The following is a 58,499-nucleotide window of genomic DNA, read 5'->3' on the forward strand; positions in this document are numbered from 1 at the left end:
CAAGAATTCTACCGAAAGTTGATTGTTTATATGAAGGAGATTTTAGTTAGTCATTGAAATAGAGATTTAGTTATACGAAAATGTTGCGATACATAGTTTTTCTCCGTATTTAAGCATAAAACAGCTGCATATTAATTTATGACACAGGATAAGTGCTCACATATGTTTTATCATCCCAACAAATTGTTATAGATTTTGCAAGAATCCTACCGCATGTTAGCGATAACGAATAGGTAAATTAGAGGTTTAAATGATGAGTATTTCGGGCTTTCTATTGATTCTTTCTTTCTATATGATTGTACATCAGTATACACGATATATTAAATACAAGTGCTTCCTGTCCAAATATTGTATAGTTATTGACAAAATGAGGATTCCATATGTTTATGATTACGCCCAGATTGTCTAGAATCCTTATAAAAGAGGTGAGAACACTATTTGGGCACTATTGACTTGAAAAAAATTGTCGAGCGTTGTTCTAAAGACGAGGATAAATCAGGTGAAATTTTTAATTTGTTTCTAAAATTGTGAATGGATTGAGTGGCATCTTTTATGTGAACATGTATATATATCGATCCTACAATATTTTTTTTATTTATATATGTATAGTCTAATTTATATATTGCTATTCACTAATGCTAAAGGTGAAATTAACCTGCACTCTGTTTTTCCAAAATTATGTGTTTAAAAAAAGCTTAAATCCCATTGAACAGTTTCAAATGTAAAAAAATTTTTGTTTAAAATTCTTTATCCTATCCGTAGAAAAAGGATAATGAAGTTCGCAATCATTTTATTATTGGTGGCAATGTTTGTCGTCAACAGCGACGCTGGTTGGTTTGGGAAATCTCTGAAATTTTGCAAGAAGGCAGTGGAAAACCCGTAAGTTATGGTTCATTAAGTGAATGATATCAACTAATTAAATATTAGTTTCAATTCAGTTAAATATAATCAAAACAATCTGTGAAAATACTCTGGTGATTTGAAATAGAATGTTTCACTTTGATATGCCTAAAGACAATGTAATTGAAGACAAAAATTCATATTAGCGCAATAAATAGTTATATATTCATTTATATTTCTCCAATTGTTCAATTTCAGAATAGTGAAAAAGGTTGTCAAACATACTGCTAAAGCTGCTTTCAAAGCAGTCGGTGATGTACGGACTTTACGAGAAATGGTGAGAATGCTTCTATTTGTTTAGCAATGTTGGATCCATGGAAAACCAATTCTCAGCATCCCCATGTAGAGTTTAATTGTTTTTAATATTTTTTTACATTAAGTTGTTGTTGTATGTATGAATATTATTGTTTGTCATATACAGTCAAATTTATTTTGCAATTTTGATTTGTAATATTAAAATTGCACTAGATATAATTGAATAGCAATATTTTTAATTTTTTCAAAGAACGATGCTGAAATGGATCAAATGCTTGAGGCCGTCAAAATGATCAGAGATATGGATGAGGGTAAGAAATATAAATTGTTGGCAACTACTCAAATATAAAAGGCCGTGTAACTTTGATTTGCTGGTCCAACATTTTCGATTGGTGTTTCTTGTAACAAAACAATGTGCACTAATCAATCAGTTTGGACATTTTGACCATTCTTCGTTTGGGGTTTTATCCCAACACATCAAAGATTTCTATTTCTCTACAATCTCTGTACTTTTTGCATCAGGTAGTCGTGTCGCAAACATATTGGTAAAATGAGATACTCTCCAGAATTATGTGATATGATATTAGTGATGTGATATTAGTTCATCAAGCTATTGTTCATTCATTCATCAAGTCAAGCAAATCACATATGATTTTGACATGATAGAAGAGAATCACTTATAATTTTATGTTAATTTCAGATGAATTCAACGACTTTGAAAATGCTCAATCCGTAGAAGATTTGGAATAATCTTCAAACGTTGAGTGATAGCACAGAGTAGAGGAAAAACGAACGAATAGACAACTTTTTTAAGATTTTGATTATTTAAAATATTCAAAGATAGTTTTCAGTAATGAATATATATCTACGTACTAATACAGAGGAAATTCGGCATAAAATATCTGAACTAACTAAACCTAATTTGATCACATATTCTGACGCAATGTTTCTCTTTTTGCTATCATATCACGCATGCTGCTTTGTATCCAAGTATTTCTTGGGATAATAAAAGCTGGAACATAATTTTGTATTACTCAGAATGAAAGCTTTAGTTTGAATATGAACAGACAGTACCCGGACATATAATTGTCTCAAATGTCATTCAAGTCAAAACCCGAAAACCATCCAAACAACCTTTACAGAAATGCTGAGATCAATGTGTTCGAGTCAATTGTGCCAGTTTTCATGGGGGTTTTGTCATAAATTTTTCAGGAACCCAGTGAACAAAAAATACCGGCAAAAATTTACCTTCTTATTTAGATCCAGAGCCAAATCTTTTTTCAAATTTTTAATTAATAGTAGTAGATAGAAGAGTTTCCTAGAAGCACATTATTACTAAATTCTTTTGCGCATATATGGGTTTCGTGGTGTTTGCTGTTTTTCTCCAGATTATACTTTGTGATTTTGCGCAACCTAATCGAGCTGGTGCCCAACGAAAAGTAAGCCTATATATTAACGTAACCGGTATTTTTGTCCGTCTTTTGAGCGAGCATTGCTCTTCTGTTTCAGTTTTACAATAGTTGGATCGGGGTATATGAGTCTATGGGGACGAAAAAACGATATCAGTAGGGTTGTCCAGTGTTGTCGGCTTCGGGGGTCGCAAAATTATTTTTGCATTGTTCGCTGGCGCAATAGTGCCACGATTATGTAAACAGGGTAACTCAAAATAAACATTTTCATTGTGTAAACACATTGAATATTACTTGTCATGTATCAAGCTGAAAAACATGCAAACAATCAGTGGAACGTGCAAAGTTTTTCTATATCTTCATTTAGTGTAAGGATTCAAATTCTTCATAACGGAAAAAGTGCTTCCGCAAATTTAAGTTTCAAACATCTATACTATAGGATTCTCCAAGCAAAATCCCTCAACCCTTAAAAATGCCCATTGCTCACATTGATTACGAAATGCCGTTTTAGATTATATTATTTTGTCACCGACACAACTTGCAGACATACCAAGCAAGCATTGTCGTATTTCTCTCCCATATTCAGTTAAAAATCTGTTTGAATAAGTCATCTTTCTTTTCAAACTCATGTTTACAAAATAACGTATTGATAGGCCGTTGCCGGTACGTGTTAGACATGGCCCGACTGACGAAATGAATCGTGCTTTTCATCTCAAATTCGCACTTCGAACTCTCGTCTATCGATTACTAATCTGGAGATAACTTTCGCAAGTTTAGTAAGAATACCCCTCTTTTTTAATCGTGGTCCACATAACAGCAGTGACGAAGCGCAGATCTAAAACATTAATCAAAGTTCAAACCATCATTTTAGGTAGAAGTACTACTGGAGTTAATAATATTGTTATTATAGTTTATCAATCGTGGACGGGAAATTTCTGTGCTGTCTATTTTTGACGTTTTTAGCAAATTTGAGGGCGCTAATTCAGGAAATGCTGTTACTTTTTTTCTATCCGGTCTAGTTTTTTTTTCTTTAGTATATCCCTCTTTGCGGTATGCCGATAGCTACATTAAAGATAGGCAAATTGAAGAAACAACATTTTTTCGTAATTTTATTGAACATATTCATGGAATCCCAACAAAATATTGACAATTGAAGCTGGAAGTTGTAATAAATGCTAACTAATAGATGTCATCAGCTATAAATTGACGTTTTACTAATTTTTTTTATAATGGGAGGACTGGCATCATCACTCTTGATAGAAAGTTTCTGCTAATATATTTGAAACGGTCGCCATCTTTCTCAAGAGCATTAACAAACTGCCAAGCCTCATGTTAAGAGGAGGAAACACAATTTTGGAACGCTCAAACAAAGAAGAAGCCAGAATTGTGAAGAAAAACACATTTAATTTTTTTTGACAAGAATTCAATATGGCGTTTTCTATAGAATGTTGTAAGAGCTCCTTGCTGAAGTAGATTTTTTCTTTGAGTCTTGAAGCTAGAAATTCAGGAAATTATTTGGAAAAGTTGAAATCTCTATTCAGATTATTAGGTTCTCCACAAGAAAATAGCTGATAAAGTCAGATGAAATGAACTCGCGGACCGGCAAAAATTGAAAAGAGTAGAACATTAAATAATAGCATATATTTGCATAATAAAATACAGTGCTGAGCACCCATCATGCGTAAAAGGGCAACAAACATCTCACATAAAAAGACAGGACCTCCTAAGGTATGCGCGCCAAGATGGCGCACAACCTGAACTTAGGTTTTGTAACAGGTTAGGATTCAGGGAATGTGACATTTTGGTGCGCATACTTCAGGAGTACCAAAAGACATGTACATGCCAAATCATGTACAAACACAACTAACTCTAGTGAGAATATGCTGCTGTTTCGTTTCCAATACAGGCTTGCAAACGGGGCATCAAGAAAGGATTTTGCAACACGTAGCTCTGCAGTGGCTCACAGTCAATTTTGTTAAAAGGCTGGCTTACGACTTTATTATTTCATTTCTTATTCACGATTTTTGCTAGTATCTTGTTTGACATTTTTCTTTCTATGATTTAATTTTAGACTCACTCCCTCAGGGTGACGCTGCTCGATAACCTTCACTGATTTATGGCGTCTCCCTTCACAAAGAAACGTATTTTTTTTATATATGCTCCGTAATTATTTTTGTTCAATGTGTACTTTTGGTATGTGATAAAATAAACTACTGACTGACTGACTGATTACTTTGCTTCGTTTTATTTAAATCTAGGGATAAAAAAGTTTTTTGTACAAGTACCTGGTTGAATATTCGGACAACAGTTTTATTGCTAACTTGGCACCCGGGTCCAAATCCTGCTGTGCATCATCTGAAAAAGATCACAACGGCCCATGATTTTGTTGCGCGTCTCGTGGACCACCTGCAGGGCCGCAACAAGTTTATATCTTGCTGGATGTCAAAACAAAGTTTTGGAATATTTTACTGTTCTTGTCTGTTTTCTAGTTTAAACAAAGAAATATTCATATTCTTTTATTTGGATGGTAATATTAATGAAAAAAATCATGAAGAACGGAAAAGAACGCATTCTGATATTCAGGTCTCTGAATCTTGCGAGATTTGACGGAGCGATTTCGCGATGAATCGGCACCGAAAAAGCGAAACTTGTAAATATTCGGCGCCAAGACGTCGCCGGGCGATTATCAAACAGTAATGTGACGGCGGAAGAGAAATTGCGTAAGATACGGTACCAACGTAACTTCGTCTTTTCGGCTTCGATGAAGCGATTGAGACGGCAGAAAATCAACAAAATGAAATTTTTCGCGGACCGGTAAAAAAGCTTCGCGGACTGGCGGTTGGGAACCTCAGATTTAGTTATACGGAAATGTTATGATACATAATGTTCCCTAATATTTTAGCATCCTTAAACTGGAAATTAATTTATTGATCATACAGGCTAAGTGATCACATATGTTGCCTCATCCGAACAAAGTTGTTAAAATCTTCACAAGAATTCTACCGAAAGTTGATTGTTTATATGAAGGGGATTTTAGTTAGTCATTGAAATAGAGATTTCGTTATACGGAAATGTTGCGATACATAGTTCTTCTCAGTAATCGGGCATCAAAAAAGTGCATATTAATTTGTGACACATGATAAGTGCTCACATATGTTTTATCATCCCAACAAATTGTTATAGATTTTGCAAGAATCCTACCACAAGTTAGCGATAACGAATGGGTAAATTAGAGGTTTAAATGGTGAGTATTTCGGGCTTTCTATTGATTGTTTCTTTCTAAATGATTGTACATCAATATACACGGTATATTAAATACAAGTGCTTCCTGTCCAAATATTGTATAGGTATTGACAAAATGAGGATTCCACATGTTTATGATTACGCCCGGATTGTCTACTCTAGAACAGGCATGTTCAACATTTTTAGTGTCGCGGGCCACTTTCACTTGTGGAAATTCATTGCGGGCCGCAAACGTTTTTACCAAACTTGAATACCAACCCCATTCCGATTTACGTTAGAATTTGAGCGTCGGTAAATCAAACGCCTGGATTGCATAACACTTTTGCGAATTTCCGAACACAAGATGCACACAAAGATCACGAACCATGAAATTCAACTAACTTTTATGCAAAATGCACATACATAGGCGTAAAATATGAAAAGGAAAAAAATAAAGTCAGCAATTTTTCTGATGCGAAACTAGCCTTCAATTGTCATTGCTCAACTGTTTAATATCAACGGGTAGTTTTGATACCGCACAATGTAACTAACTGGCTTGTCAAATTTTTGTTCGTTAGTGTACTTCGACTTCATAATTTTCAAATTATAGGACTTCAATCTCGAAACAGATTTACGTCATATTAAACATACATCGTTGTCTTACAGCACTTCCCAATTCTTTTAATATACCGATTTTTATCCTCAAGCTTCATCTTTTTTGCTCCAGACATACCGGTCGATTTGTTTTTGTGGTTCAACAACCACCAATAAAACAATTACCGATATGTGACTTCAACCTTGATGACTTCACAATGGATAGCAAACTCATTGTATCGCCACAGATGTTGCCCTTTGAGTGGCCCTCTGTGAAATCGTGTTCTATGGCGCTCAACAACGCTTTTCTCATGGCGAAGTCGCGTGAAATTATAGCCTAAATTCTAGTAAGATTTGATATCATACCAGGCAATTTTTATGTTAAATATGTTTATATTTCCGTATATATGTAAAAAATTCAAGTGGGCCGCACGAATTCTTCCTGTGGGCCGCAGGTTGGACATCCCTGGTCTAGAATCCCTATAAAAGAGGTGAGAACACTACTTGGGCACTATTGACTTGGAAAAAATTGTCGAGCGTTGTTCTAGATTTTTTTTGTATACACATGTATATATATCGATCTTACAATATTTTATTTATATATGTATAGTCTAATTTAATATTGCTATTTACTAATGCTAAAGGTGAAATTAACCTGCACTCCGTTTTCCCGAAATTATGTGTTGAAAAGAAGAAATGCTCGAATCCCACAGAACAGTGTTTCAATGTATAAATTTTTTTGTTTAAAATGTATTTGTTATTATTCATCCTATCCGTAGAAAGAGAATAATGAAGTCCGCAATCGTTTTATTATTGGTGGCATTGTTTGTCGTCAACAGCGACGCTGGTTGGCTCGGGAAAACTGTAAAAATTTGCAAGAAGGCCGTGCGAAACCCGTAAGTTATGGTTCATTAAGTTAATGATATCAACTAATTAAAGATTAGTTTGAATTCAGTTAGATTTAATCAAAATAATCTGTGGAAAATCCTCTGGTGATTTGAAATAGAATGTGTCACTTTATAAATGATATGCCTAAAGACAATTTGGTTGAAGACAAAAATTCATATTAGCGCAATAGCTAGTTATATATTCATTTATTTTTCTCCAATTGTTTTATTTTAGAACAGTGAAAGAAGTTCTCAAACATACTGCTGAAGCTGCTTTCAAAGCTGCTGGTGATGTACGGACTTTACGAGAAATGGTGACAATGCTTATATTTATTTGTGAATTGTTTAGCAATGTTGGATAGCGGTATCTATGGAAAACCAATTCTCAGCATCCCCATGTAGAGTTTCATTGTTTTTAATATTTTTTTACATAAAGTTGTTGTATGTATGTATGAATATTATGGTTTGTCATATACAGTCAAATTTATTTCAAAATTTCGATTTTTAATAATAAAATTGCACTGGATATAATTTAATAGCAATATTTTTAATTTTTTCAAAGAACTATGCTGAACTACTCAAATATCCAAGGCCGTGTAACTTTGATTAGCTGGACCAAAATTTTCGATTGATGTTTCTTGTAACAACAATGTGCACTAATCAGTTTGGACATTTTGACCATTCTTTGCTTGGGGTTTTATCCCAACACATCAAAGATTTCTATTTCTCTACAATCTCTGTACTTTTTGCATCAGGTAATCGTGTCGCAAACATATTGGTAAAATGAGATACTCTACAGAATTATGTGATATGATATTAGTGATGTTATATTAGTTCATCAAGCTATTATTCATTTATCCATTAAGCCAAGCAAATCACATATGATTTTGACATGATAAAAGGGAATCACTTATAATTTCAGATGAATTTAACGACTTTGAAAATGCGCAATCCGTAGAAGATTTGGAATAATCTTCAAACGTTGGATGATGCGCTGCCTTCCGATTGAAATGCATTTTAATTTTATTCATTCTGTATGTAGCTTACAATGTTTACTTTTGGCATGTGAAAAAATAAAATACTGACTGACCTAAATTATTTTTGATAGCCATCTCATATGCAAACTCACACAGATATAGGCACGGCAGTGGAGTTGGAGGCCTTTGCGTTTCTTCCTAAATTCGCCGGTAGTAATTGCTCATTCAACCTTTTTTGTAATGAATGAAATATGTAATAATAAAAGTAGTAGTAATAGTAGAAGTAATGAAATATGGCATCAAAACCCAAAAGACTCGTTTCCTCAAATCCTATACAGGTGAGTCAGTACAGTAAGTCTTTTCATTATTCAACATGCCTCTTACTGATTCATATCCAATTTAAAGTAGATAATCTATATATCATTATAATACCTCATTGATGAAACCAGAAATTTGCAATATTCCTTATTGTTAAATTTTGGCAGGATTTTTAAAAATTAATGTTAACTCTTTGTTAGGATGAGAAAACAGGCTTGATAATTTATTCTATGCGTGATATAAATTAAGTGTCATATTTCCAGAAAAGTAGTTACAAAATAATGCACTTGCTGTTTACATTCGTCGTAAACCGCAATGTTACAAGCAACGACGGGAGTCATTTCAACTTTGAAAGAACAATGCTTTTATTATCTCATAAATATATCGAAGCAATTATTGACATCATAAATCAAATTACTCTGCTGTGGTATTACCGTTTAAAACTGACACTCACATCGTAAAAAATTGGATAGGGTGTGTGAACCCAATTATGCCAAAGATTTGGATTATTATATGGCATTTGCCTATGCGGCATTTGTTTCAATAAATAATATTTTAGTTAGCTATTGTAGATTTAGTTATATGGGAATGTTATGACACATAGTTTTCCTCCGTATTTTAGCATCATTAAACTGGAAATCTACGTATGAAACAGAATGAATGATCACATATGTTTCCTCATCTGACGGAAGTTGTTGAAAGTTTTACAAGAATTCTACAGAGAGTTGGTGATAACGAATACGTGAATTAATGGTTTATTCAATGGTGAGTATTTCAAACTTTCTGTTGATTGTTTCTAATTGAAAGATTGCACATCAGTAAACATGGTATAATTAGAGCCGCATCATGCGTTTGTAGATCCCCAAGCACTTGAGACTTGGTCCCCTATATATAAAAATGTAATATTTGTAAATAATGTTGGCTGCTAGTGTTACATGTTTTCTAAAATTGAAATAGTGAGTTTTAGTTGATATGTTTCTTTGTTTCTGTATGAGTGACCAATCAGCAATGAGTTTACAATGATAAAGGATCGGGAAATCATCAAATGATTATTTAAAAACATGATAGTTCAAAATTGCATGGTGAGTTGCATGGGAGTCATACCTTGCCGAATGGTAATTCCGGCATTAGTTTTCCCTCTTATGGCCCGATGCAAACGTCAAACGAGATGTCGTGACAGACCATATGTTAAACCGCAGGTACGAGCAAGATGGAGGCTCGGGACAATATGTTTCGCCCTCTAGTTATACATACATCTCGATGTTATTTGCTCGTAGTGAATACGATCACTCCAAAATACCTCCCTATAAGGTAATAATGTTTGAAAAGTGTAAACTTCAATATCAGATTGCAATTGTGAAACATCCTCCAACTGGTATCGAAATACTCTCTGTGTAATTGTAGTGATCTCGATTACTAACATTTTACCTCATCGAATTGTGGGTTATTGAATTGTGTCTTTCATGCTGTTGTTGTTTTGAATCATTTCATTCAGTATTTACATACTTAATTTTCAAATATACAAGAGAGCAATGTCTAAATATATGAACACGAACGCCAAAACGGAGTATTTTCAAATATTCTATAGTATCGGTATAGCCTGGCCACTAGATCACTGTGATCACGGGACCACGTCACGGTGCGCAATTTTTAATTTGAACGACGTAATCACACAAAACTTCAAAGTGAAAAACGAATCTCGTAAGACCCAAAAGCCATTTTTTGAAATGAATAAAGGTAATACCTATCTATCGACAACAACAACTTCAACCACTGAAAGATATTGTTTCTGTAGTTGAGAAAAAAAAGAAATTTTTTTCACAACAACAAGATAATAACAAATATGTATCATAACAGTTGATAAATGTCCATCTGGACTTTACAAATGTTGTTACCCTGCAATCGTTTGTTCTCTTCTGAAATAAAAGTGATATCAAAACTACATTGACGTTGAAATGAAAAAATTAGGATCTTGATGAAGGAGTTGAAAGGAAAAGATCTGAAAGAACCAATTGGCTCTGGAAATGAGAAGTGTGTCATCTGATGGTGGTATTGCTGTGACACTGGCGCCGGGGAAGGCGGCGGCGATAAAATGAAACAACTATGCCTACGATAATTTGTTTATCTGTTTATGGGGTTAGTTAGTGGAAACTAATTAGGTTTTATATACAGAATTATTATGATACAATGTTTTCATCGTATTATAGCATCATTATTAAAAATTATTCCATGTGACATCCCATATGTTTGCCTCATTTAAACGAGCTGTCAAAAGTTATACAAAATACAACATGATTTCCATTGGTTGTTTCTAATAAATTATCAACATATTAGTATGGTTTATGACTTGTATGTATTGCGTGCAAATATGCCTCCTGTCTAAATAATGTGGTATACATAGGGATGAAACAAGAATTCTAGATGTTTATGATGACGTCCGTTTCCACGATTGTCCAGAATCCCTATAAAAGTGATGACAAATTTATTCGTGCACCACTCTATCAGAAATTGACGAACGATCCTCCAGAGCAGGGGTCACCAAACTACGGCCCGCGGGCCGGATCCGGCCCGCGGCGTCATTTTAAACGGCCCGCAATAACACGCAAAATTGACGATTTTTTTTCAAGGGAAATTTTCCCCGAGCATCGTCTTCCTTGTTTTTTTTGTAACATTGGCCATTCAGCAAGATGCAAAAAAGTGACATAGGCCCCTCGTCCGCTTAGATACTTTTGTTTTGTCACCCTGGCAAATTTTCAGTCGTGGTTGTAAACAATACTTCGTTTTTGCGATTTTGAATGCTATTCGTTAGTTTTTGGTTGTGTTTGGGAAATTTAAATCAAATACGTCCATCATCATTTGGCTGCTTAGGAGTTGTAGTTTTAATAGTAGTAATGAAAAATTAGTCTAGAAATAGCTGTGACAAAATAGGCTAAAATTCTCTACTGGTACGCAACGTTTTCTGCGAAAGATGCACTCGTGGCGCGTGCTTTCGACGAAACTGTTCACGTTTCTTGTGCCAAAATGAACGTCGAATGTGCATGTTGCGCTAACAGAACTGTAAGCCCTCGCGTACTGCTCCAATTTCACAAGTCACACTAACTTTTGTACTGCTTTATAGCGGATATTCATGTCGTTATGTTACAAAATAATTGACGTTTATCCGATTTAAATGAAAACTGCGCCAGTGGATCTGAGTGAAAATAAGAAAACAATACCGAGTTTATAAAAAACGATCAAGAAATAACGGAATTTTACTACCACCAGACAGGCAAATTTCTTTCCAAAGGAATGTATTACTTTTTCATGAGAACTGTAATAAATATGAAAAAAGAACACATATCACTCTCCATTCTTTCGATCTGCATCACATCTATGGAATATTGAGACTACTTCAGGATTTTATCGTCGCAAATAAACGCTGGAGTTGTGCACGTTAGTTTGACAGTGGTTCATTGTCAGTAATAGTCAACGATGTTTTGATTGTACAAATTTCATAAAAATTGGTAAGTATTAGGTTAGACAAGAAATGCACACGTCCACATAACTTTTATTAGTGACTATAGACAATATCATTAATCTGTACTACGTATAAATAGAGCGTAATTTTTAAAAGCTCCGAATGTTGGGAAATTTATGTGGTAATAAAAAAATTCAAATACCAGATAATATTTGTTTATTTTATCTAAATTATATCAAAATTTCATGGAATTCCATGCTACAGCAGGCAGTCTGTAGTCGTTTTTATGAGCGGTATTCCGACACAGCGTAACGGTACTTAGCAGACATGATCCGTACATTTTTTTGAGCGAAAAAGCGGGTTTTGTAACATTCCTAATTCATGACTGCAACAGCTAAACTGAGGTTAGTTGTCTAGATGAGGAAATCTTGTATATTTGTTTTCCTAGAATGTTCTCGATCTAACTTTAGTGAATTTATTATATTGCATTGACAAAAATATTTGTCCGGCCCGTTTCAACACAGTTTGAGTCATATCCGGCCCGCGGTCAAAAAAGTTTGGTGACCCCTGCTTCAGAGTCTAGAGACAAGATAAATCTGGTGATATTTGTAACTTTGTATTCCTTTACACATTTTGTGACTGGAATGAGTGATAAAATCGTTTATACCGAATACGAACAACTCTTTGTTCTTTTATAAATCTTTGGCATAAATTGGAAATTTATTTGTTGACATTTAGCTATGCTCATTATCATCTATATTTTTTGAAAATCATTGTTCAGATCTTATTACTCTTTATAAATTCCATTCGCCACTGCAGAAAAGAGAATGATGAAGTCCGCAATCATTTTAATATTGGTAGCAATGTTTGTCGTTAATAGCGACGGTTTGGTCAGGATCAGGAGAGCTTTTAAAGATGCAATAAAGCCCATAAAGATCCTGTGAGTTGCGATTTATTTGCGTTAATGAGATTCATTTAATTAGTGATTAGTTTATATTTAGCTGAATACTTCATGTTAAGACTATTTAATGGCAACACGTTACCTTTTATATATAAATATCTATCATTCGATGTTTCATTTACACTATATCTAGAAATCACTTTATGAAGAAACTACATCAATCACAATTCAGTCAAAATAATCTGTGGAAAATATTCTGGCAATTTGATTTAGTACATTTCACTTTATTATAATAAATTGTATAAAAATGAATGTGAGGGTGACTCCAAAATATCGTGTCCCACTTGTATCACTTATACCACTTGTACCACGTGTCCCACTTGTACCACATGTCCCACGTGTCGCACTTGTACCACGTGTCCCACTTGTACCACGTGTACCACTTGTCCACGTGTCCCATTTACGGGTAAGGATTATCATATTTTTCAATTTCTAATTTTTAATAAAGCGCGCCAACACCGTTTTTGTAAATCTAGAATTGTCGAACCAGATAAGTACGACTGGAAATTTTGTATTCTATGGAAATTTTCCAAGATATTGGTGACGGGGAGAACTATTATTTTGACCACATAGAAATGCCTTCATTGTCGATTTATTCGAGTATTTAGTATCAGTGTTTTATTCCAAAGCTGAGTTACGGGAATTCTCAACACTGAGTATTAGAGAGATTACCAATTTGCGGAGTTACTAATTATTATTATTTAATACGAAAGTAACACAGACACGACATAAAATTTTAAAGCATAAAAAAGTCAACGATCAGCTTCACAAATATCGCATTCCGGGGTCAGTAATACTGTTCGCTTAAAATTGGGACCTTAATTTAAAAACTGTGAAACAAATCGTACAAAATAGATAAAAAGCAGCATAAAATTAATTTGTCTTGTGAATGCACTCCTTAATAGTTGTCTTTGACATCGTCGCCGATGTGAAATCAAATTTCCGTTTAAAAAATAAAAAGCAAACTGCGATATCCACCGTTGCATGAGAATAAATACTTACTAGTGAATAAAAAGTGCTTTAATATAAGTTTATCATCATCAATTGGGATGTCAAGTCGCCGAAAGGATCGCAGTGACAAAAATATTTACTGCGGCCTTGGATTATGACAAAATCAGAAAATAAAAATCGCTGCATTGTTGCGAAGTTTTCAGTCTTCAAGTAAATTCCGAAAATAAAATTGTCACGGCGATCGTTTCGGCGCCGACATCCCAAATACGGTTGTTTGAAATGACAATACTCAATATTCGGTGTTGTGTCAGTTGAAAATATTCGAATATTTCGACTGAAAAAACTATTTGCCCACCACTAATCACGACGCATGTTAAATATCATTGAATGGCAAATTAAAAAGCAACTTGCTTAACATTAAAATCCAAGTCATAGTTTCACATTTAATGCATTTGATCGGCGCTACATGCGAGCGTGTTTTTGTACTTATAAACGATTTTGACGCTACTGACATCCGCGAGTTGTACTTCTCTCAAAATTAATTTTCACGATTTCCAATGTTCTATTTTCAAATGCGGGTACTGCTGACTACGGATTATTGGTCGATATTTAAAAAAGGACTTGCAAAATATTCACCATAAACCGCCAGGCACATAAGAGGCGGGCTATACGTAACTGTGGAATTTCGCTGTGAACGACGCATACTTTTCAGTTTATTAAACGTCTTACGTCGTCGTAAATTGCACTTTGGGTGCTCTGTTTTAATTTCACCGAAAATTTTGGCTGCGCCCATGTCGGTACCTATCCGATATCAACACGGCTATATTCCGGCACTGATAAACCAAGTCATAATTTGTCACTCATGTCATCAATAACCAAAACTTTCGTGCTTGCTATTACCAGAAAGCCTATGTTGAATGAAAGTGCGACCTGCGGTTTTACTCAGTTATCTTTATTTGGTCCTCCTGTATTAAATGTTGCACACCCTTGGTTTTAACTACTTAAATTGCTTTGCAACCTAGTTCTTCGCTTGATATTTATAATGTTTTTTCAATTTTCGTCATTTTTTTCTGTAAACTTGGAGCAATATAAGAACAATTCAGGTAGTTTGTAGACTAATATGAAATGTAAAAGTTAATAATGTCCCGAGCAGATGTTGACATTATCTATCGAACCAAGAAATTATTGCCCCGTGTAACATGAATACTACCATATTATTTTATGATATTTTTATCATTCTATTGCATTTTTCTCTCCGATTTTATATGTAACTGCAATACCTTATATTTTTCTGCCAAGTTGCTTGTTATTTTATTGCAAGCATCAATTGCTTTTACTATTTTATACCAATTTCTTTTTATTTCTATGTTAAGTTCTCTTATTTTTTTCATCTTCAAGTCATTCGTACTTAATGATACTAGCCCAATACTACTACTACTACCCAATACTACAATCACAATTTCTTAAATCATTGGGAATTATATATTTTGGCGCATTTACTACAAAGAACATAAAGTCATGCTTTTGATGGAATTAGTCTGCTTTACAAATGCGTCTTTCTAACAAAAATAAACGAATTGCTTCAATTGAGCATTGACTGATTGAGCATATACTATAGCTAAAGATAGTATTATTTATTGTGTAATTTGTCTACAAATATCTCATTCATTGGGGGCACGTTTTCCAAACTGGAAAATATTCATCCCTGTCGAGTAACTTTGTCCTTTTGAGAAGGAATCGGCTTTGTATTTGCTGTAGCATTACCACTTTCCCAAAGTTTGAGCAATATGAGAGAGTGAAATGAACTGTAATTCACTATATAGCATTTTATTCATATATAACGAGTTACGTGTTTCACATTAGCATATATATGCCGACAAGTGTAGAACAAATGGGAAACCGGGATGGTTGTCGACTGTGATATTCCTGGGAAACGAATTTTCAGCTTCCCAGAATAGAGTTTATTTTTTTTCCACGTTGTTGTTATATTTTACTGCACGTCATATTTAGTCAAACTTGCTGCTTTATGATTATGATGGCATTAAATATCTTGATAAAAAGTACTATTTTTTCCAAAGGACGAAGTTGAAATGAATCAAATGATTGTGGCCGTCAAAATGATCAGAGATATGGATGAGGGTAAGAGCAATAAATTTAATTGCCAGTATACTTAGATATACACAGTAGTCTAGATTGAATTCGTTTATCTAAAACTTCGAATTGGTATCATTTGTGACAAAATAATGTGAAGCAATCAATCAGTTATAAACTTTCTGGCCATTTATCACTTGTGGATTTATATCAACTATAACCCAATGAAAGACATCGTGGAAGTCCATCTGTCTACAATTGCTGTTCTTCTCAAATTAGATATCGTGTCGCAAACGTCTCTGTAAAATAGGATTCTCTCTAAAATTATGTACTATGTAACGTCTGTTCGTCACTCAAGCCATGGACGGCCTCAACCATTGTGCGTGTGGAAAGAAACAAAGAGAACACAAGAAAATTTAGATTTTGGAATACAAAATTAATTCGCCTTCACGTTTTATAGTCATTTAACTATAAAAACAAAATCACGATTAAAGTAAGTTTACTTTACGGGACCTGCGTGAGGAATAAACACGCTTACCTATGCTTTATTATAATTTATAATGAGTAAATTGAATGATTTCCACATGCCATTAGCGCAGGCCCTATAGAAGAGCGGAGTCAACCTGGCCGCTTCTGTACAGTCGCTTAAGCGCGCCCTGACTGAAGCTTCACTAATCTGTATATCAAAAATTAACGGCCCTCCAGAAGTATGTGTACCAATATGGAGCTAACTAATTTTGTTTGCCTATTTTACATCAAGTTGTGTAAAAGGGCGGGAGCCTATGGGCAGGTGATATATTCACTTGATTAACACAGACTCGTACCCGAACTCGTACTAGAACTAAAATAAAGAAAATCGAAATAAAATTATGGCCTAACCCTAACTTGGTACACACGCTACATGTATAGCAAATTGACATTATATAAGGTGATATTTTACTATATAATTTTTGTTCATTTCAGATGAATTCAACCATTTTAGAAATGCTCAGTCCGTGGAAGATTTCGAATAATCTTCATGATGTTGAATGTTTACAGTGATAGTAGTATAAGAAAAACAAACAAACATGCAGCTTTTTTGATCCAAAATCTTGATTCAATCTTTGTTTGATTATTTAAGAGAAAGATATTTTTCATTGATCAGTATAATACAGAGTGAATCAGTATAATACAGATTGAATATTTGAACTAACTAAACTTAATTTCGTTAGTTAATTTAACAAAATTTATGAATATGTTCCTTGGTGTTTTTCTTTCTACTATCATGTCATACATGCTTTGGATCCGATTATTTTTTTTCGGAATAAGAAAAGCTGGAACACAGTATTGCATTTTATTAAGTCAGAATGAAAGTTTTAGCTTAACATTGCAAGCAGTCGGCCATGATCTGAAAATATAATTCGGCTGGAATGTCAGCCTTCAACGAAATCTAGAAACGATCAGAACGACTATTTTAAAAACACTGTTACTGTCACTATGATTTTTCAAACTGATAAAGGGTTATCTTCTGTTTAATTACTGAATCAATAGCTGTTGAATGTTTAGTTGCGATATGGAAGTCCTCCGAAAGCATATTAGTTTATTATATTGACCGAAACTTTCGTATTTCAGCGTCACTTGTACCTTATTACACTCGTCTCAACCAGTATTATGCATCAGGAAGGGTTTTGGTGAAATTCGTAAACAAATGTTAACATTTTAGTTAGGATAAGGAAACATGCTTGATAAATTATCCTGAGCATGACACACAATAGGTTGCAATTGAAAAATCTCGAATTAACGTAGAAAATATGTATCATACCATTTGGTAAATTTCCATTTGGAATGCACAAAACCCAAACATGCTATATTGAAATCATACAATTGAATTTTCCGTATGCGTCACAAAATATATATCGCGATAATTCAACATTACATGTATATTATACATATATATCAAGTTGTTTCCCAAGAATAATTTCATTCTCACTTTGTTTTAGGTCGATCAATTCTTTGCAATGAGGTGTTTCACACACTATCATGCCGTAAATATACATAAGAAACCATTTATAAGTTGCTAGCTAACTAGACTTTACTAGTGTTCGTTTGCCAACACATATCTTATTTATTATGTGGTAAAGTGGTGAATATGCTGAACGATCCAGAATTTTGTGCTTTTGATCTTGAAGAAAAAACAAATAATTGGAAATGGTATTCAACAACAAGAGAAAAGACTTATTTTAGTCAGCAGTTTTTTTCGAATTGAGGCAATGATGAAATAGTATTTGAAGATGACATCATTCATGATAAATTCCCGTCTGTATCTCTAGTTATGCGGAGTTGGAAATATTTCAAGCCCACTGCAACTCTTAGCCAACTCAAATATTGCATCTCGACTCCAGGATTACACTATTTTAAAACTATATAATATGTTTGTTTGCAAATATTTCTGTAATTAAAATGGTGTTATCCCTAAATCGTTTATTCGCTTTTTTTTTCTGCGAATTTCTCTACTCGCACTAACTCAAGCAGGCTTGAAAAGTGTGTCATCTGGTTGTGGTGCCGTTGTAGCACCTGGCAATGGGGAAGGCGGCAGTGATGGCGCTATAAAGAAAACAAATCAATAAAAAGTTTCTGAAAAGAATCCGATGATGAGATGGGATTAGATCTCTTTAAATTACTACTGTTCGTCATGGTCTGTTTGCGATAATCATTTTTTTCTGTATTCTCACTACAAAAATGCATCACAATATTGGCTCCCATCAACGTCAATGTTAATGACGTCCAGTTTTTTATAAACTAAATTGACCAACAAAACTCAGTCATTTTATCTGTTCTCACAATTTGTGGATCTCCCCTATAGGAGGCCCTTATTATCCGCCGTTCTGTCTGTCTGTCTGAGCGTCATAGCTCTAGCGCTTTAACGGCTGGACCTAACTAGATGAAATTTCACATATGAGTTAACCTGTCACCCTAGTAATGTGCCTTTTATGTAAAGCCCGGATTGAAGTTTTGCTTCTATGGCAACAATGAAAAAACGCGCCAGTCATTATGAAAGTTCCAATTTTTCACAATTTATTGTTGTTTTCTCGTCAAGCAATTCGAAAAATGAAATTCCAAAAACGCTATTTTCCGCAGAGAAATGGCCGCGCCCTCTTTTGAAATTTTTTTATGAACTTCGCCCCCCCCTTTTTTTGCTTTGGAAAATGCTTTTGTAATGGGCAGGTTGCTTTATAATAAGATGGCGCTGTATGAGTGTTGGTCTCACAGCGTCATTGCTCAGATTTCTTAGGAATAGAACGCATCGGGGTACAATTTCGCCTTTCACTGTCGTATGTATAAAGCCATACACAAATACTGGTCATCATACATTCTCTTTTTTTCCGATTAATTTGCAATACCTGGTAAAGTCAACTTAAGTTTTACGTAAAATTAAACACGCAATAAACGTATGCTCTATGTGCTTTTAGGTATTTTCTGCATATACGTTTACGACAAGTAAAATTTCAATTGTTTACTTCACTATTGAGCAATGCAAAAACTAGAATTCGGTTGGAAACCGAAGACTTATCGATGTGGTCTTACTCCCTAGTGACACCGTGTGTCCCATCACTAATTAATTAATAACTCGCTAATTATACGACATAATCCATCCAGAATCAATAGGCTTCTGATCTGAGCTAAGATGAATGCACATGCAAAATTTGGAGCAGATTGAACCTCGCTTTCGTGAGATATCGCGTGCATCCAACACACAGACAAAAAGACATACAGACAGACGCAAATATACGTACACCTATCAACATACTTACCGATCAAGATCGATAAGTAATAATTATATACTGTGCGTTAAAAATACACAACAATTACAGACTTCTTGGCTTGCCTAACTTCTCTAAAATTCACTACCAATACCTTTGGACAACCACCAGGTCAAAAATACAGTTTACACAATGGAGAAGTGCAAATGAATTTATGTGGATTTGTAGCATAAAAGAGCCGTTCAATTGTTAATAGTAATTATGCATGTGGACCTTTCCCGACCCTTGAGCGCTGAAAAATAAAGTTCCTAATGACGTTTGCGATTGCATTTTGTTTAAATCTCGCCCTCATTTCTCTCAACAAATATTTTGTGCCGCGAAGACATGATAATTACTTTTTGCGTTCTCGCAGGGAACCATGACACCTGTGGGGGAAACGAGTTAGTTTTCATTATATTATCATATGAGCGACGAGATTCTAAAGATAGAATAAAGAAGTGAATCCGCAACCAAAAATTTCTTGATGGAAAAAGCGGCATTCTAAAGTACTAAAACGGGAAACACCAACGGGTTTTGTTATGGGATGGAACTGGTCAGTTCGAAAACACTTTCTTAGTTATCGCAAATCTCGTATATTCCTTGTTCCCGCGGCACACCTGTAGTGTGGATAAAGCACTCATTTAAAATATTTATATCGATCTTGGTTTAAATGTTTTATTCAACAAGAAAACCAATACATATCCGTTGAAAAAGTCGGCTATTTCAACGAGTGGTGTAATCTCAACAACTGACCCAGCCGTACCGCGGGTGTTATGGGGCGATATGTATTTCTGATTTGCTAATATACTTTATATTTAATTTCATTGTACTAAATTGAATATATATACTTTATGAGACTTTATACCAGATCTTTTTTTGATGAGTCGCCGCAACCGCGAGCGAACACAAATGAAGTAAAATAGAGAGACATTTCGAATTCTTTTAGTTGTCATATATTGAATATTGGGGGACAAAAAAGGGGTATTATACCGTGAAAAGCAGGCAATTTTAACGAACCGAAGATCGTTTCAGGAGACGTTGCATGGAAATTTTCGATTCCATCTTGTGACATCTCGCCCCCCCCCCTCCCCCTGAAAGCATCTCGCGCTCCCCAGTTTAAGAACCACTGCTCTATGATTTAATTTTTGACTCACGCCCTCAGGGTGACGCTCCTCGATAACCTTCACTGGTTTATTGCGTCTCCCACTGAAACGTATTTTTGTTATATATGCTATATATAATTATTTTTGGGTGCTCCCGAAGTATGCGAACCAAGATGGCGGACATCGGAACGTAACATGGGTAACAGGTTAGGGTTGGGCGATAATTTGTTTCCAATTTTCCCTATTTTAGTCCTATTATCAGTTCGAAGACTAGCCAAGAGCCTCCCGTAGTATTTATACCTTAAATTATGGCCTAACCCTAACCTAGTACACATATTACATTCCGATGTCCGCCATCTTGGTTCGCATACTTCAGGAGCACCTATTTTTGTCCATTGTGCACTTTTGGTATGTGATAAAATAAACTACTGACTGACTAACAGATTTGTTTGCTTCGTTTCAATTGAAGATAGCGATAAAAAAGTTTTTCGCACAAGTACCTGGTTGAATATTCGCACAACAGTTTTATTGCTCGATTACTTAGCGATGGATATTCGTTCAACGCCCCAAACAAAATGGATTTATATTACGATGATGAAGTCTTTGCTATCTTGGCACCCGGGTCAAAATCCTGCTGTGCATCACCTGTAAAAGATCTCAACGGCCCATGCTTTTGTTGCGCGTCTCGTGGACCGCCAGCGGGATCGAAACAAGTTTATATCTTGCTAGATGTCAAGACAAAGTTCTGGAATATTTTAGTGTTCTTGGCTGTTTTCTAGTTTAAACACAGAAATATTCCCATTCTTTCATTTAGATGGTAATATTAACGAAGAAAAGCATGCAGAACGGAAGAAGAACGCATTCTGATTTTCAGGTTTCTGAATCACGCGAGATTTGACGGGGCGATTTCGCGATGAATCGGCACCGAAGAAGCGAAACGTGTAATTATTCGGCGCCAAGACGTAGCCGGGTGATTAATACCGCACAAGCAGTAATGTGACGGCAGAAGAGAAATTGAGTAATAAACCAGGGTAACTTCTTCTTTTCGACTTCGATGAAGCGATTGAGAAGGCAAAAAATCAACAAAATTAAATTTCTCGTGGACTGGTAAAAAAGCTTCGCGGGCCGGCGGTTGGGAACCTCTGATTTAGTTATACGTAAATGTTACGATACATAATGTCCCAAATATTTTAGCATCATTAAACTGGAAATTAATTTATTTATCATACAGGCTAAGTGATCACATATGTTGCCTCATCCGAACAAAGTTGTTGAAAGCTTTACAAGAATTCTACCGAAAGTTGATTGTTTATATAAATGGGATTTTAGTCAGTCATCGAAAGAAAAATTTAGCTATACGGAAATGTTGCGATACATAGTTTTTCTCCGTAATTGAGCACCAAAAAAATGCATATTAATTTATGACACAGGATAAATGATCACATATGTTTTTTTATCGGAACAAAGTTGTTAAAGATTTTGCAGGAATCCTACCGCAAGTTAGCGATAACGAATAGGTAAATTAGAGGTTTAAGTGGTGAGTATTTCGGGTTTTCTATTGATTGTTTCTTTCTAAATGATTGTACATCAGTATACACGATATAATAAATACATATGCTTCCTGTCCAAATATCGTATAGTTATTGACAAAATGAGGATTCCATATGTTTATGATTACGCCCAAATTGTCTAGAATCCTTATAAAAGAGATGAGAAGACTACTTGGGCACTATTGACTTGGAAAAAATTGGATAGATCGGGTGAGATTTTTAATTTGTTTCTAAAATTGTGAATGGATTGAGTGGCATTATTCATGTATACATGTATATATAGCGATCCTACAATATTTTTTTCATTTATATATGTATACAGTAGTCTAATTTATATATTGCTATTTACTAATGCTAGAGGTGAAATTAACCTGCACTCTGTTTTTCCAAAATTATGTGTTTAAAAAAAAAGCTCAAATCCCATTAAACAATTTTGAATGTAAAAATTTTTTGTTTAAAATATATTTATGATTCTTTATCCTATCCGTAGAAAGAGAATAATGAAGTCCGCAATCATTTTATTATTGGTGGCAACGTTTGTCATCAACAGCGACGGTCAGTTCAAGATCAGTAAAGCTTGGAAAGGTGTGATAAGGCCCATAAAGATCCTGTAAGTTGCGATTTATTTGCGTTAATGATATTCATTTAATTAGTGATTAGTTTATATTTAGCTGAATACTTCATGTTAAGACTGTTTAATGGCAATGCGTTACCTTTTATATATAAATATCTATCATTCGATGTTTCATTTACACTATATTTAAAAATCTCAGCAACTGCATCAATCACAATTCAGTCAAAATAATCTGTAGAAAATATTCTGGCAATTTGATTTAGTACATTTCACTTTATTAATAATAAATTGTATTAAGATAATGTGATTGCAACAGAGACTGATATGCTGTTTAACATTTTAGTCCAGTTGGGTAAAGTAAACTTACAAAGTTCTAGACTTTTCTTTTATTTGTTTATTTTAGGAGGGGGAAAAACGCCAAACTGCTTTTTAAGCACCGTGCTAAAGCGGCCGTTCTTGCAGATATGCGAGCTTTAAGAGAATTGGTGAGAATGCTAATTTTAGTTCAACAACATATTTTATTTAGCAATATTGGAATGGGAAATGAACTGTAATTCACTATATAGCATTACATTCATATATAACGAGTTACGTGTTTCACATTAGCATATATATGCCGACAAGTGTGAAACAAATGGGAAACCGAGATGGTTGTCGACTGTGATATTCCTGGGAAACGAATTTTCAGCTTCCAAGAGTGGAGTTTCATTTTTTTCCCACGTTGTTGTTATATTTTACTGCACGTCATATTTAGTCAAACTTGTTGCTTTATGATTATGATGGCATTAAATATCTTGGTAAATAGTACTATTTTTTCCAAAGGACGAAGCTGAAATGAATCAAATGATTGAGGCCGTCAAAATGATCAGAGATATGGATGAGGGTAAGAACTATAATTTGCCAGTATACTTAGTTATACACAGTAGTCTAGATTGAATTCGTTTTTCTAAAACTTCGAATCGGTATCATTTATGAGAAAAATAATGTGAAGCAATCAATCAGTTATAAACTTTCCGGTCATTTATCACTTGTGGATTTATATCAACTATAAACCAATGAAACACATCGTGGAAGTCCAATCTGTCTACAATTGCTGTTCTTCTCAAATTAGATATCGTGTTGCAAACGTCTCTGTAAAATAGGATTCTCTCTAAATTATGTACTATGTAACGTCAGTCAAGCCATGGACGGCCTCAACCATTGTGCGTGTAGAAAGAAACAAAGCGAACACAAGAAATTTAGACTTGGGAAAACAAAATTCATTCGCCTTCGCGTTTTATAGTCATTTAACTAGGCACAAAATTACGATTAAAGTAAGTTTAATTTACGGGACCTGCGTGAGGAATAAACACGCTTACCTATGATTTATTATAATTTATAATGCGTAAATTGAAGGATTTCAACATACTATTAGCGCGGGCCCAATAGAAGAGCGGAGTCAACCTGGCCGCTTCTGTAGTCGCTTAAGCGCGCCCTGACTGAAGCTACACTAATCTGTATATCAAAAATTAACGGCCCTCCAGAAGTATGTGCACCAATATGGAGCTAACTAATTTTGTTTGCCTACTTTACATCAAGTTGTGTAAAAGGGCGGAAGCCTATGGGCAGGTGATATATTCACTTGATTAACACAGACTCGTACTCGTACCCGAACTCGTACTAGAACTAAAATAAAGAAAATCGAAATGAAATTATGGCCTAACCCTAACTTGGTACACACGCTACAGGTGTAGCAAATTAACACTGAATAAAGTGATAATTTACTATAAAATTTCTCGTTCATTTCAGATGAATTCAACCACTTCAGAGATGCTCAGTCCGTGGAAGATTTCGAATAATCTTCATGATGTTGAATGTTTACAGTGATAGTAGTATAAGAAAAACAAACAAACATGCAACTTTTTTGATTCAAAATCTTGATTCAATCTTTGTTGGATTATTTACGAGAAAGATGTTTTTCATTGATCAGTGTAATACAGAGTGAATATTTGAACTAACTAAACTTAATTTCGTTAGTTAATTTAACAAAATTTATGAATATGTTCCTTGGTGTTTTTCTTTCTACTATCATGTCATACATGCTTTGGATCCGATTATTTTTTTTCGGATTAATAAAAGCTCGAACACAGTATTGCATTTTATTAAGTCAGAATGAAAGTTTTAGCTTAACATTGCAAGCAGTCGGCCATGATCTGAAGATATAATTCGGCTGGAATGTCAGCCTTCAATGAAATCTAGAAACGATCAGAACGACTATTTTAAAAACACTGTTACTGTCACTATGATGTTTCAAACTGATAAAGGGTTATCTTCTGTTTAATTACTGAATCAATAGCTGTTGAATGTTTAGTTGCGATATGGAAGTCCTCCGAGAGCATATTAGTTTATTATATTGACCGAAACTTGCGTATTTCAGCGTCACCTGTACCTTATTACACTCGCCTCATCCAGTATTATGCATCAGGAAGTGTTTTGGTGAAATTCGTAAACAAATGTTAACATTTTTGTTAGGATAGGAAAACATGCTTGATAAATTATCCTGAGCCTGACACACAATAGGTTTCAATTGAAAAATGTCAAAATAACGTAGAAAATGTCTTTGGTAAATGTCCATCTGGAATGCACAAACCCCAAACATACTATATTGAAATCCTACAATTGCATTTTCCGTTTGCGTCACAATTTATATATCGCGATAATTCAACATCACATGTATATTATATATATATTTGCAAACATTTATGTAGTTAAATTGGTGTTATCCCTAAATCGTTTGTTCGTTTTTTTTTCTGCGAATTTCTCTACTCGCACTCAAGCAGACTTAAAAAGTGTGTCATCTGGTGGTGGTGCCGTTGTAGCACCTGGCGATGGGGGAGGCGGCAGCGATGGCCTCATAAAAAAACAAATCAATAAAAAAGTTTCTGAAAAGAATCCGATGATGAGATGGGATTATTCTCTCTTTAAATAACTACTACTGTTTCGTCATGATCTGTTTGCGATATTCATTTTTTCTGTTTTCTCACAACAAAACTGCATCACAATATTGTCTCTCATCAACGCCTATGTTAATAAAACTAAATTGGCCAACGAAACTCAGTCATTTCATCTGTTCTCACAATTTGTGGATCTCCGCTATAGGAGACCTTATTATCCATCGTTCTGGCTGTCTGTCTAAGCGTCATAGTTTCTAGCGTCAAACGGATGGACCGATCTAGATAGATGAAAGTTCATACATGAGTTATCCTGTCACCCTAGTAAGTTATGAAAGATAACAGGATACCAATTCTAGGCTTTATTAAACAAAAGAACACCACTACCACAACTTAACACTGTAAACAATAGAATAACACGCAAACAGTAAAGTATGCAGTACGACGGAGCTAGGGCAATCAAGAGTACATAGTTTATCTAATAATTACACTGTGAAGAAATGCTAACACTAAAATTTCCCCTGCCTAAAAGATAACGATCAATTGGACGCTTTTCTCCAGTAGAACGCCTAGGAGCCGGGGTGTCTATCTTCTTCATTGGGGGATGTTTCGCGTTTTTCATCATCACCGGGAATATTTGACTTTCTTCCCCTTCTTGAATTTCTGATTGGTTGATCACAGGATGCGATATTTTTGGTGCATAGTCCGAATCTTCTGTATCAGCCTGCTTTGCAGGTAATTGAGAAGGTTGATTATCGGGGGAACTTCCATTATTCTCACTTCTAAGCGGTGTACCATCACCACACGGTGCAAGATGTTTCGTTGATACTGTTGAGGTTTTACAATATGAATACCGAATATGAGCGTAATGTCTGTTCGCATCCAGAAGTTCCACTTCATCGACGTATGGATCAGATTTGTTTCTTCTAATCTGTCTCTTGAGAAGAACAATTTTAGAATTTGTCAGCCACGTTGGAACGGCATATCCTGTGGTAGATCTTCTTGCAAAATTGAACAACCGTTCATGCGGTGTTGCATTTGTTGCAGTGCACAATAGTGATCTGATGGAATGCAAAACATCTAATAGAACATCTTGCCAACATTCAATTGGCAAACTTTTTGACATTAAAGCAAGTTTTATTCCTTTTGTCCCATTGCACCTTTCTACTTAACCATTCGCCGAAGGATTGTAAGGAGTTTTTCTACTGTGAGACACACCCTTTTTTTGCAAAAATCTTTTAAACTCACAACTCATGAAAGCCGAACCACGATCAGTATGTATGTAAGCAGGCATTCCAAATACAGCGAGCAATGGAGTTAGACTTTTTATTACACTGGCGGCCGAAACATCAGGTGTTGGAATAGCGAAGGGAAATCGTGAAAACTTGTCAATTACGCAGAGAAAATATTTGTTGCGATTGTTCGACGGAAGAGGTCCCTTGAAGTCAATACTTAAACGTTCAAAGGGCTGAGTCGCTTTTACAAGAGTTCCTTTCTTCAGGCCGATAGTATTTAGGTTTTATCTCTCTTCATACACGGCAATTCAAGACAGTCCGCTTAACGTCTTCAGTCGAATAAGATAAATTACGGACCGTAACAAAATGAGCGAATCTAGATATACCTGGATGGCATAATGCATCATGTAATTTAGTGAGGATATTATTAGAAGGAAGAGCACATGAAATCCTCGATGACAAATCATGGGACTTTTGAACTTAGTAAAATTGTTGGCTTTTTCTGGCTTTTTTATGTCTTGATTTGGCTTTTTTGTTCGCTGGGGTCTGGCAACCCTGCTCGTGCACCTATAGGAATGCGTTTCAAGCCAGATAAACCATTTACATTAACGTCGGCCAAATTACTAAAATGTATAGTCTGAACACCACCAATCTCAGCAGTTGATGCAGCCTACTTCATGCTGTTTAAAGAACTCGCAGACAACATCTTGAGTTTGATCTTGCAAGCATCCGGACACCAATGTAATAAAAAATGGGCGTTTCATTTGCTTGTATACATGAGACTCCAATTAAAGCATAGTAAAGCATGTAACAGCATTCATCTTTCTTGAAATATTTTATACTATGGCCATAGCTTCTTTTTCGACCGAAGGGTGTTTAAGTTCAGAGCCGTGTAATGTACGTGAAAAAAATGCCACAGGACGACCAGATTGATTTAGTGTCGCTGCTATAGCAATATCTGAAGCATCAGTTTCCAATTTAAATGGAATATTTTCATCAACGGTAATGAGAACAGCATTTTCTATTAACTGTTTTAGTTCATAAAAAGCTCCAATAGCAGTGTCAGTAAGAGGAAAAAGGATCGATTTTATTAATGATCTGATTCTATTTGAAAAGTTTGGAATCCATCTAGAATAGTATGAAAAGAATCTCATGCATCTGTTCAATTCTTTAGAATTTGATGGTATTGGAAGTTGGCGTAAAGGTTTTAATCTTTCGGGATCTGGACGAATTTCACCTTCAGCAATTTGATATCCTAAAATCGGCAATGTTCGAGTAGTCCATATACTTTTTGATTCAGTAAAAATCAATCCTCGTTGTTTTGCAGATTCCAGGAAAGCAGCCGGGTTTTTGTCGTGATCCTCTTTAGTCATCCCACAAATAGTTATGTTTTCTAAATATGGAAAAACTCCTCGCAGTTGTTCTTCTTTCACGAGCTGCTTCATTATCCACTGAAAACAAGAGACCCCATTTGTGATTACTGATTACGAAAGGCAGCCTTGTGAATTGGTATAAATTTCCCTCGGCTTCAAACGCGGTAAACTCTCTATCTTGGTGTTTCAGTGGAACTTGATGATAAGCGCTAGTGAGATCAACAGTACTGAAAACTTGATATTGTGCGATTTCATTCACTAACTCTGAAAAGTTTGGCAATGGAAAAGCGTCCAATAAAGTGAACTTGTTAATAGGTTGCGAGTAATCAATTGCCAAACGTTTCTTTCGATTTTCTGCTTTAACCACAACGACTTGAGCTCTCCATGGCGAAAGGCATGTTTCGATAATTCCTTCTCGCTGAAGTCTTGCTACTTCGTCTCGAATGAATATTCTATCTTCGTGTGAATATCTTCTCGATTTAGTGGCAATTGGATGACAGTCCGAAGTTAAATGCTCGAATGGTTCAGGTGGGGTTATTTTCAATGATGAGAAACCACAAATTGATAATTCAGGTTTTTTACCACCATAGTAAAAGCTTACACTTTTATGCAGGGTTTGGAAATTAAGTCCGAGGATCATATCAGCGCATAAGCAGTCGATTACACCAAACTTAACTCCGCAATATTTATGATTATTATAGTATAAATCCATTTCAGTACACCCAAGAACTTCTACTGAACATTTAGACGATGCCATGGAAATGACATTCTTTGTCGGACGAACGTTGAGCCTAAGAAGGGTGAATATAATTTTCCGAACTACCACTGTCGAACAAAGCTCGTACTTTTCGTTGACCGACTTCTACCAAGGCTGTGGCTTGTCGTAATGTAGTAGGAACGTATCCAACATGAGTATAAGGTTTGTCATGAATAGTAGCTAATGTTGAATGTGGTATCATCACTGAAATGTCAAGGCGACTGCTGGAGTCATTATTCGAAATAGTTCTTCCGCGACAGACCTTTGCAAAATTTCCTTTCCTTTGACACTTGAAACAGACTACTCCCCGAGCTGGGAATTTCGATCGTGGGTGTCTACTATTACCACAGAAAAAGCATTTACTTCTAATAGTCATCGCTGCATTATCTGGCAACGATCCAACATCGAAATTGTTAGATTGTATTGTTGAAGGTGCTGCTCCGACGGAAGTGTTTTCGTTTTTAGCATGAGATTGTGAATTTCGAACGGCAGTTTCCAATGATTTGGCTTGATCAACCATTTCGTTCAGTGTCAATTTCTTATTCTCGAGCAGTCGTTGGCGTATCCAATGAGAATGTATACAATGAGTGGAAACTTCCAAATATTTGCTGATTTTAACTTTAAATTACTCTGGGATATCTTGCCATTGAAATTTAAAATTTGCCGTTTTCATGTCTTGTGAATTTACAAAAAAAAAAAAATTATTATATTATTTAGAGTACATTTTGTTATCAATTATGATTTTGGGGATATCATAGGGGGCATTACGGTGGTTTTAAAACAGTGCACCAAAAGTTCAATTCATGACGGCGTAAGGCGGGTAATAAATTAAAAACACAGCGTCGTTCACAGCGAAATTCCACAGTTACGTGCAGCTCGCCTCTGACGGTTTTAGTGAATATATACAAAAACACGCTCGCGTGTAGCGCCGATCGAATGCATGAAATGTGGAACTTTTACTTGGAATTTAATGCTAATAAAGTTGATTTTTTATTGTCATTCAATGATTATTTACATGCGTCGTGATTAGTGGTGGGCAAAATCGTATTTTTTTATATAAAACAAGAGAGCTATGCTCAAATATATGGACACGTAGCGCCACCCAATGGCAATAATTTTGATGACGTCATAGCGAAAAAAAAAGTAATAGCCTTCTGGAGAAAAATTTTATCATTAACCACTGAAAATTTCAAAGCAATTGGTCCAGTATTCGAAGAAAAAAGCAATTTTTTAAAAATGAAGACGGAGACAAATAACAATAACAACAAAATTTTGAAACGATCGTTATGTCCACTTCGTGTCCAATTATTCGAATATTTTAACAAATATCGGCGAAGATGTTAAAGATAACTATCAAGGAGTGCATTCACAACAAAAATTAATTTTATTCTGATTTTTATCTTCTGTGTAGGATTTGTATCACAGTTACGGTCCCAATTTTGAGCGAACAATATTATCCTTACTGACCCCGGGATGCGATATTTGTGAAGCTGATAGTTGACATTTTTATGTTTTAATTTGATATCGTTCCCGTGTTACTTTCGTATTAAATAATAAATAAAAAACTCCGCAAATTGTTGAGATTTAGGTAACTCAGCTTTGGTTTCAAACACTGATACTTAACACGTGAACAAATCAGCAATAATGGCATTTCTACGTGGTCAAAATATTATTTCTCCACAATATCTCGGGAAAACTTGCATAGAATACCTTATTCACATGCCTTGCTTATCTGATTCAACGTTTTTAAAATTTACAAAAACGATGTTGTCGCGATTTACGCAAAATCAGAAATTGAAAAATTTGATGGCGCAAAAATGGAACAAAACAAAAAATTCTCACATTCATAGTTTCTGCCTGTTGGCGATAGCCGTTGGTAAATTTTACATATCTCGTTGTAAATTTATGTTACTAAATTCTATTTTGCTTTGCGCCCTGTATTTGTATTAAAATAAAAGAGAATGTATAAATTAGCTTAAATTAGCTTATAACCCTTCTTTCATTTTGAACGTCCTAAACCACGGTTACATGCGCGTTACTGAATAACAATCACGCATTCTTATTTATCATTATTAAAGCCAAATAAAAAAGGTAACATGTCGTAAAGATAAAAAAAAGTCTGACGGTGTTAATTGCGCTGCAGTGATAATACACAGAATAATATTGTTGGGACGAAACCATAATGCGCGACCGTAAAAAGATGGTGCTGCTTTTTAGTGGAAGAAGTTTCGCATGAAAAAGTTTCTCAAACGGAATGCGACCCATGTAAAGGGGGGCGTGGGGGCATTGTATTCATTGATATAGGATGGGGTTAACATATTTACCCAGGTGGAGAGGACCCTGCTGTTTCTCGAATTTTTGTCTTCGTTTTTAATGTCAAGATATCCCAGACTGACAGAGTAATTTAAAATAGGGGAGCCCTGGGGATTCGTATGTAGCACCTTATAAACTATGATTGTGAGAAGCCGTGGTTCGTCATACATTTAGGCCTTCTTATCGCCATTGCTTTGCCCTGGATGAATATGTACCTAAATCTCATGCTATAATTAGAAATAACCGCACTTGACTTCATATTCTGTGCTATAGCTACGTTTTCTGCCTAATATATATGCATTCCCAATAAGCATATGCTCATAGTTGGTATGCTTTCAACGTACCATACTTCGAAACCCAAAACCGAACACGAATTGAAAAATTAGAAGCCTCAATACGGCTAATTTCGCGGCCGAAGCAAAGGATTGTTGCAGCGAGCGATATGCTTTCTCCATATGCAACGAACCATTTAGCTGGACGACGTAAAAAATGCAGGGCACAATGGATTAATGAGCAAATATTTGGAAGTTCCCACTCATTGTATATATGCTCATTGGCGTATCCAACTGGAATTCAAGCCACGTATAAAAGAGTCCCGAATATATTCATTCTGGTATTCTTTAGCAGATACATTCTGGTATTCTTTAGCAGATACGTTCTGAAAGTTACAATCTTTGCTCAATTCTGTCAATGCTCCCAAATATTCAGCAACTGACTCAGAAATTTGTTGGGATCGCGTGGCCAACCTATGACGTGCATATATTTCATTCTTTGGCTGTACAAAAATCCCTTTCAACGTATCTAAGGCTTCATCATAAGTTGTGATATTCCTAATATATCTATAAGTTCTCGGAGACACATAGTTTAATACTATCAATTTATCCAGTCCTTCAGTGGGCAAAGCTTCCAAGAAATTTTCGAATGTCTTTTGCCAATGCAGCCATTCGCATTCCGCGACACGTGTATTAGGATCTGTGTCTAGATTCTCAGGCTTCAAAACTTTATCCATCGTGGTTGGTTCGTTAAGTTATGTTTAATAAATTGTTATAAAAGATAACAGGATACCAATTCTAGGCTTTATTAAACAAAAGAACACCACTGCCACAACTTAACACTGTAAACAATAGAATAACACGCAACTAATAATTACACTGTAAAGAATTACTAACACTACATGTGCCTTCTATGTAAAACCCTGATTGAAGTTTTGCGTCTATGGCAACAATGGAAAAACGCGCCAGTCATTATGAAAGTTCCAATTTTTCACAATTTATCGCTGTTTTCTCGTCAAGCAATTCGAAAAATGAAATTCCAAAAAACGCTACCTTCCGCAGAGAAATCCTCTTTCGAACAAGTCGTCTTTTGTGCCGATACTTCCTAACCTCTTAGTGAACATTACATTAATTTTAAGCTACAGTTTATCACTCATGCAAGAATGTCTAGGAAACGCGCAGCGCTTAAATGAACCTGTAGTTTCGACAAACCGTTTTACTTGATCACGCTTCCCGCTGCCGTTGCAGATCCGCAAGTTTCTGAGGGTGGTAACCGGTTGTTTGAGTGCGGGCCTCAACTATTGGCGCAGATCCTGAGCGCCTACAGGCTTGTAACAATAGCTTCGAGAAAGACTGAGAGCATAAATTTGAATTTTCGATGTTTCTAAACCTAAAAAATTTTAACGTCGAATTGTGTGAGTAATTTTTGTTGGATTTTACGCCAAAATATATCTTTTTGCGTATATGCTATGAAATTTATTCACGTTGGTTAATTTTCGCGTGGGACCAATTCCTGAAATAGGCAAATCTCCCAGTAGGTCGTGACAAATGCAAGAAAAACACTATAGCTAACTAATATCAGTATTCTGAGATCGTTTCACAAGAAATTCATATTTGTCTTTAGAGTGCTTGTTGCAAATGTGTAGAAACTTGAGCCGTGGTTGATTGAAGGGTTTGATTTGTCTGAAAAATGAAAAGAAGTTATTCAGGCATAACTGTTTACATTCTTCACAAACACCAATGTTGTAACTTATTTGCAACAACTGGAGTCATTTCAATTTTGAAAAAACATTATTTTTATAGTCCTAAAATCTATCAGTTCACTCACGAATGAGTTCACTCTGGTGATGTGCTTTTTCATTTTAGACCTAAAAATTTGAGATTGGGTCACTGGTTTGGCATAAAAGTGATTCTGTCCACAACAAAACTTTCACCCAACACAAGGCTAGCAGCAATAAAAACAACAACTTAGCAAAACGATCAATATAACCATTTCGTGTTCAAGAACCAAGCATATGGACTCGAATGGTGCGAAAAAAAACTTATAATACAAAGGGTTTTGACGATCGGTATCATTTGAGTATGAATGTCTGACGATGGCTTCGGTTAGTCTTTCGGTTGGCTTTATTCAGTAAGGAAGATGTTTTCACAGTGATCATTAATTTGTAATTATTTAGTTGTGCTTTTTACATGGATCCTAAACTCTGGAGTAAGACACAAATTGAATTGAATTTTTTTTACACGACCGCGCATCGCGGAATGACTTGTCTCTTCCAAAGCGGTCTTTTTGGCAACTTCTTCCATTTTAGTCTTGAAAATTTGAAATTGATTGGTCCACTGGTTGGGGATAAAAATGTTAAATTCTGTGCACAAAAATTTACCCAACTACAAGGCTATAGCAGTAACAACAACAATTTAGCAAAACAATCAATATGGCCACTTCATGTACAAAAACATGAGAGCAATACCCAAATATATGCACTCGAATGTTGCAAACCAAAACTTTATTTTGAAATTAAAATCAGTGTCGATCAAACTGATAAAAATGAGGCGCGAAAAAAACTTATAATCTGAATGGTTTTGACGATCAGTATCTCATTCAAGCATGAATGTCATGATTTTAAACGATGGCTTCAGTTAGTCTTTTTTGCAAGGAAGATGTTTTCACTGTGCTCATTAACTTGTAATTATTTAGTTGTGATTTTTAACTGGATCTTATACTCTGGAGTAAGTCACAAATTGAATTGAAATTTTCTTCACACGGCAATAACGCATCGAACGCGGAATCAGCGCAAAGTGCGCAAATTTTAATTGTGATGATGTCATCGCTCACAAAAAAACGAATTTCAGCATAGAGCCCACAAAAATTTTTTGAAATAAATAAAAGTAATACCCTTCTTGCGACAAATTTCGATTTTTATTTAAAATGCATGATCCCGATTCACAGATGTCAATATACCTGGATTGGAATGTAGGCCTACGACTTGTTTTAATTTCATCGAGGAAGGCACAAGCCATGATTAATCGATCAAAAATCTCAACCACCATTCGCTCTTAGTTTCATCCAATAAGAAAAACAAATAAGGATCGATACTTCACCGTGTGTTTCATACTCTTCATTACACACAAAATATCCAGGTTGACTCAATATACATTGAAACTTCCAGTGCAACGGGAAATACACACCACCATGAATAAGATCATTTGTTTATACATCTTGGTTTATTCATCACGATGACACATCACTTCGGAGTCCGAACGTACATTTGTAATAGCGATTATTAATTTCATAACGCATATTCTTATAATATTTCAGTTGCTGGCGTTATAATATCTTTATGTTTATTTGAGTAATGAATTTGATATGTTCAACTAGTCAGTACTTTGTAAAATCAACGAAAAATCACTCTCAGCCCTTGACAAATGGAAGTACTGCCGAAGAAACGCTTTATGGATTCTGTACCGAGTGGATTGCAGTATTCTGTCTGTTCAGCATGCTGGAGCTTTTGTTTCTGTATCTTATCATGGCAACTTATTTATATGGAGTAAAATTTGAAAAGATCCACACAAAGGGTGGATGTGGGTGCAAACTGAACTCTTCAAAAATGATTTGGAGTCTTTTCATGTCAGCTTTCATCCTTTCGATAATCAAAATAAGTGTGGAAATTACAGAAAATGTTTTCGCATTTACGAATGATAGCGTGTGTAACACCACGAGAGCACTGAAGTCTGTGTTGTCTACGCTATGTGTTTGTCCTATATACTCTATTCTATGGATACGACAGCGGATATTTTATAGTATGCCGGCACTGAGTTCCCTCAGTAACGCAGTAGTCAAGATTGCGAGTTCTATATCTATATTCTTGATGGGCCTGAGCGGAGTGTTGCCAAGTATTATATATTTGTCAACAAGGAGATATGTGAGCACTGACGTCGGATGCAAAAAATCATATTCCACAATAAATTCGAAAGTACCGGGATACTTGGGATTGGTTCTGTCAATATCTTTTCAGTCACTGCTGGTTGGTTTGTTTCTCTATCCTCTTGTAGTACATAGAAAAACTTCAGTTCAACTAAATACTGATACTTCGCGTCAGCTCATTTTGATGAAACGTGTGTTATTTATGGCAACCATAACAGTGATATATGATATAATGGGAACACCATTTAGGCTGATCGTTTCTGGACGATTGTCCATACTCCCCCATGTATATTATGGATACGGTTTGTTAGTTGGGCAAATTTGTGTCATCGGATCTTTTGCTAACTGGAAACAAAGATTGTTCCCGTTTTGTACCACTTACACAAGAAATAGAAGTCACAATAGTCAGCAATCATCCTCAGTCCGAAGTGCAAAGCAAGCTTCAGAAATTACAACAGTATTTTAATCTGAAATATTGTAATGAAACCAGTTGACTAATTAACAAATACGCTAGCAATAATATTGCAACATTTTGTGATAGTCACAGTCCACAAACCAACTCCCCTGACAGGGTAGGATTCAGCAAGAGGCAAGGGATGAAGCCTAGGGTTCATGACATTTTAATTATGAACTAATATTCATTTTTAATCCGCTTTCAAATTTTATACGCGTATTCCAGGATTTGAACGGTTTGAAAAAATTAAAAATGAATGTTGTTTTATTTTTCATCAGGCTATTTTTACTTGTTCCAAAACTCTGCCATTGTAATTTAAAAAAATTAAATTCTTTTCAAATTAAATAGTTTTCACTCTAATAATGCCTTTGTTATTTGGAACTGTATTAATTTATCTACACAATATCAATTCAGTATTGTTTCATTTTTTTAATAATTGAATGGTAAGCGGCCTGTGTGATGATTTGCTTGGGTGTAGCTCAGCCTTAGATCATAGGTTATCAAAGTGCTCCATACGGAGCCCCAGGTCTCCGTGAGAGAATCCTAGCGGCTTCGCAAACAATCCCTTCAATCATTAAAATTCTGACTTACTGAATATTTTAGTAACAGTCCAATGAAGAAATACCGACATTAATAAAATTTGACAACGGTAGCGTCAAAATGTGGCAGAAAAACGGCAATTCAACTGTATGTACAAGTTACAATATATATTTCCGTATATCGTTGCCACATACCGACTCTTGTCAAATTGACAGCATTAATATAATTTATCTGTAAAATTTAGATTTATTTCAGCTTGTATCAACCTTATTAAGAAAGGTTTAGTATTTTTATTTTTTATTTCATGCATACAAAAATTTTTTTTTTTTTATTGTTTTAAATTTATTGTGAGACTCCGTGTATAAAATTCGACATCTCCAGGGGCTCCATAACACCAAAAACTTGGGAACCCCTGACTCAGGTAAAAACCATTCTTATTTATCTTGTACTATCGTGACGCAATATTACATCAAATTCATACAACTAAGGTATTATATATATTATAAGCATGATGCTACAGAAACAGACAGCAAGAGAGGGCGCTCGAGGACAAAACAGGCGGCATTTACAAAAAAAATTGGGGGGGAAGTGCCTTTTTTGTTCACCTAATGATATTTCGTAAAATATTTTCGAGCTTAAGACTCTCAATTTGCAAATACATTTCGAGCTCACGCACTAAGAAATTATGGAAAAAATCGCCTGCGATCGAAAAGCCAAGCTACTGTTAGCTATATTGCTGAAAAGCGGTTTGAATGAGCAGAATTTTTTTTTTCCTTGGCTTAAAATCAATGCTAACTTAAATGTTTCTTGTCTGCTAAAGATTATCAAATCGTATGCTGCCCGCGACAAAACTGAATTATAATTGGCGGTCCAGAATGCATTTTGGCTGTACATGACTGGCCTAGGATCTCTCAACGTCTAAATCTGGCGCTGCCTGATACATAAAAATCGAACTGGTTCAGTAAATCATTTCGAGAAACGTGTTCTCAAACTAAAACACGCATGATTGTTACACAAATGGTTTATGATGGACAGAATTCTTTTTTCTCAAAAAGGATGACTGCGAATTTTTGACTATACCATTGTTATTTCGAAAGTATTTAATTGGGTTCTGCAAAAGACCATCTGAAAAGCGAAATAAATATTTTTATTCACTATAGTATACGTTACGTATCTCAAAATAGATGTGTGGTATTCGCCAATCCAACTTGTAAATCTTTTGTTGCAAATAACTGGTGGAGACAGACACTTCCTGTCTTTGAGTTGTTAAAAACCAGACTGAGTGACGAAATATCACTGGTTATTAATTATTATCCCAGTAAGCAAATATAGTGAATAGAAATGGGGCATAGTTGTGGCAAGCAGCCCTACTGAACGGTATACTTGCCTCTCACTGAGTCTATGTATTCGCATATCAAGATTAAATATTGCTCACCGCAAGTGATGATAAGAAGACGAATAATAATAATAAACGTGATGCTGCGCGCATGTTACAAAGCAAATATTTTTACACAATACTCAGTTACCGTTTTTTCTATGATTTATATGTAAAGATCGTCAGTAAATATAACATTATTATCTACATTCTACAATATAACCTTGTCATATACCCGGAACTAGAATCGAATACAATATGCATCTCATATGATGTTTTCTAGGTGTTTGCAATAATATAAATTAAAGATACAGTGAAGCGAAATATGCGAATGTGATTGCGGTTAAGAGGATAGCACAAACAAGTGGTGTCGCCGATTCAACAGAATAAAAGAAGGGGTAAAGTAATTTGGTTATAACTGTAACAAAATCCACTCGAAATGGGAAGTTAAAATTAAACTTATTTCATTACCAAATATGCTCTATTCTTCGGTTTCTGCTTCGAAGTTTGATTCTTTTATCGAGAATTATGCGCGGATGAAGGGAATGTTTTTTGCATTATTTTATTTTTCTATGCTTTGAGTAAGCTTTACCAAAATGTTCATCGTTCGCATACGACTCCTCGTAGAGCGGATAAAGCAAATCCGGATCGCATACCCTGTTCTTTAGAGCCTGGATCTCGATCAACCACTAGATAAAAGTTTGGCCAACTTGATGTAGACTGGATTGGCTGATCCTCCTGCCATTTATTATAATTTGAAGAATCACCTGCAAAGTGTTTGATCTGAAATGTAACACAATGTCAATTATCGTGAATATTACCTGAGGTTTTATTTTATGTTATGGGGTAATCGCTTGCGAAAAGTCTCCATAAAGCCAGTTAGGGACGGAGCTAGTGCTATCTGAATGATGGGATTTCATTTTGACTTAGCTTAGGCTCTAACACCTATCAACTGGGTTAAACTGCACGGCGGAAGGGACCGGCACTTGACCGCTTCGCGGTTCCGAGATGTCTACGATGATGTCAAGATGACTTTTTGAACCAATTTCTGTACTATTTCTCACACAATTATTTTACTATAATAGGATTTTACTTGGCAAATCCATTCTTATTGAAAGACGATATGTAATATTTGCAGGTTTGTCCATGGGATATTTTTTTCTGTCCCATTCCCATGCCATAGCAATTATGTCTGTCCTATCACATCCATCCCATGGGATTCCCATTGGAATAAAAATCAATAAAAATTGCTAAATTTAGTTTTAGCGTCTACTAAATCGGACTACATGTACGAATAGACAAGCAAAACAACAAAATTTACGGACTTCGTTAACTTTATATTCATAACTATTATACAAGTGTCCATCAGCTCCTTCACGAAGTATATTGTTAATGTCGAATATATATTGCTCTTTAAAACTAACAAGAGAGATATGCTCAAATATATGGACACGAAAGCCATAACGAAATGTTTTACCATCATTTTCCCAAAAATCGTACGATTTTCGTGTCCCATGGGAAATACAAATGTGTGCTGTCCCATCCCATCCGATGGAAATACCATTCCCATGGACAAGCCTGAATAATTGTATCATGTGGGTTCGGTTGAATAAGAACTAACTTATTTGAATGCAATCTCCATTATATTTCTTCTAGCAATTTTAGGGTGAGATTTCTTAATACAGATATGGAAAAAAATATAAATTCCAACCTTTTCAATAACTGGCCCTTTAATCCAAACTGATGTGGAAATCCAGTCATCTGGTATTTTCGAACGAATATTTTTCATAATGTTGTTGTAAGTATTTTCGTCGGGTATTTGAGCAACGCTTGAATTTTTATCTTGACAAATCGATACCGCTCGAGAATATGGTACTGTTTCCAAGTAAACCACTGTGATGTAGCAACGTCTTTCAACAAGCAAATCACAATCTGTATTATAAGGAAAATAAAACATCATTGTGGAAAAGAGGATGTCATTTACTAGAATTAAAAATAGATTACCTCCTATTTCCATGTCAGAAAAAAATGTTTTTCGATAATTTTCCATTGTCAAGTTCCGTAGCAATTTCATAGTAATGGTTTGAATTTCTGAAAAAGGAAATACATTTAGTTCATTCAATGCTATGTTGACACTCCTAACTTCAGCTCATTTAAACGAGTGAAGCTAACGATATATTTCAGAAGCTGGCGTACGCCATTTTGTGTTTGCAATGGCAAGTTTCAGAATGTTCGTCATCGAATAAATGTGATACGAAATCCGTAGCGGTAACGACTCAGATGTATAACGATTTCCAATTATATCTCAATTTGTTTCTTCCTTCGCCATATTTGATAGAATAATATAACTACTGCGATGTGCAAATTATGATTACCTTGTTTAATATTATCCATAACACTTTGTTCCAGATGGTGTTTCACGTCGTAATGTGTAACGTAGACTTGTCTAGTTCCATTTGACAACGAAGTAAAACTCCAATGACAAACAATCACGGTTAGAAAAAACCCAAGAACGACAATGAGTTGGCTGTTTTTATCAGACATTTTTACAAAAAAACTGCAATGACGAAAAGTGATTGGGATCAACTTTTGGCCGTATGACAGAGATATTAATGTTATTGATTGGAAGCATGTACTAGTATAAAAGGTTTAAAAAACACATCATTATATGTAAAGAACACGTCTATGGTATATTCCAGGGATGTGCAACAGGTGGCCCACAAGCCATTTAGTGTGGCCAACACTAAAATTTTACCCATCACGCATAAAATCCTAACCCGACAGGTTTATGTTTGAAAAATCGCTAACATGGATAAAAACACGTGTTTTTGCTCTTGTCGCTGCGTTGATTCTTTCGCCATTTTGCCCGGTGCAGTTATTACTGCAAGGCCAAGCGATAGTCAAATCCTTTTCTCTTGCCTTCCCCAACTATTTTTTTGTGTGCCCCAGCTATAGGTCTAAAGTTTGTTTTATGGATCACAGACAAAAAGGTTCCGTACCTACAATAGGGATAACATTCTGATGTCGCTTTCAAACAACATTTGTCGTTCTAATTCTGTATAATTATTTCAAACCAATAAATTGGCAACTTGTTGCATTATTCGTGGAGATTCGCGCGTTGCATATCTATATAAACAATTTATACCCAGTGGTGTGATTTGAAATTCTAATAAGAGGTTCTCGTTTGTATAGTATTCACTAAAAACAGGTTTCCTCATTTGTCATTTCAGATAATATATTCTCGTCACTAGGCAAGATACATTAACATGCCTCGTTTTACATAAATCTAATACATGATATAACTTTTCATATGCCAAATATAACGCTAGTTTTCCGGAGTTCGTTACTCGCATGCTGTGCTCGTCTAATCTAACGTCTTAAACCAAAAAACAAGAACGGGTACGATGATTATCACGACATGACCCGAACGGGTTCTTGCGAACCCCCTGAATTCCACCACTGATTATGCCTACATGTCATGGATAGCTTCATAAACATATACCGAACTGCCTAGTTGAATCAGCACTGACACATTCGTATATAAAGTTTTCATTTCGCCATGCCCGGGGGCGAAAAGAGACAGAAAGCTGAAAAAAAAAGATTAATTTTACCAATGCAATATCAAACGCATATAGGCTACAGCTAATTACCCTTTTAGTAACTTGAGTGTAGTCCTTATTACTGGTTCGTTTGAATATATACTTCAAGTGTTTAAACGGTTGTTACAATATATAACCTCATGCAGATGATAAAAATGCGCAGGTAAAGGCATGAATACTGAACCGCATAACCTCACACTATAGTTTCGTCTGTATAATGCCAAATACAATGAGCTACAGACGATTTAGTACTAGTGTTGCAACTTCTTGATATTTTTTTTTCGATTAGAATCTTGAATTAAAAATTTTGAATTCGAATGTCTGGATCTGTTGGGTTTTTTCTATCTTTTTTATTGCACACGTAGGTTTGCCCAAAGTCACCAAAAAAAAACTAAAATCTAGAAGAGAAAATTTGACAATAAAATATTGACACACAATCATGCTAGAAAGCAGAGACGGCAGAGTTTTTTCAGTGAATGATCCACATATATTCTCCCACTGATACAAAAGATGTAGGTCATAGATATCACCAATACCTGCATTGATGAAAAAGTTGCAATTTATCTGTGGGTCTTACAATACACCAGTATGTATGACTGTGGCATTTCACTTATTGTGATATTGAAGTAAGACCGGCCTTATTACAGCCTTTTTTTCTCCAAAATATTAACAATGTTCTACAATAATTTGTGACTTGGGAAAATACGTAAAGGAGAACTTTGTTACATCTGTACTTCACCATATCTGTACTATAGGCTCATTATCGTGGTAGAGTAGCTAGGAGATACTGGGCATATATTTATGCTAGCAGAATAGTGTAGTTAGACCGTAAATATAGACAAAAACCAGTCTAATTGCAACTGAATTACAATAAATGGAAATGCGTACAAAAAAAATAAATAAAAATAAACCACGATTAAAACAAATTAATTTCGATAAAAATAGCCGTTCAACTCTCTACGACTACGAAAAAATATTTCCCTAAACATTAAAGACACGTATATTAAACTGTTATTACCAAACTCAGGCTTTATTATGATCTTGGACTACGTTCTAATTCGTAATTCAGAATGTCCAAATATGTATAGTAGTCGCGACACTGTATTTCGATCGAACATGGTCGTTGGAGCTAAAGTAAGACGACATCGGCATATTATGCTTGGTCTGGTATGAGATCTGGCGCGTGTTAATGTAACACAGTGTACAAGTTTCCATTTCTCAAGTATTATCTACTCCCACCTGTCCGTTATCACACTTGCGGAAACAAGAGAGCAATGCTCAAATATATGGACACGGAAAACAATTCCCCAAAAATCATATGCGGTGACTTACCAATACCTGTAAAGATAAAGATTAATTTTACCAATGCAATATCAAACGCATATAGGCTACAGCTAATTACCCTTTTAGTAACTTGAGTGTAGTCCTTATTACTGGTTCGTTTGAATATATACTTCAAGTGTTTAAACGGTTGTTACAATATAATTCGACACCTCAAAACCAAACAGTGCTAAGTCCACTTTTCCAAAAAATGACATTTTTCAATTGCTGATTTTCCTGGACTTAGCTCTACATTTTGGTCTATTTGCCTTATCTCTAGGTGCTCTAGATCTCAAGACAGCTATGGACATAACCCTGCTTTTTTTAGGGCATTTGAGAACTAAACAGAGCTGTGTCTACTATAGTGGACTTAGCTCTGGATAACTGCATTGTAAGTTGGGGCTAAGTCCGTTTTTTGGACATAGCTCCTCTCAAAAAATATAATACAAAGCGCTAAGTCCGTTTTTGGACATAGCTCCTCTCAAAAAATATAATACAAAGCGCTAAGTCCATACCAGCCTCTATAATAACATAATAAAGGGGCCCTAAGTCCAATAAAATTGTTTTTGGTCCAGAAAATTGAGAGCCAAAAAGGGTTAAGTCCAAAAAACCCCCCCCAAAAAAAAAATTGGGGCGGAGCACAAATTTTTTTATACCATCTAAATATGGCCTTCATTGTAACTTTGGTGGACCATAAAAACTAGACATCCTCGATGTAAGGTATTAGAGAAATAAAAAAAAGAAACAAAAAAAAAACGTTTTTTGCGTTTTTCTCAAAACTAGAAAAATGGACTTAGCCCAATTTGGATTTCATGCGTCGAATTATAACCTCATGCAGATGATAAAAATGCGCAGGTAAAGGCGTGAATACTGAACCGCATAACCTCACACTATAGTTTCGTCTGTATAATGCCAAATACAATGAGCTACAGACGATTTAGTACTAGTGTTGCCACTTCTTGATAGTTTTTTTTTTTTCGATTAGAATCTTGAATTAAAAATTTTGAATTCGAATATCTGGATCTGTTGGGTTTTTTCTATCTTTTTTATTGCACACGTAGGTTTGCCCAAAGTCACCAAAAAAAGCTAAAATCTAGAAGAGAAAATTTGACAATAAAATATTGACACACAATCATGCTAGAAAGCAGAGACGGCAGAGTTTTTTCAGTGAATGATCCACATATATTCTCCCACTGATACAAAAGATGTAGGTCATAGATATCACCAATACCTGCATTGATGAAAAAGTTGCAATTTATCTGTGGGTCTTACAATACACCAGTATGTATGACTGTGGCATTTCACTTATTGTGATATTGAAGTAAGACCGGCCTTATTACAGCCTTTTTTTCTCCAAAATATTAACAATGTTCTACAATAATTTGTGACTTGGGAAAATACGTAAAGGAGAACTTTGTTACATCTGTACTTCATCATATCTGTACTATAGGCTCATTATCGTGGTAGAGTAGCTAGGAGATACTGGGCATATATTTATGCTAGCAGAATAGTGTAGTTAGACCGTAAATATAGACAAAAACCAGTCTAATTGCAACTGAATTACAATAAATGGAAATGCTTACAAAAAAAAAAATAAATAAAAATAAACCACGATTAAAATAAATTAATTTCGATAAAAATAGCCGTTCAACTGTCTACGACTACGAAAAAATATTTCCCTAAACATTAAAGACACGTATATTAAACTGTTATTACCAAACTCAGGCTTTATTATGATCTTGGACTACGTTCTAATTCGTAATTCAGAATGTCCAAATATGTATAGTAGTCGCGACACTGTATTTCGATCGAACATGGTCGTTGGAGCTAAAGTAAGACGACATCGGCATAATGCTTGGTCTGGTATGAGATCTGGCGCGTGTTAATGTAACACAGTGTACAAGTTTCCATTTCTCAAGTATTATCTACTCCCACCTGTCCGTTATCACACTTGCGGAAACAAGAGAGCAATGCTCAAATATATGGACACGGAAAACAATTCCCCAAAAATCATATGCGGTGACTTACCAATACCTGTAAAAACAAAGCACCACATCACAGCAATCAAACAGACAAAAACACGGTGGTCGCAAACTGGTTGACAAAGATATTATCGACGTATTGGAAATGCGCACCCCCTTTTTCCCCTCCTTCAAATGTAAAAACGCGAAACCTTAAAAGATAGTTAAAAGAAACACAACTCTACTCCCCTGCCAAGTTTCATCTTTTTATCTCTTATATTTGTATGGATTTTCAAGCTTTTGACAGCTACGAATTAGTTCAGTGTCACCGCGCTGTGTTACGTTACCAGAACTTCTCTATCTGGGCTTCTAATTGCATTTCTGACCGTCGTATATTTTAAGAACACGGTTATTTTGAACAAAACTCGTCATATTATAAACGAGAATATCGGTCAGAGACCGAAGACTTGACGTGACAATGTAAAAGTAGAAAAAACGCGTTTTTATCATACTACAGCATCGCGCGCTCACAATCATACGTCGTAGCCAGTGTTCCCTCTAAGGTGTGCGCGCGCACACAGCTTTCAGAGGCTGCGCACACGCATAGATTTGCTGCGCACAGACGTATGTCGATGTAATGTAACAAAGTGCTTGGTTGGCAGGTTGAGAAAATTTGTTGTTGGCCCACTTATCACCCGGTTAGAACGTCAAAAATTTCTTCATTGGTGTTTGCACAAATATTAGTCCTTTCCAAAAAAGTGCGCACACACCAAAATTTCTGCGCACACATACTACAAAAACATGTGTTACATGTGTTATAAACCGCTTGCATCGCGCCGAGAAAAATTTCTATTTATGTAACAGCTGGAAGAAGAAACGCATATGTTCTATCCCTTTATGTTTGCCTTATTTTTGTTCACCGCCCTTTATTGAGTGGATGCACAACAAAAGCGAATAAAATCGATTAAATATATATTTTAGGATAAAAAACACTATTGTCAATTAACATGGCCGACCAATAGACTTATTCAGTAATAGTTCTATTCAAATATACGCGAAATATTTCACTCTGGACGTTTAAATTAGATATCAATTAAAATTGAATATTTTCCAGCGGGTACCATAACTTAGTCGCAGCGCAGGTGTGCTGTTGAAAATTTTCATCAAAATTGTCACGAAATTTCGGGTATACGGTCATTTAAATTCGCGTATAATAGAAGCTAGGGCCATTTAGTGGAATACTGAACTGTCGGTTTGGGGGAAATTACGCCACACAGCATCTCGAGTGATGCGTAAAGGAGTGCCGAGAGCTGCACTTGAAATAAATAAATGGAGGCAGATCAGTAAAGGTCAAACACGAAAAATTCATTTTCATTTCCGTTTCGTAATTTGGTGTTAATTGGAGTGCGCATGGACGCATTTGGCAGATTTAACGCCACCGATAACAACGATGAACAAACGTTCGATGTTTGTTTTTCTTCGGTAAATCGCTATTATTTCCGAATCGCGTAGATTCGGAAAAGATGCGATTCGAATCATCCCTATTTAGGCATCCCAATTTAGGACCGAATCCCCACTGGTGATATACTAACGTACTGCTGAAGCGGATTAGATTGAGTACATACCGGTATTTGGGAACATCTACCCCCAATGTAGCCTACTGTACAAAGAGCTCATCAATCCAAAAGTAATAATCTTGATCCTGAATGGCAATTCTGTTGTTTTCAGCCGCGTATTTTTTGCTGGGGAATTTAAGTTACCGAAAAACGTTTCGTAGTGCAGTAAGGCAATTGTCTTCCGCTGTTAAATTGGGTGTTTCACATCGGGGCCGTACGTGGTAGCCTCTTTGTCGACGAGAAGACCACTTTTTATGTCGTCATCCGCAGCAAAATCGTTCTTAATAATTGCATAAAATTTCAAGCTTGAATGTAGTTTGCAATCTCCGTTGCACGCTACCATGTAGTTTCGGTTTACTGGTAAATATGACGATTATTCGCTACAAAACTTATGCTATTAATTATTAATGTTAGAGTTAATGTTAAACTGTAAATGGTCGAACCGCAAGCGTGTCTGGTAACCAGTAAAATCAGTAACCAGTAAGTTTTCATTCAAATACGAACGAGAGCCAATTATACCTAAGTTAATTTTCTTCAAATTTAATTTTTGTTGGACCTGTTATTATTTTGTAATATATTGTCTTACGTGGCAAAGCGTTGCCTTATGTTACGCGAGTACAAGATATTATTTTTTGTCCATGAAGTCACAAAATCAATTCACTGAAATTCTTGCACACCATATATACTTTTCATTTTTGTATAACCTTCGTTTCATTATTTTTATCTCGCATCTTGATATTTGCAATAGCTGGAAAAATAAAGTTCTATGTTGTCTATATCTTATCACTGCTTTAAATTCGTCATATTCCCCAAAATTAAACTGTATTTATGGTGCACGACATGTTATATCATATGATGCCCACGACAAAACTGTTGGTCCAGGATGCATTTGGGTTGGACATGGCTGGCCCAAGATCTCTCAACGTCTAAATCTGGCGGTGCCTGGTATATATATAATGCAACTGTTCAGGAATAGAAAAGACACATTCTTCCATGATGATGTAAACGCTTAAATTCATTCATCTAACTGCAGATATACGCTGACTTTGAACATTTTTACCTTGACATTAACAATATTATGGACTATATGCGATTCCAAAAAAATCATATATATATGAAATTAGCGCGAGTTGGACTTCCATCCTTATTCGTAAATACGGATGAAATCCGCCTTTTTATTGGTGTCGTCATGCCCAAATAATCATCATATTTTCTACGGCTATGGTATAAACTGTATGTAGACTATACAAAGTCTTGATTATTTAAGCAACGCGGTAATAAAATACAATAATGCAACAAGTGCAAATAACATTCAATGTGACAAAAAACGAAGCGTTTGAAACGAAGTGTGTGAAAACATTATTGAAAATTTGTCGACTAAATGTGCAATTATCCAACGCTAACTTTTATTTAGTCTTTCAACGATCATTGTAACACACATACTGTCCCAAACCATTTATTTTCTGCTGAATGCTTTTATAATTTTTTCGGAAAACTGTGTATAGGCGTTATTTCAAGTACTACCCAGAAGATACATCAATAGAACTTGAACCAGAGAAATGTACATGAATATATCCTACAGCAGGACTACTCAACTGGCGGACCGCGGTCCGAATTCGGACCTTTTGAGTATTAAATTTGGGCCGCAGCTTGCGTTTGACTTTGAGTGCATCATTTATTTTATTTCACATCACGATGTAATGCATTCTCGATAAAACACGGAGTAAAATATGTCTCAGCAATATAAGGTTCTCAGAGCATCAACTCACTTATTTACTCCCCTATAGGGATGGCGGAATCGAGTCCGGATTCGATTACAGAATCGATTCTTCGCGGAATCGACTAGAATCGATTCCGATGCACCGGAATCGATTCTCGAGTTTGAAACTTGGATTGCAAACAATGTGTAACGTTTTGTGGCAATTTCTTCACATATATATATATATATATATAAACTGCTTCACTGCCATGTTGAGTTGCTACGACACCGCAAACTTCACTTTATATAATATACATATTATAAATATCGCTAGTAGGCTTTAACGTTTATTTATTTTAAAAATCTCTGTGGGTTCTGAGGGATTCGTTTTTTTTGTGCTGTTTTGTCTCCTGTGGCAGATTGGATACCCATACTCAATGTTCCCTCTAATTTCTTGTAGTATGTGTGCGCAGAACTTTTAGTATGTGCGCACTTTTTTGGAAATGGCTAATATTTGTGCAAAAACCAATGAAGAAATTTTGGCGTTCTAACCGGGTAATGGGTGGGCCAACAACAAACTTTCTCAACCTGCCAACCGAGAAAATTGTTACATTACATCGAAATACGTCTGTGCGCAGTAAATCTATGCGTGTGCGCAGCCTCTGAAAGCTGTGTGCGCGCGCACACGCGCACACCTTAGAGGGAACACTGCCCATACTACTTAGTTTCGGCCTTCTTGTCCGTCCAGAATTTGAACATCGCTGTCTTGCTTGATTTCATATGGTATTGCTTGGGTGGGTATATTTTTTCGGTAATATGTCGAGGAATCGAGATTCGGAATCGAGAATCGGAATCGAAAATTTAGGAATCGGATAAGAATCGAATACTTGTAAGTACTCATACTTGGCATCCTTACTCCCCTAGCATTGGCTAATTAACCAGATATCAATGGTTGCGTAACAACTGGAGTTATATAGCTGGTGGGATACATTCCCCACCGCTTTTTAGACATGATGGAAAACATTAGCTTGTTTCTATGGCTTTGTTTGCTATTTGTCAACTTTTATTTATATTTTCGAAATTAAAAAAATAAATCAAATAACCAGATTTTGCAAAATAGTATACTCTCACTTTCTAGAACCAGGATTGAAATAATTGGCAAAGACGAAGAATGTAATTTCTCAGACTTGCGATTGCCAAAGAAGTTTGCTATTGGACACGAAGCCGACTAATGAATCGTTTTGCTAAAATTCGTGTGGACGTTGGGATTCTCTTAATATTGCTCGGAAAAATTCGTTCTTCCTAATATATTTCAAATATTCAATCCTGAAGATTATTCAAGTCGCTCGAAGACTTTCAAATATGTATATATATATTTAACGATGCTATGCGAATATTCCACATCTTTTCACAAAAGTTGTAGTTATACACAACTGAAGCCTTGTTGTACCGAAGCGCGTTATTGAGCATTGCTTTTGTATTTTATCAAACGATGCATTTAAAATTTGCTTGCATTATTCTTGGAATGACCGGACACCGAATATATTTGAATTTTGAGTAGCCCTGTCCTACAGTACGCTGCAGTATAACATTAGAAAGGCCCACATGCAGTGAGGTATTTATCTGTCTATCTTTAGTGTAGTTCGACGGTAATGCCGCCGAGGAACATGAAATGGTAATACGCACGGTATACAATGATAGAATATTAGCATCAACACCAATAATTAATTGCTTTGGTACCATGCCGAGAACGTTGTTTTATTCCACACCCATATTTGTTTTAAGTTGTTCTCAAAACCACAAAATTTTATAACTACAGTACTAAGATTCCATATACAGTACATTTTCTCGCGAAAACGCCTGCACATGTTCGCCAATGGATTATGCAATTACTCCAATACATCCGTATTTCTAAAATGCGTACCGGCAGCCGAATTTTACATATGTTTGCTCATCAACCCAAAAATATCAAATGGCAGCTCATTTTACTGTTTACTGATTACCCGCATCCCCGACCAAGGTAGTCTACAAGACTAGACGGTTTTGAGATGTCTGCTACGCCTCTTATGTAAACATAACGTATGAAATACCAAGTTCAAAATCTCATTTTTATAGTTCAAGTACAATAATATCTGGAATGGAATCCAGGATACGTAGCTTTGATGTTCGATCTGAAAACGTAGCATAATGCATCCATAGATACGGGATCGTGAATCTCAACATAGCCTTGAATATTTTATTCGTTATTCACTTGCAAAAAGCTGTTAGTTCGAAAATATTGATATTATCTACCATATTAAATATTTCTCCAAAATGATACTGCAAGTGTAAGTTTTCAGAGACCCGGATATGATGGAATAAATGTTTCCTTGACTCTTAGTCTATGCCTATTTTAAAAGCGTCTTACGACATGGTGCATAGTGCATACAGACTGGTTTACAGGTTTCATAACCACCATCAGTTTGATTGGAAGTATTTAACCATTTTTCATTCAAAAGTACTGATAGATAAATTTATAACAAACTTTCGAGCTCTTCATGGACTGACTATTAGTACAATAACCATAAAGCGAACTAACGATTACCACCAAACTCACTTACTTGACTACCGTGCTTAAAAGTGTGTCGGAGTGAAGATAATGCTTGATCGGATGTTCAACTTTAAATTGTTACGTCACTGTTGACATCTTGTTGTATCCAATGATACACATTATTTGAATACCGTACGCATCACTGTTTCATTATTTGTTTTACTTAAAGTTAAGTTCTCGTTCCATAGGTTTCAAGAAACATTTAACTGTTCTAATTCCCCAGGATTTCGGAAAACCCTTCAACTCCAGTTACCTTCTTGTATTATGGAATTGAACGTTTCTCTAAGGTTAAAAAACTTATCGGCTGAATTAAAGCGTTTCTGTATATTGTCTCATATTGCTGATAACTTATTTCGGATTCTGATAAAATTACTGTTTCGGGAAGCTCTGATATTGGGTTCTTATTACTGATATCTTTTCACTGTTTGCCTAATATTGATTTGCGACTATCCGTATGATTATCTGAATATAGTATACTGTATTTCCACGAAAATAAGACCTAACCTGGATTTAAAAAATGATTTCAACGTAAGCCCTCCCCTTAAAATAAAACCCAGTATTTTACGCGAATTATTTTTTGACCTAGTAGATAGCAAGAAATCTCACTTGTGCATATTGAATGATTGATAATTTTTCTATGTTTTGCAGTTATTTGGACTAAAAACGTGGTAATTATAAGTAAATGGAAATCGGTTTTCATATTTTGTATATTTAAGAATCTCGTAATTCTCAACTTTATGACTTTGTCTTTGATAAATGAAAATATAAGACATCCCTCCGAAACTGAGCCCTAGTGTTATTTTTTCGGAAGAAAATTGAAATGAGACCCAGTCCTATTTTCGGGAAAACACGGTAGGCTACAGCATAGGTTCTCAAAGTGCTCCGTACGGAGCCCCAGGGCTCCGCGAGAGAAACCTAGGGACTACGTGAGCTATTCGATCAAAATACGGACTTGGTTATTCTGTAACTGTTAATAAGCAAAAACACCAATAATAATATTTGACGACGTTAGAGTCGAAATATGGCAACGAGGTGGTAATTTAAATTTCATATTTTATTTAGGAGTTCTTTGAATTGTCATTCCAAGAGTTTAGTACAGTATGTGTCGTGTTGATGAGGTAACTTCTGTTTCTTTTTTTTGCAGACCACGGTCTCTCGTGGCCAAAACACGGCCGCGCCTCATTTAAAAAAAAGTCAGCGATAGAAGAGCCCGACCCGAACGTAATGATTGAAATTACAGGCCCGACCTAAAATAAGTGCTAAACTGCCAACAATAAATAGATTGTAATCGTATTTTTGCTATCTTGGGGTTCATCAAATTTGAGTTGTTCGCACATCTCAATGAATACAATTCACAATTGCGGAATCCTTGACCGATGCGCGCATGTTCAAATGCCTTGTTTATTGGTTCACTGTGTTCAATTTAACCTGCGATGCGTTGACCTACGACAATATAAAATCATTATCACCCACAATTCCCACGCCAATCCGCGGACCTCAAAGGAGAAACAATAAAGTCAAGTAAACGAAAAAAAGGAAGCATGGAAATTGATTTTGTCTTCAATAACAAATTAATTAATATAACCTTTATAATTATCTTGTATATCGTCACATATCGAAAAAAGTCGCATTTTGCTCCGTCGTTTCAGAATGAATAAAAAGGTACATTGAGCGCACAATTATTGTATTGATTTCAGTAACTACGGTACGACTCCCATTGATAACCTAACATAACACCAAAGTTTGTGATTTACAATGTCTAAAAAAGCGTTTTTAATCTGTCGCGAGTCCGCTAAAACAAAACTTTGTCATGTTTTCTTCTGTTTTAGTATTTTATAATGCCGCTTTTCAATCAAGAAATTTGGGTTGCTGATTCACCTCTTTATTAATTATTTTTAGCATCTCGTCGCCGATGATTATAATATACTAACTTGTTTTCCATACTCACAATTCCGCACAAATACAAAAACGTAATTATCGTATTCGCGGAACAAGCTAGAGAAAAGTCACTTCAACTTGCTTAATTAGTATTAAATATACCTGCCCGGCAAGTATAGAGTTGGCTTTTCGTGTTTTTTTACGGAACAATACCATAATCCTGCCAAGTGACTGGAAATTCATTAATACCCTGAAGCAGGGTTTATGCATTGTTCGCGGGCCACAATAGTGCCAAGAATAGGTAAACAGTGCAATACAAAACAAACACTTTTATTGTGCAAACACATTGATCCACTGTAAATGAAAAAGGTGGGAATTCCCACCGAAATATTTGGTTCACAAGGTTTTCTACTTCTTCGACTCTTTGGGTAGGAGTTTAACATTTCCACTGGTTGCAAAAATACCCGGCATCTATTATATTGTTAGGCCATAACATTTAGTTATCAGGCATAGACAACCTATAGGCTATTAGAATCCGCATTCGACTTTTAGTTTTCCATTATGCCAAAATTGTCAGGATATATTTCCAAATCCTGACAGAAAAGTTAGAAAGCCAGATAACAATTTATACTGCCAAGCACATCGTTCAATTTCGCTAGTTGCCTCAGCTAGCCATAGCACTAGTCAATTCAGTGGCATAAGTGATGTAACAATATATGTCAAAAGATATTTCTGGTTAATTTTATGACGACATAACACCAAATGCGATTTTTTGATTACTCTCCGAATGCGACGCGGGCCACAGACAATGAAGCGGGTATGGGTTTGGGCAACCCTGCCCTAAAGCATAGTTTTCACTAAGCTGTGAATAATACTTTCCTTTGAAATCGTTCGAACTTTGTGCAAATTACATGTATATGATATTAGGTATTCAATTGTAGTAGATTTTAGTTTACTTTCTACAGTGTACCTAACATATCCGTTCTGATATTTTGTTTTTTGGTACTTCAATCATCATCAAATACAACGGATTTTTGAGTTCTTAATTATATAAAATTAATGATCATGCAACGTTGTTTCATTGAAGACTTGTCTCCTTTTAGACAAGTGTTGTGGTTTTAAAGTAGAAGCGAATTCTACATACACACGCACATAAGTAATAAAAAGAAAGAAGTTTACATTGATTGTCATTCGGAATTCATAAAAATAATACATAAATAAAATCAAACGTATTTAGATACACATTTCCACCGCGCGGTCATTTATTTCCCACCAAATACATTCAGTAACAATACAAAGTTGTGGGCTATATATGCAAAGAAATGCCGGAACTAGGGGAGGGCCAAGGATGGCCCCCTCGGGCAGCACGTTGTGAGGGGCAGTAGATAAATGAGTTTGATCTCAAACATGTGAGTTTGTTGCTTAGTTTGATGATTTAATTAATATTACAACATTTCACTAATACTTGACTTGTTTATTCCTCAAATCATTTTAAAATTATGTATAAGGGGCACCAATACCAGAAAATCACCCAGGACACTTCCCTGGTCAATTCAACAACGCCGCCGCCCCTCTCGCTTCAAAGCTGTCCATACCATCATTGATCAGATTTTCAGTATATGCATTATTCTTTCTCTCGAAGAGTCCGTTTGCTATTCAGATCTGCCGGATTGCTGTGTAAACATTTTATACTCAAAATTGCAACAGATGTTTCATTTTCCTATCGCACCCTCCTTCAAGTAAATAGGAGTTATGAACGCAATAGGTAAGATTAAAAATTTACGAATTAAATGTGGCACGTGTCCTTGTTTAGGCACACAAGTTTTTGTATAGTCATAATTTTGGTATCACGGAATTGTGATTCTTACCAACCCGGATATGTTGACTTGGTGTCGAGGGCGTCACTTAACATCCAACCCTAAATTTTTTTTTAAATTCAATGCATGGACGTTTCATATTGGGCAACAATTTTCGTAAAGATAAAATACATGCAGAAAACCCAAAATCCGAAAGGCCACTGCCATAGTTATGAAACCAGACGAAATGAAAATTTTGAAAACGCCAAATCCCAGTAAGATTTCTTCGTAATGCTCCTTCAGGCAACCGAAAGAGAGGAATAATGTCCAGCATGCGAATGATCTATTTTATCGGCGTTCCTGCGTTACCTCTTCGGGAAGAAACGCAGGAATCCGTTTTTTCAAAAGCTCTACCCTAGGGTTTCGGCCCGGTCATAAATGGCTGATCTGTGTCATAATTTGGGTTTATGGCTAAATTAAATGTATTTTGGGGGGTCAATAGTATTTCATAGTGGTCTGCATGTGAACAAAACCAATTTCAAAACTCAAAATGTTTGAGTTTAAATTATCCATGCTTGACCCGAGTGTTCTTAATTACGGTGATGTCATCATATTTTATTATGTATAATTTTTATTTTGCAACAAGGTCAATTTTATTTGTATGAGTATTTCAAAGCTTTAAAATAACCAAATAGTATGTTGTTAGTTGAAAACGTAGTATTTTGAACGCGCAAGCAACGTTCTTCGGCTCATAATAAACAAACAAAGATACCAGACAGCACGCGATCAAATGCTCTTCGATAAAACGAATATCACTTCACTTACAAATCCCAGTCTTGTTTTATCTTGAAGGTGACGTATAGCTCTTCTAAAAGAGAACTCTTTCTCTCGCATATCAATCACGTGTCGACCACAGCGTTAAAAGTGAGAAACTTTTTCTCGAAATTTTTTGAAATTTCTCTCTTCTTACCGTCGTACGGCGTACACATTTGCGCTACGTAATTTGGGCGCGTTTTAGTGGAAAGCGACGAAAATAAGCTTTTTAAGGACACATTAATGATGTTTTTGGCATTCTTGGTTGGTGAAATATTGAAAAAATTATAGAGGGGTGTCAAAATGACCCAGGGACACCCGAGATCAGAAGGTTAACTGTAAACGCCAAGTAAATTTAGTGTATTTTATTACAATACCAAGAATAAAACATCATTTTGTCGTTTTGTTACGAAAATAATACAAAACACTTCAATAATCGCCTGTTACATTTATATGTTTCAATATTCCAAATTTACAATCGCTATTGTGTATTACAGACTTTAATTACATGTATTGGTCGTATAATGCCAGGGTGCGAACCCATCCATTTGTTAATAATAACCAAGTACAGTCACGTGAACAATTATAACAACAAAGCGGGTGCTATACGACCAGTGGTTTTCTATTCACATCTCTAGACCTTGAACCAAATTAATTTCTAACGGTCTATGTTATATATATATCGTCTATTTTTCCATCAATCTGCTCTGTGGCAAAATATTCTCTATTGTAAATATTTGTGTCCGAGCCTTCCGCTTCAAAACCCGATATTCCTAAAAAACCCCGCTTCTCCCGTTGACAAATAAATGAATCGTTTATACTTTTTATTGGAAACAAATACCGTCAAAACTTTACCAGATTTTGACGTTGCTATGGACTATAAAATTATCGAACGAATCTTTTTCGGCATGGTTTACGCAAACTAAAACAATATATATCTCATGTATGTTTTCACTGTTTCAAAACTCGAAAATTTGTCGCTGTCTAAAAAACTGCTTCTTTTAATCATTTCCACTTGCAATCGAACATTAAATAAGGCGGGCCACAGAAGCTTTTATATACCGAACCCATGTACACTGACAAGCAATTGTGAATGTTCAAACTTCACAAAAAAATTCCCATCCCTCGCCACAACAGTAACCAATTCAATCCCGTTAACTAATTTGGGATTATTGAACGTATCTTCTTCTAAAAAATTGATATTCTCTCGTACATATTTATATTTTGTATGTCAATCATTTGTCACTGTTATTTTCCCTATCTTATCTGTGCATCGCTCAAGAAGATTAAAATAAGTCTCCTGGCCAGAAAAAGTAAGTTGAGAATTTCCCACTTTCAAAATTGATTGGCAGAAGTTTTCATCTAAAATTTCAACTTTTGATAATATATTTTCAGTCTGGCGTTTTATAACTTGAATAAGTAGTTCGTTTTCCTTACGTAAATGTTCATTTTCAATTTCAATCAACAAGACTTCTCTGATGTAAATCGGTTCTATGTTATGAAAGTAGAATACAATGAATGAACAGGCGACCAAACTGGTGAAGAAAATCACGATCGCTAATGTATTGTAGAGTTCAATTCTTTAATTTTGCTTTTTCCTCTTTTCCATCATCAAAATGTTATTGTTGCAACGTCTAAATTAAATCTAATTCATCTATGCTGAAAAAAAAATGGTAAAGAGTAAATGTTCAAAATATTCGTCACTCAACAACAGCATATTCTAGGCACTTAAATCGACGCTTCAAACATATACTTTTTCACGTACGCAAATTTGTTGTCAATATGGATACAGTCCGAATAAACTTTGTAAAGAAAATTTAGCTGTGAAATAGGCATACAAACCATGCGCACCAGCGTTATAAATTGTGTTTGTTTCCGTGGATGTCAAGCTGTCTAAATCAAGCTGTCAATCTTTCCACATTATTTTACATCATCGTTTTCAACAAAAGAAAAGCCATACCTGCGCAAGGTATATTCTCAAGGTATATTCGGCGAAGATTGATTTGTTCCATTTGGCTGATTCGGTTACTTTTCATACTGTGGTTCGGAATTATATTTTCGCCTTCACTGAATGTATGACATGGGTAACTGTTCATATATACAAGTATTTTATAGCCGACGATCAAATAAGTACAAAACGAGAATATCGGTCACAGACCGAAGACTTATCGATCGAAAGTTAGGGATCCCAAAACAGCGCTCTTACTCCATAGTGACACCTTGTGTCCCATCACTAATTAATTAATAACTCGCTAATTATACTACATAATTCATCCAAAATCAACAGGCTTCTGGTACGACATATGATGCACATGCAAAATCTGGAGCAGATTCAATCTCGTTTTCGTGAGATATCGAGTGCATCTAACAAACAGACAGACAAATACCTATCAACATACCGATTAAAATCGATAGGTAATAACTATACTTCACATTACAGGCGTACTCAGAATCTAATTTTAAAAGGTATTGATCACAATATTCATTTTAGTTTGGCCAAGTTTCATTTTAAAACTCAAACCATGTACATCAACGTAAGCGTTTTGTTGATAACAGCTTTCGCCGATTGTATACGCCCGTGGTTCTCAAAGTGGTCATCGCGACGCCCGAGTGCGTCGTTTCAATTTTGCTCGGGTGTCGCAAAACTTTTCTTCTTTTGCGGAATTATACATGCGGTGCGTAGAAAAGTCAAAATTTTCGTTATTTTCGTTTGAATTGCACTTGAGAACTAGAGATGGCAATATATGAATTATTGTAACGATCAACCTTATCTATACGTAACCTCTCTAACATCACCGGTCATTTAGTGCTGTTCCAATTATGTCATCACACAAACTGGTTCAGCTCCAGCCATGCATGCCATTCATTTCTAATCCTTTCATAAACATGGGCATATCGAGCGATGTTCAGCACTTCGTCTACGCGTTGGTTCAAATGATTCAATATTGACACCACGGCAGTTCTCTTCAGGCATAATTCAAATAAAACTCATTACAAAAAAGGTCTTTTATTAAAAAGTATCAAGGCG

General features: G+C 35.5%; 4 protein-coding genes and 3 long non-coding RNA genes across 9 annotated transcripts; 4 read left to right on the forward strand and 3 right to left on the reverse strand.

Moving 5' to 3' along the window:
• The first annotated feature begins 359 nt into the window (after positions 1 to 359).
• On the forward strand, positions 360 to 2,178 carry LOC144422034 (uncharacterized). The gene is made up of 5 exons (XR_013475113.1): positions 360 to 499; positions 763 to 879; positions 1,099 to 1,177; positions 1,406 to 1,466; positions 1,856 to 2,178. It is a non-coding gene; the product is annotated as an uncharacterized LOC144422034 (long non-coding RNA).
• Positions 2,179 to 5,076: 2,898 nt separating this feature from the next.
• On the forward strand, positions 5,077 to 8,475 carry LOC144422188 (uncharacterized). Of its 2 annotated transcripts, XR_013475184.1 has the most exons (4): positions 5,077 to 5,808; positions 7,160 to 7,276; positions 7,503 to 7,581; positions 8,190 to 8,475. It is a non-coding gene; the product is annotated as an uncharacterized LOC144422188 (long non-coding RNA). The 2 variants fall into 2 exon arrangements; XR_013475183.1 differs by lacking the exon at positions 8,190 to 8,475 and having other exon boundaries at positions 7,503 to 8,182.
• A 2,690-nt stretch (positions 8,476 to 11,165) lies between these two features.
• LOC120325806 (uncharacterized) lies at positions 11,166 to 17,177 on the forward strand. Of its 2 annotated transcripts, none has more exons than XR_013475140.1 (4): positions 11,166 to 12,618; positions 12,801 to 12,959; positions 16,010 to 16,070; positions 16,986 to 17,177. It is a non-coding gene; the product is annotated as an uncharacterized LOC120325806 (long non-coding RNA). The 2 variants fall into 2 exon arrangements; XR_013475141.1 differs by having other exon boundaries at positions 12,839 to 12,959.
• Positions 17,178 to 22,642: 5,465 nt separating this feature from the next.
• LOC144422059 (uncharacterized) lies at positions 22,643 to 25,070 on the forward strand. Its single transcript, XM_078111795.1, has 5 exons — positions 22,643 to 22,664; positions 22,945 to 23,064; positions 23,432 to 23,513; positions 23,851 to 23,911; positions 24,817 to 25,070. The coding sequence occupies exons 2-5, from the start codon at positions 22,955 to 22,957 to the stop codon at positions 24,864 to 24,866; spliced, it is 303 nt and encodes a 100-aa protein (XP_077967921.1). The 5' UTR covers positions 22,643 to 22,664; positions 22,945 to 22,954; the 3' UTR covers positions 24,867 to 25,070.
• Positions 25,071 to 25,908: 838 nt separating this feature from the next.
• Positions 25,909 to 27,098, reverse strand: LOC120325803 (uncharacterized). Its single transcript, XM_078111431.1, has one exon. It carries the CDS (start codon positions 27,082 to 27,084, stop codon positions 26,437 to 26,439), a length of 648 nt encoding a protein of 215 aa, XP_077967557.1. The 5' UTR covers positions 27,085 to 27,098; the 3' UTR covers positions 25,909 to 26,436.
• Positions 27,099 to 32,186: 5,088 nt separating this feature from the next.
• LOC120325833 (uncharacterized) lies at positions 32,187 to 32,645 on the reverse strand. The gene has a single exon (XM_039391995.2). It carries the CDS (start codon positions 32,643 to 32,645, stop codon positions 32,187 to 32,189), a length of 459 nt encoding a protein of 152 aa, XP_039247929.2.
• Positions 32,646 to 38,464: 5,819 nt separating this feature from the next.
• LOC120325802 (uncharacterized) lies at positions 38,465 to 40,766 on the reverse strand. The gene is made up of 4 exons (XM_039391966.2): positions 40,575 to 40,766; positions 40,204 to 40,290; positions 39,911 to 40,131; positions 38,465 to 38,982 (listed from the first exon to the last, which is right to left on the reverse strand). The coding sequence occupies exons 1-4, from the start codon at positions 40,741 to 40,743 to the stop codon at positions 38,800 to 38,802; spliced, it is 660 nt and encodes a 219-aa protein (XP_039247900.1). The 5' UTR covers positions 40,744 to 40,766; the 3' UTR covers positions 38,465 to 38,799.
• Between the last annotated feature and the right edge of the window lie 17,733 nt (positions 40,767 to 58,499).

The sequence above is a fragment of the Styela clava genome, chromosome 4 (assembly GCF_964204865.1).
Source record: "Styela clava chromosome 4, kaStyClav1.hap1.2, whole genome shotgun sequence".
Lineage (NCBI taxonomy): Eukaryota > Metazoa > Chordata > Ascidiacea > Stolidobranchia > Styelidae > Styela > Styela clava.

Excerpts from the sequence above, each read along its gene's own strand:
- LOC144422059 (XM_078111795.1), top strand. The coding sequence starts at position 22,955 with ATGAAGTCCGCAATCATTTTATTATTGGTGGCAACGTTTGTCATCAAC. Across the intron at positions 23,065-23,431 it reads ATAAGGCCCATAAAGATCCT|GAGGGGGAAAAACGCCAAAC; the intron begins GTAAGTTGCGAT and ends TGTTTATTTTAG. Across the intron at positions 23,912-24,816 it reads GATCAGAGATATGGATGAGG|ATGAATTCAACCACTTCAGA; the intron begins GTAAGAACTATA and ends CGTTCATTTCAG.
- LOC120325803 (XM_078111431.1), bottom strand. The coding sequence starts at position 27,084 with ATGTCAAAAAGTTTGCCAATTGAATGTTGGCAAGATGTTCTATTAGAT.
- LOC120325833 (XM_039391995.2), bottom strand. The coding sequence starts at position 32,645 with ATGGATAAAGTTTTGAAGCCTGAGAATCTAGACACAGATCCTAATACA.
- LOC120325802 (XM_039391966.2), bottom strand. The coding sequence starts at position 40,743 with ATGTCTGATAAAAACAGCCAACTCATTGTCGTTCTTGGGTTTTTTCTA. Across the intron at positions 40,291-40,574 it reads TATGGATAATATTAAACAAG|AAATTCAAACCATTACTATG; the intron begins GTAATCATAATT and ends TTCCTTTTTCAG. Across the intron at positions 38,983-39,910 it reads AAGGGCCAGTTATTGAAAAG|ATCAAACACTTTGCAGGTGA; the intron begins GTTGGAATTTAT and ends GTTACATTTCAG.